The sequence below is a fragment of the Halichoerus grypus genome, chromosome 3, assembly GCF_964656455.1.
Source record: "Halichoerus grypus chromosome 3, mHalGry1.hap1.1, whole genome shotgun sequence".
Classification (NCBI taxonomy): Eukaryota; Metazoa; Chordata; class Mammalia; order Carnivora; family Phocidae; genus Halichoerus; species Halichoerus grypus.
Genome location: NC_135714.1, coordinates 161,484,379 through 161,556,467, shown reverse-complemented (window position 1 = coordinate 161,556,467; position 72,089 = coordinate 161,484,379). Strand labels below are relative to the sequence as shown.

Sequence of the window (72,089 nt, the reverse complement as noted above, 5' to 3'; positions counted from 1 at the left end):
TAGTGTGGAGCAAATACGCCTTTGTCATGCAGGTCCTAATGGCAGTCAACATCAAATACTCATTCATTGGAGACCAGCAAGGTATAGGCATAAAGCCAGACAGTGGAGAGGAAAAGAAGAATATCTCAGAGCAGCTTAGACTTTACACATACTTTCATATCCCACCCTCCCACACACTCACACCACACAGACAGTCACCCCTCAGCCTTCACTCCAAGATGACTGGCAGCCCCCTGCTGAGGACAGCAGAAAGCCACAACCACCCCTCCCCCAAGTGTCCCACTCACACCAGTACCTCCTTGGAGATGCCTGGAAATCCATTAATAAGAACAGAAGTTTCCATTATGACACAAGAGGGAAGGTTCAAAGTATAAACACACTGGGAGAGTTAACACCTTGCCTGTCATTCTCTCAACCATGGTGCCAATGAACAAACGATAACTTTACTGTTAAATGTAGGTCCAACTTTCCAATCCACTGTGGCTCCTGGGAAGAAAAGCCTTTCTCCTCAAACTCCATTTTTTTTTTATACTTTTTTTTTTTAATTTTTTTATTGTTATGTTAATCCCCATACATTACATCATTAGTTTTAGATATAGTGTTCCATGATTCATTGTTTGTGCATAACACCCAGTGCTCCATGCAGAACGTGCCCTCCTCAATACCCATCACCAGGCTAACCCATCCTCCCACCCCCCTCCCCTCTAGAACCCTCAGTTTGTTTTTCAGAGTCCATCATCTCTCATGGTTCTTCTCCCCCTCCAATTTCCCCCCTTTCATTCTTCCCCTCCTGCTACATTCTTCTTCTTCTTTTTTTCTTTCTTAACATATATTGCATTATTTGTTTCAGAGGTACAGATCTGAGATTCAACAGTCTTGCACAATTCACAGCGCTTACCAGAACACATACCCTCCCCAGTGTCCATCACCCAGTCACCCCATCCCTCCCACCCCACCCCCCACTCCAGCAACCCTCAGTTTGTTTCCTGAGATTAAGAATTCCTCATATCAGTGAGGTCATATGATACATGTCTTTCTCTGTTTGACTTATTTCGCTCAGCATAATACCCTCCAGTTCCATCCATGTCGTTGCAAATGGCAAGATCTCATTCCTTTTGATGGCTGCATAATATTCCATTGTATATATATACCACATCTTCTTTATCCATTCATCTGTTGATGGACATCTTGGCTCTTTCCACAGTTTGGCTATTGTGGACATTGCTGCTATAAACATCGGGGTGCACATACCCTTTCGGGTCCCTACTTTTGTATCTTTGGGGTAAATACCCAGGAGTGCAATTGCTGGATCATATGGTAGCTCTATTTTCAACTTTTTGAGGAACCTCCATACTGTTTTCCAGAGTGGCTGCACCAGCTTGCATTCCCACCAACAGTGTAGGAGGGTTCCCCTTTCTCCGCATCCCCGCCAACATCTGTCCTTTCCTGACTTGTTAATTTTAGCCATTCTGACTGGTGTGAGGTGGTATCTCATTGAGGTTTTGATTTGGATTTCCCTGATGCCGAGCGATATTGAACACTTTTTCATGTGTCTGTTGGCCGTTTGGATGTCTTCTTTGGAAAAATGTCTGTTCGTGTCTTCTGCCCATTTCTTGATTGGATTCTTTGTTCTTTTGGTGTTGAGTTTGATGAGTTCTTTATAGATTTTGGATACTAGCCCTTTATCTGATATGTCATTTGCAAATATCTTCTCCCATTCTGTCGGTTGTCTTTTGGTTTTGTTGACTGTTTCCTTTGCTTTGCAAAAGCTTTTTATCTTGATGAAGTCCCAATAGTTCATTTTTGCCCTTGCTTCCCTTGCCTTTGGCGATGTTTCTAGGAAGAAGTTGCTGCGGCTGAGGTCGAAGAGGTTGCTACCTGTGTTCTCCTTTAGGATTCTGATGGACTCCTGTCTCACATTGAGGTCTTTCAACCATTTGGAGTCTATTTTTGTGTGTGGTGTAAGGAAATGGTCCAGTTTCATTCTTCTGCATGTGGCTGTCCAATTTTCCCAACACCATTTGTTGAAGAGACTGTCTTTTTTCCATTGGACATTCTTTCCTGCTTTGTCAAAGATTAGTTGACCATGGAGTTGAGGGTCCATTTCTGGGCTCTCTATTCTGTTCCATTGATCTATGTGTCTGTTTTTGTGCCAGTACCATACTGTCTTGATGATGACAGCTTTGTAATAGAGCTGGAAGTCCGGAATTGTGATGCCGCCAGCTTTGCTTTTCTTTTTCAACATTCCTCTGGCTATGCGGGGTCTTTTCTGGTTCCATACAAATTTTAGGATTATTTGTTCCATTTCTTTGAAGAAAGTGGATGGTATTTTGATGGGGATTGCATTGAATGTGTAGATTGCTCTAGGTAGGATTGACATCTTCACAATATTTGTTCTTCCAATCCATGAGCATGGAACGTTTTTCCATTTCTTTGTGTCTTCCTCAATTTCTTTCATGAGTATTTTATAGTTTTCTGAGTACAGATCCTTTGCCTCTTTGGTTAGATTTATTCCTAGGTATCTTATGGTTTTGGGTGCAATTGTAAATGGGATCGACGCCTTAATTTCTCTTTCTTCTGACTTGTTGTTGGTGTATAGGAATGCCACTGACTTCTGTGCATTGATTTTCTATCCTGCCACTTGACTGAATTGCTGTATGAGTTCTAGCAGTTTTGGGGTGGAGTCTTTGGGATTTTCCACATAAAGTATCATATCATCTGCAAAGAGTGAGAGTTTGACTTCTTCTTTGCCAATTTGGATGCCTTTGATTTCTTTTTGTTGTCTGATTGCTGTGGCTAGGACTTCCAATACTATGTTGAATAGCAGTGGTGATAGTGGACATCCCTGCCGCGTTCCTGACCTTAGGGGGAAAGCTCTCAGTTTTTCCCCATTGAGAATGATATTCGCTGTAGGTTTTTCATAGATGGCTTTTATGATATTGAGGTATGTACCCTCTATCCCTATACTCTGAAGAGTTTTGATCAAGAAAGGATGCTGTACTTTGTCAAATGCTTTTTCTGCATCTATTGAGAGGATCATATGATTCTTGTTCTTTCTTTTGTTAATGTATTGTATCACGTTGATTGATTTGCGGATGTTGAACCAACCTTGCAGCCCAGGAATAAATCCCACTTGGTCGTGGTGAATAATCCTTTTAATGTACTGTTGGATCCTAATGGCTAGTATTTTGGTGAGAATTTTTGCATCCATGTTCATCAGGGATATTGGTCTGTAATTCTCCTTTTGGATGGGGTCCTTGTCTGGTTTTGGGATCAAGGTAATGCTGGCCTCATAAAATGAGTTTGGAAGTTTTCCTTCCATTTCTATTTTTTGGAACAGTTTCAGAAGGATAGGTATTAATTCTTCTTGAAATGTTTGGTAGAATTCCCCTGGGAAGCCATCTGGCCCTGGGCTTTTGTTTTTTGGGAGATTTTTGATGACTGCTTCAATTTCCTTAGTGGTTATGGGTCTGTTCAGGTTTTCTATTTCTTCCTGGTTCAGTTTTGGTAGTTGATACATCTCTAGGAATGCATCCATTACTTCCAGGTTATCTAATTTGCTGGCATAGAGTTGCTCATAATATGTTCTTATAATTGTTTGTATTTCTTTGGTGTTGGTTGTGATTTCTCCTCTTTCATTCATGATTTTGTTGATTTGGGTCATTTCTCTTTTCTTTTTGATAAGTCTGGCCACTCAAACTCCATTTTTAGACCCTCTCAGCCATGTGTTGAACTTTCAAGACTTTGGTTAGGTGTGTCCCCCTCTGCCTCTCTCAGTTGTCTTCTTGGAGACCTGTTGCTGGCATCTTCAATGTCAACTCAAATGGTCACCACTGTGAAGCCCCCCTGGATCTCCTTGATGGTACCATAGCACATCTTGTCATCACTGGTGATGTCCCTCTCACTAGATGGGGAGCTCGCCAAAGTCAGAGACTGTCTCATCCATCTCTCTCTCCCCACAACATCAAACACCATGCCAGGCAAATGGTAAAAACTTGGTTGTAAAATGTTAGACAAATAAATCACAGAAGTCAAAGGGGCATGCTCCTTTCTAGCTGGTGGAAAAGTTACTGGAATGTAAGGCCAGCTCCCCAGTTGCCCCCATGCCTGTAGACCCCTGTAGGCACTTGGGTTGTGGCTCTATTAGAGGAAATGATTCCCAAAGACTTAAAGTGCACGTGACAGATGGATTGCTTTACTGAACTGTCTCATAATCCCACCTTCCTTCAGTGATGAGACCCAGAGAATGGCCACACTGGCACACGTTGGTTCAGACCCAGAGCACCAGCCCACTACCATCACCAGCAATTCCTCAGGGGCTACTGTCAAATACAGAGGCACCTGGGACAATTCTAAGCACTCTTCCAGATTACCAGGCCTCTGCCTGTGATGCCACCAACAGCTTCAACTGCTGTTCTCCAGCTTCAGACCCAGGACCAGCTCTGCTGCCAACTCCTCCTCTGGTCATACCAGGACAGAGAGGTGGTCCCCAGAGAGGGTGCCATAGGCTCACTTTCTCTTGCTCCCTTCCTCAAGATAAAACTAAATGCTCTGGAAATAATTCAACAGAAAATCATAAAATTACTCTTAGAGGTGGAAAGTGGGCTGGATAGGGACCTTGAGACTTGAAGGATGACACTGCAGCAAGTTGTCTGGGTTTTCCTAATGTCTTACACCCAACTGGGTAGCAGAGAGCCCAGAAGCCCAGCACCACCAGGTACAGACAGATAATTTCAAAAGAAAGACAACAAGAAAACTTGCTCTTTCTGGTAAAGGCATTGGGAAGGGAGAGGCCCAGTGGGGACTTGGCAGGAAAATCATACTCTGCGGCCAAATCCGCCCACAGCAACTTCACCAGCCTGGCCCAAGCAGGCCAAACACACCTCAATCCCAAGCTTGAGGCAAGCTCGATGGCTGTTCTCTTGTTCCGCACCACGCACCCTCCCATCCCACAGAAATGCTGGGGCTGACTCCCTTCCAGGTCCACACTCCATGATGCTACCTCTGGGAGTGCTATGCCTCAGGCCACACTTCCCTCACATCAGAGCTCAGGCTATTTTTGACTGATTTGCCCCCCACCTGTTCCAGCTGCACTCTGAGCTTGGGCATGCCAGCCCTGAAGCTACCTCCCACCCTTGCTCCATCCCAGATTATCAATGTTCTTTTTCTTCTGAGTTACACTCTCTTGCAAGGTTCCCCAGCCACAGAATTTAAGGGAACACCCAAAAGCCCTGTCCTCCCCAGCACAAGGATATGCCCCCTACAGTAGCAGGGCTGGAGGGTCTCAAATAACAGCCCCTATACTCACCAAACCTTCAACTGGCCCCTGAGCTGTGGCTGCCTCTCAGTCCCTTCCTGCAGTCCTACCAGCCAGGTAGTGGCTTCAAGTCCCCCCAGGAACTTGTCCTCTGCTGGCCAACTCCCATTTGCAGTTTACCAGACATGTCTGAATCCCAAATTCAGACGTGGCTGCAGTACTTTTCCCCAAGAGGTTTCTAGCCACCATGCAAATCAGCAGACACAAATTTGATTTGCAAGATAGTCCCTGACTCCACATAGCAAAATAAATCCATATTTCACCTGCAGGCCATGCTGGATTCTACTATACATTTTGCTTAGGTGGGTTTCTTTACATACAGCTCACTCATTTTCTGTAGTAAAATTAGTCTGGCCCCTCAAAGAGCCAACCTGCAAAGTCAATTCACCAGTCTCGGCTTGAGGAGCAATTTGGAATGATCGGGAACAGGGTAGCCCGAGCCCAGGATAGCAGGATGGAGAAGAGCTGCAGAAGGTGCCCTTTCCAGGAAGCCTTGTGGGGGGCAGGAGAGGTTGGATTTGCTCCAGCTCACAAGTTTAAAATCTCCAACTTCATTTTGAGTGATTTAATTATGGTTAATAAAGTAGATGAACTGCTTTGTACTGTGTGGCAGTCACAAATACCACCCCAGAACACATAAATACTTCTTTCCTTTGTCTTAAAACACTGCTGTTTCAATACCAAGATCCAAGTTCACAAGGGTGTATTAGACATGTAAGTTCTAACAGCTCACCTCAGGTGGCCGAAACTAGATAGAATAAAAAACTCAGGAAGGCTACTCCTGCCCTTGAATGGTGCTGGGTGGACCACACTCTTGGTGACCCTGCCTCTGACATTGATTGATCCATTAGTGAACATGTCATTGATGAACCCCCTCGAAGTTTCCAGACTACATACATGTATTGTCATGGGCTTACAGACTTCATAGCCATAACTAAACCCTGTGTAAGGTATAATCTCTTTTATTTGTCCTACAGCTCTATGGCAATGTTTCTCAAAGTTTGACAGTCTGCACAAAATCATCCCAGGGTGCTTATTGAAAAGAAAGATTTCTGGATTTCACTGAGAACTTCTGATCCAGGATCTTTGGGGGTGTGGCCAGCAAGCCACATTTTAAACAAGCTGCCCAGATAATTTTAAGCATGTTGCTCCATGCTTTTGGTACTTTCTGATTTACGTTCTCCTTCTCACAAGATCATGATGATGATAATGATGATGATGGTGGTGGTGGTGGAAGATACAGTAAGATTCCTTTAGATTTCTTTGGTGCTTTCCCATTTACAAAGCTCTTTCATAATTATTTCACTGAATTCTCACCATGACTTGATTGTTGCAACCCCATTTACAGATTAGGAAGGAGCTGAGATTTAGAAAGTGATTAAGAGACTACCCAGGCTCAGCAAATCACCTACTCTGGGTCGTTTTCTGGAGATGACAGACTTACACAAATCAATTCACTCTTAGCCTGTCCCATCTTCCCAGACACCACCTAGGAGTTGACTGACCAGAACTGATTGGGTCTCAGTTTAAGGCCAAAGAACTATTTGACTCGAAGACTAAACCAACTCAAGGACTAAACATATGACCTTGAGTCACGTCTATGCAGCCAGGAAGACTCCAATCACTTTGGCAAATTGCTACTTACCTCCTCACCCCACACACTTATCAGAAATATTGTATGGCAGTCAGAAGCCCTGGTGTTAGCTGTGACTCCACCTCTGCTAACTAATGGGTGTGCCTAGACAAGTCACCTAACAAAAGTCTCATCTTCCTGTAGAATAACGGGTTGTAACAAGACTGTACAGAAATAATGCTGGTCAGGTGCTTTGCAGCTATAAAGCATATCAGTGTCAGCTAGTATTCCTGTTAGCACCATTATCATCTTTAGGGTTTCAAATTCAGAGCCCCTCCATTTCATCCTTGCATCTCCCACCACCCTCCTCCCAGCCCAGCCACGACCATGGCTGCCCAGGATGGGAGCCATGTGCCCATCATCTCCACACAGAAGGGTTAGTAGTAATTCAAAGGCTGTTTTTCCTCTATACTTTGTAGCAGTTCAGAAAGGCAAGTCACAGCCATAAATTGTGTACAGAAAGGACGGTGTGTCACCAAAGGGGCCATTACCTCCTTAGAAGTCAAGCAACATAGATTAGAATGGAAATTATTTGGGATCTTCATCAGTCGGCTGAAATTGTTCAAGGCTTAGCAATTCATGAGGTTTGCTGCTGGGTCATTGATTTTAGTAGAATGTGTGTGTGTGTGTGTATAAAAGTGTACAAGTGAGTGTGTGTGTGAGTGTGTGTGTCTGTGCTCCATATTTTGTTGACATTCAGAGCAAAAAGGAAAAACAGAAACCACTTCAAGTTCTCAGCAACCTAGGATTGCCCCAACAATCTGGGCCTGGGGGTTCTTGGCCTAATTCAGTCTAGTAAAATCCTCCCAGGCCACAGGGAGGTCCCCCCCAAGACAGGCAACCATGGAAAGAGAAGGCCCAGTATGAGACTTCTGGAAAACACCCCCACCCTAGAACACAAAAACTGTGACAGCCAACAGCCAATAGGGCAACTTAGACACTCAAGGACACTGTTAGAGATGAGGCCTCAGACCCAGGAGTCATGGAACTCAGTATGCTTACCCCAGTCCTGCTGGTGCCTCAGCCCCACCCAACATGGAATCCAGTCGCCCTGTCTCATCCACGGGACATCCACTGGGTCAGGGCAGGAGTGTAAAAGAATAAAAACTAGCCTTTATCCAGTACCCACTATATGCCAGGCTGTGGTAAATGCTTTATATGTATCACTCCATTTGATCCTACAAAAACTCTATGAACTAGGTTTTGTTATTACCCTGTTAACAGATGGACACATTAAGTTCATCATGGTAAAGTGACTTATGCAAGATCAAAGAACCCATCACAGGGGAAGCTGGGATTCAGATTAGAGTCTCATTCTACAATCATGCTCATAACTGGGTTTTGCTAGTTTAGTCCATTATTCAGACCTGGCCCATGGAGTGTAGACCTACGGTATGGAGGTTAAAAACTCAAGTTCTGGGGCTGGACTACCTGGTTCAACACTCAGTTTTGCTACTCACTAGCCAGGTACTTTAACCTCTCTGTGGCTCAGTTTTCCTCTTTATAAAATGGGTGCAAACTACTTCATAGAGCTTTAATAGAGTATTAAATGAATTAGTGTATGTAAAGCCATTTGAGGTCCTAGCACATTTAAGTGTTCAATAGGTAAAGCATTTAAAACAGAGGGAGTTTAAGGAAGCTAAGAAGCCAAACAGGAAAAATGGGACAACCCAGAGATCAGCAAACACAGGAAGCCAGTAATATCGCTGGGCTGGTGGGGCAAAGGAAGACCCGGTAGGCCTAGACTTCCCACAGACCTACTCAATGGGGACTGGGAATCTAGAAGAGATGCAGCTAGTGTCAGAAACACTGCCTAAGGCAAAGAAGGAGAAGTACCCTAGGTTCATCCTCCTGGCCCCCTCTCCTATCAGCGTCTCCCACTGGCTAAGACCAGCTACAAGCCTGCTGACCCAGAGCCTGGCAAACCAGTCTGCAGGAGCAGCCCCTGCCAAACACAGTAGCAGAAGGCCTGGGTGAGCCAGAGAGCGGCAGGCTCGGGATGGGCATGCCTGTCTGTGGTTCAAAGGACAAAATCCACACTCCCTAGCATGGCCTGTAAGGCCCAGGCTGTTCATCCCCCACCAGCCTGGCCTCTCTACAGCTACGTGGGCCCTCCTTCAGCTCCCAAGAGCCAAGCTCCTGCTGGCCTCAGGGGCTCCATTCATGCCCCCACCTATCCCTCTTCTCCCACTCATGGCTCTGCTCATGCCAAATTATTCTTCACGTCTTAGCTTAAATGTCACAGCCTCTGAGAACCTAGGGCAGGCTGCCCCTGTTAATTTTCATTCCAGTACCATCTTCTCTTCCTTCACAGCACTGCCTACTCCCCACCTTCACTATGCACCTAGCACAGGGCCCAGTAGATAATGGATGCTAAATGCTGTCTGTTGAGTGAGCAAATGGGGATGGTGCCCAGGCTTATCTGGCAGGCCAGACAAATGCTCAGAGGATCAGACCACTGGTCCATGTCCCCAGAGATGCCAGGCCCCTGCGCTAACCTCTTCCACGTGCCTCAAGGGCATGGCTTGACCTTTTAGATCACTCAATAAATGCCCCCCTTCAGCCTTGAGAAATCTGGTAGCAGGCCAAGAGCAGGATAACTCCTCTGACCCTTCTCTTTTGGATTATTCCAACTTTCCCTCTCTTATTCACCCCCAGCACCCCCACTTTCCAAAGAAAAGCCCTTGGATCCATCACCCCATGAGCACCCCCAAGCCCCTCCCTCTTTTTTGTATTTACCATCACCCTTAGGTAGAATATACCTGGGGTCAGCTTCAGGGGAGCATAATGCAGCTTTAGAAGCTCCTGAGTCATTTTAAAGGTTTGGGGCTCCTGGAGGAGCAGACTAGGGCCCTCAGAGTCTTCTGGGCTCTCCTTTCCCATGGGGATGGGAGGAGAGAGCAGGAAGAGTGAAAGGGAGGTGAGGGCAGCTGGCCTAGAGAAGAGAAGGAGGGATAGGAAAGAAGGGAGTGCGCAGGCCCCGGAAACTCAGCAACCGCCTGTAAGTAGGCCATAAGGGTCTAGGCTGAGAATGTGTGATTGGTACCACTAATCATTTCACCAGCTCAAAATAGGTTCTCTCCTCTGAGACCGTCCTCCCAGGGTCAGCCGTAGCTTCTGATTAACCAAGGATGATGCTGTGCTACCGCCCGGCAGGAAACAACTCTGGGGAGGCCCGCAACGGGGACCCCAGGGATCCGTGCTCCCCAGAGCTCACTCCTCAGCCTCCCAGCACCCCCGACCAGAGGCACCCTGGACAGGTCTAGTTCAGGCCCCCTCCCCGACAGCAGGGCCCAGCAAGCCAGGGAGGTAATTGGCAGGGCCTGGGGCCAACCCCAAGGGGATGGTGATCCCGGAGAAGATCCTGTCTTCTAGATGTCATCCTCACTTATCCTCAGGGTGCTGTGGCCCCCGATGCTCTCTGGGAGCTGTCTTACATCTGCTCCCAGAACAGCATCTGTAGTGATTAAAACCACACAGCCCCTCCGTTCGGACTCTTGTCATCTCTCAGCCCGGCCGCCTGGGCTGCCAGACCAGACAGTCACTTTCCCTTCTCCTATACAGACTCTTGTTCAACATGGTTGTGGGCGAGGGGGGCCCATGGGGACAGAAACCCACAATTACAGCAGCGGTTAATTGCCTGGGTGGTGGCAGGGCTGACACGGGGACGTGTCTGCCTCAGAAGCTGACTTGGGTTCTCTGCTGAAGGTCATTAGGAGGAGGCAAGCTTCAATGTCTTCATCCTGCAAGGCCACATGGAAGATGACAAGTCAGCCCGGCCTGAGCATGGTACAGCTTCAAATGCTGCGGTGGGCAGCTGGGATAGCCCCAGGGCACTCTCCTCCTCTCCCTACAGCCTTCACCGGCTTGCGCGGTTAATTGGCAGCTATGGGAATGCAGCCGAGACTGCCGTTTCCCTCCCAGGACAGGTCCCTTTACCTACATTCCCTCTTGCCACAGTGTCCTCCTGTCTGGTATTCACGGCCGTCTCCACCACAGTCCAGACTACACTACACTACATAAGCTACAGATCAGTTATAGACCAGGAGGCAGGCTGCGCCTGAACATCAGGGAGCAGGGAATCCAGTTCTGTGCTGGAGAAACAGCAGACCACGTCAGATGAGTTGCATGCAAGGACTGAGTCGAATGTCCAAATTGCCCCTGCCCAAAAGAGATGATGAGCACCAGGCCCAGGCCTTCTCTGGGCATGGGGTTGGCACCTCCAACGTGCAGGTGGCGGATAGAGATGCACGAACGTCTTGAGGGTCAGTGGTCCCAAAGGAGCCATCCACAGGTGGGTCACAAAATTCCAACAGGGCCATAAAGGAAGAGCCAGTGCCAGCCCCAGAGGGACTGAAAGCAGTCATAGCATGAGACAGGAGGAGTGCCAGAAAGCAGACAGCAGAAGTGCTGTCCTAGCTGGTTCTGTAGCCCCAGTCAAGGACACACTCTGCACCCTTAAAGGACACTAGAGAGGAGACAGCGAAGGCCTACAGCAGGCGGGCCAGAAACTGGCAAGGCAGAACACGCCACAGCCTGGCAGAGCGGATCCTGGCTGTGGACAAGAGTTGGCACTCCCCGCAAGAGTCTCTACCCCCTCGTCTCCCACCCAGCCCGGGAAATTGGGGCAGAGAGCATCAGGCAGCAGTCCTGCTTACCCCAGCCTGCAGAGGCAGAGGCGGGATCGGCACCCACCCAGGGCTGGCGTCAGCTGCTTCCCAGCCCAGCCCAGGCACAAGAATGTTCTGGCAGCCCTTCAGGCAGCACCGAAGCCCTGTGCGCTTGGGAGGCTGCCTGTCTATCTGGGGAGCCTCTCCCATGCCTGTTAGTAGGGCCTGGCATTTTAGTCTTTTTGCAGCAACATGACTTTTGCCCCTTGAGATCATTGTTAGGGAGGCAGGCCAGGCCAGCTGAAGCTACCCACGACCAGCTGCTTGGGCAGAGAGCAGTGAGACAACTCTCAGCAACCCATCACGCAGGGCATGGCCAGAGTGCACAGGCACGCACACGCGCACACGCACACTGTGTAATAGGTTCCCGCTCCAGTCCACGGCCACACTCCCAATGAGCCATGTATATTCTTCTGACTAGTCCTAATTTCTGCCTATTCCATCCTGATCACTTAGGGATTTAGATTCATATAGAAACCTTGCTTCCTAATTAAGAGTCCCCTTTCAGAATGCAACATCCCTTTCACAGTGGCTTCAGTTTGTATATGAGTAAATTGGATCAGAAAATTTGTCCAAAATCACAGTAACCCTTAAGTAACTAAGCCTCTTTGAGGAGTGAGTGAGGGATTCATCTAACATTAAACACCATCTCAGACTCTGGGGACTACAATACAAATAATGTACAGTGTATCTGGAGAGACAAACACTCATAATTATAGTCTCAGGATCAACAAGTGGTAAAATTAAATCTGTCTGAAAGGTCAGGGACATCTTTCCAGAGCAGGTGGCATCGGACCTGTGTCTTAGAGGATGAACAGGACCCCTCCAGCATTATTAAGGGCCAGCAAGAACTTTCTGTGCACTGAGCACAAGGACAGGCGCTTAACAGAGGGATTGTTTAATCCTCACAACTATCCTACAGAGTGGATGCTTTCCTCATTTCCACTTTACAGAAGAGGACAGTGAGCCTCAAGACGTGTACCCAAGTCATGGAGCTGGAAGAGGCAAAACCAGCATTTGAGCCTCAGTGGCATGACTCCAGGACAAGCACTCCATTTTTTTAAAGATTTTGTTTATTTATTTGAGAGACAGAGAGAAAGAGAGGGAATGGCAAAGGGAGAGGGATAAGATTCCCCACTGAGCAGGGAGCCTGATGCGGGACTTGATCCCAGGACCCCGAGATCATGAGCTGAGCTGAAGGCAGATGCTTAACCGACCGAGCCACCCAGGCGCTCCAGTACCAGCACTCTTAATCACTGCATGGTGTCGCTGCCCTACAGTGGGAAGCAAGGGGGTTTCAGTAACAGTTCCCAGGTGGCAAATGAAGGGACGGTCATCTGAGCTGTATGCACAGCATGTGCAAGAGCACAGAGGTTGAGGAGAATGGTGTCCTTGGGACCTGCCAGCAGCCAAGTATAGCAAGAGCAGGTATTGCCACCAAAGAGGCAGAGGGCATCAGGTTAGGTATGCATGAGCTATGGAATCTGGACTCAGACCTGTAGGTAACAGGGAGGAATTTCAGGATTTAAGCAGGGGAGTAACAATTTTTTTATTTAAATTCAATTAGCCAACACATAGTGCATTATTCATTTCAGGGGGAAGTAACCATTTTGCATGTTAGCAAAATCAGCTCTGGAAGGCTAGGTCAGGGGGATCAGTTAGGAAACCATGACCACAAACAGATACCATGACTCTGGGGGAGGAAGTTGGCCCCCAATTTGATGTGAAGAAAGTAAGATGGAGACATCTAAGATAACTCCTAGGGGTTGGCACCCAGAAGGAGAGCAAATTAGAAGTGGCAATAAAATGGACCCAGTCAGGGTCAGGTTGGGTGGGAGCTACCTAGCGGTGGTTCGGGTAGGGCTTGTGGTGCAGTAGAGATGCATGGTGGCCAGATAAGCATGGGAGTGGGTGGAGGTGAAGCCATGGGAGAACCTTGGTCTGGTGAAGGGGTGGGAAGAAAGGGAAGGAAAACACTGAGATAGGACTCTGGGGGACTGCAGACATGAACACACTCAACAGAAGAAGAGGAGCCAGCAAAGTTTCTAGGAGATACGGGGCAGCGAGCTCAGGGGAGACAGAAGCAGGACAGAGTAATGGCTTAGGTCTCAGCGGTTTCAGAAGATGAGTAGCTGAGTAGTTAATGCAACAGGGAAGGCAGGTGAGGTGTGGGCTGCACAGAGACATATCAGGGGTCATGAGGGGCTCCTGTCAGTGGAATGGTAGTTTAAAGAGGAAACAAGAAATGAAGTTGGAGATGAGAAGCTAGGTGATCTTCCAGGCACTTCACTAAGAAGGGAAGAGCAAGGTGCTGTAGCGTGGTGGAAGGAGAGCTATTTTCATCAAATTTGGTTGTTTAAATGATGTAATAGGGCTACTTGTGATAAGATATATGTAACATGCCAGTGAACACTCATGCAACCCGAGAACCAGAACCTCACTGGCACCAGTAGCAGGGGCCTATGCTTCTCCAGCCCACCTTCCCCTCTACGGAGAGTATCATAAGCTAGCCCCAGCTGGAGCACATTTAAGGACCAGGAGGAAGGAGTCTCTAAAGCAGGGGTCTGGGAGAGTGCGTGCCAGAAGAGGTGGGATGGGGAGGGCTGTGGGCACAGCAGAGATGAAAACCGTTCCTTTCCCTGAGTCAAGAGGACAGGAGGTGAGGGTTGACACAGACTTGGATGGGTTGAAAGATAATGAGAAGAGGGAGCTGGGGGAGTTTATGCCAAATGACCTCCATCTTGTCTTGAGTAGAATCATCACAATAATAAATGGGTCAGTAATGAGTTGAGGACCTTGAGGAGAGCGAGCTGACCAGAGACACATAAAGGCTGTTGCCAAGCAGAACTGAGGGCTTGGCTGGTGGATGTGTGGTGGCTCCATCCACCCAATGATATAATTCCCTCCAAGTGCCCTCAGCAAGTCGGGTGAGCATAGTTGGATTGAACCAAAGTGCGAAAGTCATCAGGGCAAGTCTAGTCCAGTGGGAATTAATCCAGGCTCTTGATAAGCATGGACACTGATAAGAATCGGGTTGACTTATTTCGCTCAGCATAATACCCTCCAGTTCCATCCACGTTGTTGCAAATGGCAAGATTTCATTCTTTTTGACGGCTGCATAATATTCCATTGTATATAAGTCAATCAGAGAAAGACATGTATCATATGACCTCACTGATATGAGGAATTCTTAATCTCAGGAAACAAACTGAGGGTTGCTGGAGTGGTGGGGGGTGGGAGGGATGGGGTGGCTGGGTGATAGACGTTGGGGAGGGTATGTGCTACGGTGAGCGCTGTGAATTGTACAAGACTGTTGAATCACAGATCTGTACCTTGGAAGCAAATAATACATTATATGTTAAAAAAAAAAAAAAAGAAGAAGAAGAAGATAGCAGGAGGGGAAGAATGAAGGGGGGGAATCAGAGGGGGAGATGAACCATGAGAGACTATGGACTCTGAAAAACAAACTGAGGGTTCTAGAGGGGAGGGGGGTGGGAGGATGGGTTAGCCTGGTGATGGGTATTAAAGAGGGCACGTTCTGCATGGAGCACTGGGTATTATACGCAAACAATAAAATAAATAAATAAATAAATAAATAAATAAATAAATAAATAAAATAAGTTTAGAAAAAAAGAAAAAAAAGAATTGGGTTGAACTGATGCACCCCAGGATCATTCCCCAGAGAGGGAATGGGGGCTGGCCTGAGGGCAAGCAGAAGGAGCAGAGGATCTCAGTTCCGAATGAGGTCAAGTATCAGATGACACAGTAAAGCACTCTGAGGTAAGTGTCAGATGAATGCTGCAAAGTGCTAACACAGTTTGCATCTGGCTTTGACACCTATCAGCTGTGTGGCCTTGGGCAGATTTTTTAACATCTCTGAAACCCCATGAATTTACTCGTAGCAAATCCTCTCTCAGAAAGTTGTCACAAGTCTCAAAGGAGAGAACTGTGTGAGTTCATTGTAAGCTGTGTGCAAATGTCAGCCATGATGAATCAAGCAGGGAGGCCAAGAAAGTTTTCAGGTTTCAGGCAGGGCTGGGACCCAGCAAGCCATTCTGCCTCATCATTCGTGTGGCTGCTTTTTCCTCACTTTGCCCTTGTCCTTCTGGCATCTCATCTTTTTGGTTTCTGACCAATCTGTAAGACCTATGGAGTCCATTTGAATTCTAATGCAATCCTCCAAGGTGCCCCTCCAGCCTCAGCTGGGTGTCATCTATGAAATTAATGAGCGTGCTCTGTCTCATCATCTAGTTCATTGCTGGAAACATTAAATAGCCCAGGGCTCCAGACTTCGAGGTGCTCCAAAGGGCCTCCGCAAGTCTCCAGGTTTTTTCTTTGGAGACAGTGGAAAGGCAAATATTCTTCACCCTAGATTCTACCTAACCCCCCCCCTCACCTCTATTGTCACCGACAAAGGTGGTCTTTTGGTGAGGCACAAAAGACACCCTATGCTTTGCAATAAAAATCAAGGCTCCCTGCACTTCTCTGAAGACCACTCCACTTCTACCCCCTTCTTTAGGAGACGCTGACCCACAGCCTTGACCACAATTCCTGCCTAGTGCCCTTCTTCTAAGGACCTCTGAATAGTCATTCTCTCAGTCCATGAAGTGTAGCGTAGAAGCAATAATTTACCACCAACAGGATTCTTGGAATCTGGCTGAAAATGTCTTGAAATGCAACCCAAGACCACGAATCTGCCTCTACCCTCCTTTTACTATAGACCAGTTCTGAGATCCAGATCCAGGAGGCTGCACACTTCTCCTACCTGCTGTCAACCTTCTTCCCTCCACCTCTGCATGGTTCTCAGACAGCACCCAGCATTCATTCAACTTTTATTGATCCATCGTCTATGAAGTGCCAGCCTCAGGCATAAGTACACAGCCATTAACAAAACAAGCATGTCTTGTCCTATGGATACTTCAGTCCGAGCTCTCCCCTGATGTCCCAACATAGTTGTCCTCCATCCTCCTGAATTCTAGTTGACAAATCCTACACTGCTTTCTTCCCCTATGTGCTAGGCAAAATCACCTTCAACTGCTCATCTTCCATTCCAGCTCTGGCTCCTGGCTCACACTGAGCTTTTCCATGCCACCTTTGTCACCTTCCCTGCCCTTTTTATCTTTCACCATTTCTCTATCTTGTGCCTAAGCAGTCATCCCTTCTCTCTTTTGTAGCTCCTACCCTCTCCCACCTAAGCCCAGCCAACCCTCCTCTTTCCCTTTCTGTCTCCACCTTTCCCACCTCCAACATCAATTTACATTTAAAAAGCAACCACTTTGTAATTCTTCTCTGTAGCCCCAAAGGGGTCTGGCTTTGGCACTTCGATAATTGGGTAGGATCCTTGGCATCAGACTCTGGTACCTTAGTATCTCACATCCCAAGATCGAAGCTTTTGCTGAGGGAAGTTGGGAAATATACCCCAAAATTCCCTTTATGAGGGATCAGATCCAGTGCCCTTGGGGTCCATTGTCTCAGCAGTCATTCAAAAGTGGCATGGTACTAGGCATTGGGAATCCAGAAATGATGAAGACACACTACTGTGTCAATGAAACTAACACTGAAACAGAGACAATAACAAAGGCTGTAGACACAGCACAGAACAAAGGAATTCATTTTTTTTCTTGAGGAAATCAGGAATATTTCATAGAGGTGACACATAGAGACAAAAAAAGCAAGTGAAGAAAATGTAAGCAGTGACCCTGTTTTTGACTTGGCAATCTGTCAGCTCTCCAGAGAAGTACTTTTTACCTGCCCCACTGAGCACACAGAGCAGCCAGAGATGTGCATGTGTGTCTATGTACAACCCAGTAAGTGGGTTTACACGTGTGCCAGTGTGTGCTGGCCAGGGAACACACAGAGTTTCCTTTTGAGAAATGACGTAAGAGGCAGAGGGGGACACAACTGTAGGACAAAGGGCCACTGCCAACATCTCTGTTAGCTGAACCTTTGCAGCTCTCCTATATTTTGTCCTCATCTAACTGACAGCCTAGTGGAAACCTTACCCATTCTACCTTCTGAGCACCTCCTGCATCTGTGTACTTGCCTCCACATCACTGCACTACCTAAGTCAGACCCTCATTGTCTGCCACCTTGATTACTGCAACAGTCTCCTAACTGGCCTCCCCACCTCCAGTCTAACTCCCTTCCAAACTGTTCTCCCCACGGCAGCCAGCCTGGTATCTCACTCCTCTTACCGCAACCCCAGGCTTGATGGCCCAGCCATGCTGCATTGTTCTCTCCTACCTCCATCACTCATGTGTTCTTACTTCTTTCTGAAATGCTTTTGCGATTCCCACCCCTCACCTCTTCCTTGCATGCTGACCTATGGTCAACCTTGAGGTCTTAGTGCAGGCTTCCTGGTCCCTTTCCTGGCCCAAATCTGGGAAGGTTACATGCCCCCATCACCATGGGATAACATGAACACCTGTTCAGGCATCTGAATCCCATTAGACCATCACCTCGGTGCCTGTGTTGGGGACTATTGTACCTGCAGTTCTGAATCAGTACTTGTTAAGTCAGAGGTGCTCAATGTTTATTGAACCACCAGATGTGCTGTAACTCCTTGTAAGGCTCTACCTTCGTCATTGGCTTCCCAACCAAAATGAAGCACTCCAGTGGTTTCTCCTGAAAAATCATAGAATCCAAAGCTACCAGGAGTGGGAAGACCTTAGAAATCACCTAGTTTTAGGTATGAACAGAAGGAACTGAGGCCCAGAAAGCAGTGAGTCCCCTGAGGCTGTAGGGGGAATTATGAAGATTGTTGCTCTATCATTATGTGTGGTAATCAGTGGTACCTGCCTACATCCCGCACAACTGCAACCCCAAAAAGCCCTGTCTATTGCTGATTACAAAGCATTTTCTCATCCTCATCTCATATGTTGTTTGAACCTCATAACTCTTACAGAATTGGTTTGTAGATGATCTCAGTGCCCCCATTTTATTGATTAAGGAATTGAGGCTCAGAGAGCCCAAGCCAAAAGCCCCAGAGGAAGTCTCCTCTGAATCTATACTCCATGTTCAATTCCCCTTGCCACACTGCAGCTGGCTATTTGCCTTTTCTCCACAAGAGAGTAAGATGCCAGCAAAGACTGGAATGATGAAGCCAAATGCCATGTCACCATGGCAGCACATCGCCAGGATGCTGACAGGGTAACAGCCCAACAGATCTGCAAGAGGAAAGGCCCCAGCTACAGCTGCACTGTGTCCAGAGCTGCAAGAGTAAATGGGCAGGCAGCAGTTCTCAAACTTGCCAACCATCAGCCAGGTGCTTGACTTTATTTAAGAAAATTATTTTTCATTTGGTCTCATGGGCAATGGACCATGTCCTGCCTTTTTAAAATGAGATTGGGAAGCTGGAGCTGACCTGACACATCCCTCCAGTTTTCCTATGCACACTTAAACATTCTGCCAAAACTAATATCTTTATTCCTAAAATCTTCAATTCACGTAAGGCAAGCAGCGTCTGCCTGTGCTGTATGGAGCATGCACTTTAGCCTTTATATTACCCAGAGGAATGAGCTGCTATTATGAAATCATTAAATTAATAACTTGGTAATATAGGCAGATATATAAAACAATCTGTTCATAGAACAAAAGAAATTACTACGTTCCAAACATTCATAATTTAATTTAACAGCAAATTAAAGTAGCATACATAATTTCAGCCTCAAAATGTCAATAGAATTATGTAAATAGAGCACCGAGTCCTATTGCTCTGTGTGTGTGTGTGTGTGTGTGCGTGCACATGCATGCAGGTGTGTAGTTGTGTATGTGACAGGAGGGCGGGGTGTAGGGTTGACATTTACCTCCTGTAGGCCTCTCTTCTTCACAACAGAGAAGCAATTGACAGAAATAGATGAGGTGCCCAGCTTTTAATTAAGAATTTATTAAACATTCAAAGAGCTGTAGAGGAAAAAAGCTAGCAAGGCACTGCTGGCTGGCAGGATTGGGTGCTGAGCAAACAGTAAGAGCTGCAGAGGAGACGGGCCCAGAGGGGCTGTGCCAGGGCTCCCTCGGGAAGGGCAAGCATCAAAGGCCACAAGGCCTAGATCATAGGATCTTAGAGAGACTCCATATGAGTATAGAGGTGAGCAATGGGAACACAGGCTGCTGACTAGCATGGAATTATCTCTGGGGAATGACCAGAACAGGGGAGCTCTTCTCCTGCCCCAGCATTTGGCAAGAAGCCCCCCACCCCAGGCAGCTCTGAGGTGGGTAAGGAGTAAAGTCTCTGGTCCATTCTGGTCTACTCCCTCCACAAACCACCTGCCTTGTGTGAACCAAAAGGAATGAGGCGGTGTGAGGCTGTGTGAGGGACAGTGAGTCACACTACGGCAGGAGTTCCTGACCCCTGTCCCTGGAAGCTCGGCAGGCAGTGGTCACTGTTAAAGCAAGAAGAGTACCAAGGGTTTCCTATGTGAGCTGACTTTGCCTCCTCTACCCAAGCTTTTCTCACCTCTGATATCTGTTTCATGAATTGTTTTCTAGGGACAATGGGTATCCCAGTCTTGTGAACTTGCAACACTGCAAGGGACATGTGAAGCCCATAAGTTCAGCCCTGCTTCAAAACAACACACGTGCACATACACAGAATTTGGAACATAGTTTCAGGGGCTTCACATATGCCACTGATGAGCCCAAAGTAAAGAATCTCTGGTCTGGCTGAAGACATTCATTAAGCATGGAACTATATGTATAAAGAGTAACATATGTCTAGAGCCAAGGATATGAGACAGAAAGTAAGACAAGAGTTTACAGAAGGCTCCCTGGAGGAGAGAAAACACTTGAATTTGAAGGATGGCTAAGCCTTAGATAAGGAGATAGGAGGAGGAATAGATGGAGCCAAGATTTAAAAAACAACAACAACAAAAACAAAAAACAAGCATGAATGCATGAAGGATGATGAGTGTTCTATGGATGAGGGTAGGAGAGGAAAGAAGGCATCCTATGGGGAAAGGCCCTGGATGACAGAGATTTATAAACATAAGCATATAAAACATTTACCCTCTTAGAAATATTTATTTTCTCTATGCATGAATGGTGAACTACAGGAGGAATGAGTAGAACCAGGTAATCCAGTTAATAAACCATATTAATAGAGTTTGTAGTTTAGGGGTGAGGGGAGCAGCAACAAGACTCAGGTAGCCTAAATAGGCATGGGAAGGAGGAGACAGGGAGACACATTATGAAGATAGCCCTGACAGGACTTGGAACTGTTGGGGGATCAGTCTGCACAGGCCAGCTGCTATAACAAAACCCCCAAAATCTAAGTGACTTAACACTAACAGTTTCTCACTCACATCATTGTACCATGTGGGTGAATGGAGGGACTTGATCCATGTAGTCATTCACGGACCCAGGCCCCTTCCGCCTTGTGGCTCTAACATAGTCCACATTGTCCTCACCAGATGTGTCTCCATTCCACATAGAGCAAGAAGATGAGGGAAGAGAGACAGCATGGAGGGTTTTATAGAAGCTTTCATCGCCAGCCCAGAAGGTAATAAACATCCCTTCTGTCCATGGGTTGTTGGCCAAAGCTCATTCATGTAACTGCTTGGAGGCTGGGAAATGTAGTCTACCTGCCCAGGAGGATAAAGGAAACGATTTCCCCATTTCTATAGCTGCCTATGAAGAGAGAGGGACAGGAAGTCAAGAATGACTATTTTCAGGCCTGGGAACTAGAAGATTGATGGGACCATTGATACATATAAGAAAATTCAGAAGGGAAGCTACAGGGATCTGAAGCTTGGCACTGTACATCCATATGTCTTATTAACCCAAAGGAATAATAAAGTAGATTTGCTCAGACATATACTTGCAACATTATCCCAGAAGCTTAGCATAACAATGTGACTCTTTCTTACATGATACAAGAAGTAATGTAGTTAGATATGACACACACAAAAATGACAACAATAGAAAACTTAGCCTTCATCAAAATTAAAAGCTTTCATGCATCAAAGGACACTATCAAGAGAGTAAAAGAGCAACCCACAGAATGGGAGATAATATTTGCAAATTATTTACTAGATAAGGGATTAATGTACAGAATATATAAAGAACTCCTATAACTCAACAACAAAAAACAAACAACCCAACTCAAAAAATGGGCAAAGGACTTGACTAGACATTTCTTCAAAGAAGATATACAAGTAGCCAATAAGTACATGGAGGATTCTCAACATTACTCATCATTAGAGAAATGTAAATCAAAACCACAATGAGACATCACTTCACACCCATCAGGATGGTTCTTGTTAAAAACAAAACAAAACATCTTTTTTCATGAGTTGGCCACCAGAACACAGGTGTCATGAAAACCACCACTAAACTTAAACCAAAATGGGAAAGTAAAAGATTCCTATCAATATCGCCATCACTGGACATGTAGACTCAGGCGAGTTTACCACTGCTGGCCATCTGATCTATAAATGTGGTGGGATTCACAAAAGAACCACTGAAAAATTTGAGAAAGAGGCTGCTGACATGGGAAAGTTTCCTTCAAGTATGCCTGGGTCTTGAAAGCTGAATATGAACATAGTGTCACCACAGATGTTGCCCTATAGATATTCAAGATCAGCAAGTATTATGGGACCATTTGACCATCATTGATGCCCCAGGACATGGAGACTTTATCAAAACCATGATTACAGGCACATCTCATGCTGACTGTTCTGTCCTGGTTGTTACCACTGGTGTTGGTGAATTTGAGGCAGGTATCTACAAGAATGGTCAGACCCGTGAGCATGCCCTTCTGCTTTACACTCTTGGATGTGAAACAACTAATTGTTGGTGTTCACAAGATAGATTCCACTGAAACACCTTATAGCCAGAAGAGATACAAGGAAATTGTTAAGGAAGTCAGCACCTACATTAAGAAAGTTGGCTACCACCCCAACACAGTAGCATTTGGGCGGATTTCTGGTTGGAATGGTGACAACATGCTGGAGCCAAGTGCTAACACGCCTTGGTTCAAGGGATGGAAAGTCATTCATAAAGGTGGCAATGCCAGTGGAACCACACTGCTTGAAGCTGTGGATTGCATCTTACCACCAACTCATCCAACTGACAAGCCTTTGCTCCTCCAGGACATCCACAAAATTGGTGGTATTTACTGCCCTGGGGCCAAGTGGAGCCTGGTATTCTCAAACCTGGCATGGTGGTGACTTTTGCTTCTTTCAGTGTTACAACTGAAGTAAAGATGTTTGAAATGCACCATGAAGCTTTGAGTGAAGCTCTTCCTGGGGACAATGTAGGCTTCAAGGTCAACAATGTGTCTATCAAAAATGTTTGTCATGGCACTGTGGCTTGTGACAGCAAAAACTACCCACCAATGGAACCAGCTAGCTTCATAGCTCAGGTGATTATCCTGAACTATCCAGGCCAAATCAGTGCTGGATATGCACCTGTGCTGGATGGTAACACAGCTCATACTGCTCGCAAGTTTGCTAAATGGAAGGAGATTGATCATTGTTCTGAGAAGAAGCTAGAAATGGACACAAGTCCTTGAAATCTGGTGATGCTGCCATTGTTGATATGGTTCCTGGTAAGCCCATGTATGTTGAGAACTTCTCTGACTATCCTCCTCTGGGTCGTTTTGCTGTTTGTGACATGAGACAGATGGTTGCTGTGGGTATCCTCAAAGCAGTGGATAAGAAGGCAGCTGGAGTTGGCAAGGTCACCAAGTCGGCCCAGAAAGCTCAGAAAGCTAAATGAATATTATCCCCAAAACCTGCCACCCCAGTCTTAATCAGTGGTGGAAGAGCAGGCTCAGAGCTGTTTGTGTCACTTGGCCATTTAGGTTTAATAGTAAAAGATTGGTGAATGATAACAATGCATCATAAAACCGTCAGAAGAAAAGGAGAATGTTTTGTGAACCATTTGTGTGTGCATGTGTCTATGCACGTGTGTGTGTCAATTTTAAGTTATTAGTTTTTTAAATCAGCACTTTTTAATGGAAACAACTTGACCAAAAATCTGTCACAGAATTTTGAAACCCACTAAAACAAAAGTTTAGTGAGAAAAATGAAACAAAATATAACAAGTAACATGTTGGTGAGGATGTGGAGAAATCAGAACCCTTGTACATTGCTGGTGGAATGCAAAATGATGTCACTACTGTGAAAAACCATATGGCGGTTTCTAAAAAAATTAAACATAAGTTTATAATGTGATCCAGCAATTCCACTTCTGGGTATATACACAAAAGAACTGAAGGCAAGGACATGAATAGATATTTGTACACCCATGTTCATAGCAACCGTATTTACAATCACCAAAATGTGGAAGCAACCCAAATGTCCATTGACAGATGAGTGGATAAACAAAATGTGGTTTGTGTATACAATAGAATATTATTCAACCTTTAGAAGGGAGGAAATTTGAACACATGCTACTGTATGGATGATCCTTGAAGACAGATGCTAAGTGAAATAAGCCAGTCACAAAAGGATAAATATTCTATGATTTCATTTACACAAGGCTTCTAGAGTGGTCAAATTCATAGAGACAGAAAGTAGAATGGTGGTTGCCAGGGGCTGGGGGGTGGGGGGATGGGGAGTCAGTGTTTACTGAGTACAGAGTTTCAGTTTGAGAAGATGGAAAGTTCTGGAAAGGGATGGTGGTGATGGCTGCACAACAATGTGAATGTACTGAATGCCCTGAACTGTCTGCTTAAAAATGGTAAATTTTATGTTATGTATATTTTGCCATAATTTTTTTAAATTCCAGTATAACATACAGTGTTATATTAGTTTCAGGTGTACAATATAGTGATTCAACAATTCTATACATTACTCAGTGCTCATCATAAGTGTGCTCTTAATCCCCATCACCTATTTCACCCACCCCCCACCCACCTCCCCTCTGGCAAACACCAGTTTATTCTCTATATTTATGAGTCTGGTTTTTTGTTTGTCTCCTTTTTCCTTTGTTCATTTGTTTGTTTCTTTTTTTTTAGAGAGAGAGCATGGAGGAGTGGCAGAGAGAGAGGAAGAGAGAGAATCTTAAGCAGGCTCCACACCTAGTGCAAGCCAGACACAGGGCTTGATCTGATAACCCTGAGATCATGACCTGAGTTGAGATCAAGAGTCAGATGCTTAACTGGCTGAGCCACCCAGGAGCCTCTCATTTTGTTTCTTAAACTCCACATATGAATGAAACATGTAGTATTTGTCTTTCTCAGACTGACTTACTTCACTTAACATTATACTCTCTAGATCCATGCATGTTGTTGCAAATGGCAAGATTGCATTCTTTTTATGGCTGAGTAATATTCCATTATATATATACCACATCTTCTTTATCCATTCATGTATCCATGGACACTTGGGCTGCTTCCATATCTTGGCTATTGTAAATAATGCTTCTATAAGCATATATCTTTTCAAATTAGTGTTTTCATTTTCTTTGGGTAAGTACCCGATAGTGGAATTACTGGAGCATATGGTAGTTCTATTTTTAATTTTTTGAGGAACCTCCATACTGTTTTTCACAGTGGCTGCACCAGTTTGCATTCCCACCAACAGCACACAATGGTTCCTTTTCCTCCACATCCTCCCCAATACTTGTTTCTTGTGTTTTTGATACGAGTCATTCTGACAGATGTGAGGTGATAGCTCATTGTGGCTTTGATTTGCATTTCCCTAATCATTAGTGATGTTGACCATAATTTTTTAAAAGAGTAACATGGGTAAGTTCATCTTTCTAAAAATGCAGACTCTGTCAAAATGTGATTAGCCTACATATCCTCTGTTCTGAAGCCCTCTCAAACATACGTCTGCTTCACGTAAGCTCATCATCTCTGTTCATCCCCAAACCTTCTCCTCCTGGCTCTTCATCTTAGTCCATGTGCACACGTACTTCCAGGAGCCAGGTGAAAAACCTCATTGCCCTCTTCTCCTCTTCCCTCCTGTGAGCCTGCAGGTCCAACAGACAAGTCTCTCAAATCCATCCTCCCCTTTCCTCGCCACGGCCCCAGGCACTGCTTCAGTTCTGGCTTCATGGAAGTTTAGCTTTCTGTATCTCATACTGGCAGCTGGAATAGCCTCCAAGCTGGTCCCAAGGCTCCCATCTCATCCAAGCTTCCTCTCATTTCGGGGGGAGTCTTCCTGATGCAGGCCACAGTCTGCTCTGACTGGCTCTCAGGTAGGCACTGTGCAAAATGTGCACATTATCTCACCTGCATCCTGGGCAGGTGCACTGCCTCTGCCCCATTTCCAAAGAGGAAAATGAGGATTGGAGGGTATCAGCCACCATGTCAAAGTCACATAGCGGACAAGTGACAAGGCTGAGATTCCCACCAGAACCATCAAACACCAATTAATAATAACAGCTAGCACCGACTTAGGGTTAGCTCTGTGTATAGCGTGGTTCTAAGAGCTTTATACCTAATAGTTCACGTAATCCTCACAACAACCCCACAAAACAAGACAGTTATCATCCTTAGTTTACAGTTGAGGCCATCGAGGCGGAAAGAGCTTAGGTAACTTGCCCAAATTAACCCAGCTAGAAAAGAGTGGAACCAAGACTCAAAACCCAGTCTGGTCAAGAGCATGACCATGTAGGGCATTCCCCTCCTCCAAAACCTGCAGAATAGACATCACCCTCTGTAGCCTGGGAACCAAAACCCAGCCCCAGATGGTCACATTCAACCTTCCACCCTCATTTAATGCTGTACCCAACTAGACATGGCACCCCAACACCTCACACTGCTCCTTCATCCTGGGGTGTCCTTCAGAACCTCTCCACCCATAAATACTAGGTTAATCTTTACAAAGTTCCATTGACTATCATCCATTTTGGATGCCCACCCCAATTGCCAGGACCTGTTTAAAATTCATTCATGGGTTCCTGGGTGGCTCAGTCCGTTAAGCATCTGCCTTCGGCTCAGGTCATGATCTCAGGGTCCTGGGATCCAGCCCCGCGGGGATCCCTGTTCAGCGGGGAGTCTGCTTCTCCCGCTGCCTCTTCCCTCCCCCCTGCTTGTGCTCTCTCTCTCTCTCACTCTCTCTCTCTCAAATAAATAAATAAAATCTTTAAAAAAAATTCATTCATTCAACCAAATTTATCAAATACTTTCTATAGCCCATCTGTGTGCCAGGTGCTGGGGATACATTGGTAAATGAGACAAAGTTTTCATCCTTAAAATAGTGCCAAACAAGTGCCATCATTGGGTTCTATATATGGATCCTTGGATTATCATGAACAATTTATGTGTTTATCTCTGTCACAACATAGTGGGCTCCCAGATAAGGCGACATCTTATCAAGTTCTGTGTCCTCTTCTTGTACCTTGATCTTAGGTAGATAAACCCAGAAAATGTGTTCGGTGAACCAATGTTTAAATGACTCAGTGGGCCCCATTGAATTATAAATCTCGTGAAATAAAACCCAGCCTCCCATGATGAGTCATGAGCTGGAGGAGTTGAGTGTCTTCATCTGTAGGACTGGCCTCTGCATACTCTGCTAGACTTGCTCTCTCACTGTTAATACTGTTGATTTGCATAGCAGGCAACATTTTACAAAATATTTTCACATCCATTTTCTCATTTGATTCTCCATGGTAGGGAAATATAATCTTTTGCATTGGCTTGAAATTAATTTTCTATATGTCCATAAGCATGTTTTGATTACTCCTGATTAAGTTGTCAAACCAAAGAAGTCTGCTGAAAATAAACAAAATGTCCCTAGAGGAATAATCTGGAGAGGACTGGCTCAGAGAGTCCTGGAACAGCATCCTCATCTGTTCACGGGGGACTTCATGGGGCTGTGGTAAGGCTCAAGGGAAATAAGGAGACACACTGAACTTGGCACAGGGTAAATATTCAATAAAGATGATAAAGGTAAAATGTTTTTTACTAATAATGGCAAGGCAAGAATTAGGTTGTTGAACAGATCAGGCACTAAGTCCCTGAGAAATTGGGTTTAAGTGACTTTCCCAAGTCATAGAGTGAGTTTGCCTTAAACCCCAAAATGAAGGTCATTCCTAGGCCTCAGTCTTTCCAGAAAGCACAGTTTCTTACAGAGTCCTGACCAGTCCTCACTCGGACCCTAACTCAAGCTCTTGACCAAAGTTCCACCTCAAAAACTTACCCCTTCCTTGATTTGAGTGGCTCATTCAGAAGTTCGGGTTCAACATTCTCATTTGAAAGACATAATGTTTTCCGCTGGTTTGAAATTAATTTGCTGTAATTCACACTAGTGTATTTTGATTGCTTTTGATTAAGTTTAACAAACTAAAGAAGTCTGCTGAAATTAAACATCAAAGTAAACAGTCCCTTTTCTAAGGCTCCTTGTGCATAATTATCAGCCTTGTCATTCTTGCTAAATATATTCATTATGTGACAGGCCCTATGCCTGGGTAGTGGTAATTAATACAGAATCCCAAAATCAATTCCAGAGAAATCCTCTAAAATCAAGGAAGCTCATTTGCATAACTTCTACAATGCATGAATGAATTGTTTTGAAACTGAGATGAAAAGAAAGGGGCTTTCACAGGTCAGAGTTTCCGTGTAAATAAATAAAGTGGGCTGCATATTTAATATTGGGTTTGTTGTAAAGAAAAATAGGTCTTTCATGGGAAGTGTGAATAAACAGGTAAATGGCTCTTTGGAGCCATCACTTTGCAGAAAGCTTCACCAAAATTAATGGCTAATAATTAACCACCCAAGAGACTAATGCGTTGAGAAAAGTTCACAGGCAGCTTTGTTACATTGCCGAAAATGATGAAAATTAAAGTTAATATCACTTTCTTAAATGTGGTGAAATAATTTAAATATTTTTATAAGGGGGGAAAAAAGACCTCTTCATGCCTCCATTTGTTTGCTTATTTTCATCCAGGGAAATACAGGGAGAAAAACACCAGCTGCAAAATTCTGCTCCTCAGAAGCTGAGTGACTCTGGGCCCAAGATGCAAGCTCCCAGAGCCTCGAGGTCCTCACTAAAGAATAGGGACAACTGAGCTCTGTCCCTAGCTCCCTCTGAGGGGTGCCAGGGAGAGGGGAGTGCTTCTTTCCTGGTGCCCAGCTCCTCCAACTACAGCTCTTCTCCGTGCACATCAATTGTTAATGACAATAAAGAAGAATATTTATCAAGAGCTTATCAGACCCCATGCTAAGCACTTTTCTTGGGTTCTCATTTTTAATCCTCACAATAACCCTATGAGAAAGTTGCTATTAGTATCATCTCTTTCTAAAAGTTTAAACAACTTTTCTAATGAGAAAACCAAGGCTTGGAAAGGGCAGCCAGCTCAGTGGCAAAGCTGGTTTCTGAACACGAGGGCTGTGTATTTAACCATTGCATTATGGGGTGGCCCTGGGGGAGGGAGTGCCAACCTAATGTGCATGGAAGCAATATAATGTCTGAAAATATACGCAAAACTATTTGTGTATGTGCATTTTGTGGAAGAGTGTCCAAAATATTTAACTGATTCTCAAAGGAGTCCTTGACACCCAAAAGGCTAAGGGGCCCTGTGCTAGTGTTTGAAATTGAACCAGACCCAGTAAGTAGCCTAAGACTGCTTTGTTATTTGAAGTACAGTCCAGCTTCAGCATCACCTGGGAGCTTGTGAGAAAATGCAAATCTTTGGCCCCATTCCAGACACACTGAATCAGAAGCAGGGTCTTAGCAAGATCCCCCAGGAGATTGCCATGTCTCTAATCCTGCCTGAGGGAGCAAGGAAGGCTACCTGAAGGAGGTGACACATGAAATTAGCCCTAAATGATGAGAAAGAATCAGCCAAGGGACAAGGACGGTAGGTAAGAATATTTCAATTAGAGGGGACTACATAAGCAAAGGTGTGAGGAATTCAATCACAGATGATGAGGTGTGAGGGATTCAATCACAGGTGACAATCGGAAAGTTCCAAGCAGGTTAAATTGCTGGTGTGTGCGGTGTGAGGCTTGGGGTTCCAGAGGGGTGAGGTGAGAACACCCCAATATATGCTTGGAATGTATGCTCAGGAGAGGGAAAGCCACCAGAATGGCTGCTGAAGCAGGAGCCTGAGGTGGTCAGATACACAGTTTAGAAAATCACTCAAGTCGCAGAATGGAGGCTGGACATGGCCAACCCTATGGGCATTACTAAGAAGGATCGGCCTACCACCCTCTCATCACTCCTCCAGCCCTTTTTTCCCCCACCTCAAGCCAAACTTATCCACACCATGCCCTGCTTCTGTTCCCCAAACCTGTGACCTGAGAGTCCCTCTGGACTGTGACTATGCAGGTGACCGAGACCACAACTGATAATATGTCAGATGCCAGCTCCCTGAGATCAGGCCTGTGACCACCAGTCTCCAGTCGCAGAGGGGTCCTGGGCACTGCATAAGTGCTCAGTGAGGGTTCACGGCAGCAAACAATAATCATGAGATTAATTCAGTGTTCTGTTTGGGCAGGAGTGCCTGACTTTTCTTAGGACGCAAGGGTATCACAGCACATAGCAAGATGGACCATGTGTTGCTCCCGCAAGTTATCAGAGTGCAAGGAAATTGGGACTGAAATTCTGTTGCAGTGCATTTGGTCAGGTAACACGTTCTGTGAACTTGAGACTGAAGGAGGAGACCATGAGCTGATGTGTCCCCACCCCTCAGAGGCTGCAGCCAGAGGTGGGGGCTTCATGGGCCATTTTTCCTTCCCTTCTGGGCCTCTTCCCTGGGTCCCCTCACGCTCATGCCCATTAGACAAGCATTTATTATGCTTGTAGAGGACAGAGAGAAATAAAGAGAAGTAAGTGGGAGCCTCAAGGAGCTTGCATCCACCTGGAGGAAAGAGGCAGGTACAGCAGAAAAAGAGAGTAGCGCGTGCCCCGCCCCCCACCCCAAAGATTCTGCACACAATACCTTCGCCTGCCAACTCGCCTGAGCTGCCTTTGCGGCTGGCTTCAAGGCTCCTGTGTTCATCAGCTCTGCCGCAGGAATGCGGAATGTTAACCATGAGGCTGGCTGCCTCTGCGTCACCGTGAGGTTGCCAGCCAGCACTGTGCCCTGGTCTGCCCAGAGAGGCACCCCTCTCTAATTCACAGAGAGGTACCCCGTAGGCTGGTACCTCCTTAGAGGCCAGTTCAGGACTCTGCTTGAAGAATGAAGATGAAGAGGAGTTTTCACTCATGTTGTGAGCGCCTGTGCTGGGCGCCGTGCGGGTAGGACCCAAGTTCATTCTCATAGCAACCCAGAGTGCTGGCTTGTATCTCTATTTGTAGGCCCGGTGAAGCTGTGAGTGGCGGAGGGGTGCAGCTGGGATTGAGCCTGGCTCCGTCCTGCTCACAGCCCCGCTGGCTTCCAGCACCCCAGCTGGATCAGAGTCCCCGGGGGGCCAGCTCTCACCTCCCCTCCAGCTGCCATTTCCTGTTCCCTCTTCCGTAGTAAACACTAAACGAGAAAGTAAAATCAATGAGAAATAATAAGCATTAAAAAAATGACCCCATAAAAAGACAACCTTAAAAGCAGTAAAAACAAAAGCATGGCTTTAAAAAAACAATTGGGCAAAATCAGCACGGGGGGGCCAGCCGAGAAGATTAATCTGAATTTTTAAATCTCAAACAATAAAACCATGCGGAGAGGCAAGTCAGAGGCCCAGTGCCGGAAGCACACATTTTATTTTTTTATTCAAATTCAATTAACCAACATATAGAACGTCATCAGTTTCAAATGTAGAGTTGAGTAATTCATCAGTTGCTTATAACACCCAGTGCTCATCACATCACGTGCCCTCCTTAATGCCCATCACCCAGTTGCCCATTCCCCCCCACCCGCCTCCCCTCCAGCAACCCTCAGTTCCTTTCCCATAGTTAAGAGTCTCTCATGGTTTGTCTCCCTCTCTGACTTCTTCCCATTCTGTTTTTCCCTCCCTTCCCCTATGATCCTCTGTGCTATTTCTTATATTCCTCATATGAATGAAACCATATGATAATTGTCTTTCTCCGATTGACTTATTTCACTCAGCATAATACTCTCCAGTTCCAGGTGCCTGGGTGGCTCAGTCATTAAGCGTCTACCTTTGGCTCAGGTCATGATCCCAGGGCCCTGAGATCAAGCCCCACATCGGGCTTCCTGCTAGGCGGGAAGTCTGCTTCTCTCTCTCCCACTCTCCCTGCTTGTGTTCCCTCTCTCGCTGTCTCTTTCTCTGTCAAATAAATAAATAAAAATCTTAAAAAAAAAAAAACTCTCCTGTTCCATCCTGGTCAATGTAAATAATAAGATTTCATTGTTTCTGATGGCCGAGTAATATTCCAATGTGTGTGTGTGTGTGTGTATATATATATATATGGTATATATGTATATACCATATCTTCTTTATCCATTCATCAGTCAATGGACATCTCAGCTCTTTCCATAGTTTGGCTATTGTGGACACTGTTGCTATTAACATTCCTGTGCAGGTGCCCTTTTGAATTACTATGTTTGTATCCTTTGGATACATACCTAGTGCCCTTTCGAATCACTACATTTGTATCCTTTGGATAAGTTGCTGGTTCATAGGGTAGCTCTATTTTTAACTTTTTGAGGAACCTCCCTACTGTTTTCCCAGAGTGACTGTACCAGCTTGCATTCCCACCAACAGTATAAGAGGGTTCCCCTTTCTCCGCATCCTTGCCAACATCTTTCATTTCCTGACTTGTTAATTTTAGCCATTCTGACAGGTATGAGGTGGTATCTCATTGTGGTTTTGATTTGTATTTCCCTGATGCCAAGTGATGTTGAGAATTTTTTCATGTGTCTGGTGGCCATTTGTATGTCAAATGAACATGAACAGAACATGAAATGAAATGAACATGAACATGAAATGAACATGAACAGAACATATCTGTTCATGTCTTCTGCCCATTTCTTGACTGGATTTTTTTGTTTTTTGGGGCATTGAGTTTGATAAGTTCTTTATAGATTTTGGATACTAGCCCTTTATCTGATAAGTCGTTTGCAAATATCTTTTCCCCCTCCATAGGTTGCCTTTAGTTTTAGGAAGCAGAGATTTTAAAAGACAGGGGAGGGTTTCAAGGTTGGACTCCGGTCGTCATGTGCCTCTCACCCTGGTGGGCAAAATCAGCACTCATTGCAATGGTGCAGGAAGGCTTCCTGGAAGAAGTAGCATTTTAGCTGAACTTTGAAGTTAGGCTACCATTTGGCAGTCTTCCCAGAAGAGAACTGAAAAAACAAAGTCATGTAGGCAAGAGATGATGCAGAATTTTGGAGAGATTGGATGGCTGTCAGCCTGCCTGGAACAACTTGTTATCCTAGGGGAGAAGTGATGCAGAAGGACCCAGAATTGGTTGGAGACCGACAAGGGGGAACCTTAAGCCCACCCCCGGAGTGTGGGCCAAGGTCAGGTGGCTCTTCCTCATGGAACAAGGAGAAAGGCCAAAGGGTCCCTCCAAGAAGCTTCAAGGTCACCTGTAGCTCTTTCCCTGCCACAGGGAGGGCTGAAGGGCAGCGTCACTGACTCAAGGTCATTAACCACGTGAGAGGCTCAGGCAGGGCCAGGGCCCGAGGGAGCTGAGTCCTTTGCTGAATAAGGACTTGGCCCAGTTTTGTTTCCTGGAGTGACTGTGTGTCAGGAGGATGTAAAGATTCCTTTACAGAACAACGATTCTTCCTGGCAGGATATGAGAAGTCTGGCAGGAGTGCTGACCAGGGGTGGGCCTGGGGGGTCAGCTCCACCGTGGCAGAGTGAGGGAGGGGAGGAATGGAAAAAGCGCAAGGGGGGTGATGGTGGAATGGGAACGAAAGGGGAAAATGTCCCCTGTAACTATGGGTGGGTTTTAAGCAAGTCAAGTTCCTAACGATTATGTGCAGACTCCAGCTCCCACCATTGGGGCTCCCCTCCTCCTCCCATGCCCACATACGTCTTCCCTTTTCCTCCATCCCCAACACACATATGCACACAAGCAACACACTCATCCATATGCTCACAGACTCCCACGTCTGTGTGTGACATTCACACACTTGCCTTCCCACACGAAGACTCACACTCACAGACACACTCACACACTCACACACAGGCATAGTCCCCTAAGCTTTAGCCAGCTTACTAATGTTTTCAACAGCCTCAGCAGAATTAATAAAACAAAGGCAATGCAGTGAATTTTTTCCAATGCCGTATTTATTCAATTTAAAGAACTCCACATCATTCTGAGATTATGTACTTTCTCTCCTCTTTGGTTTGGGGCAAGGGAATGTTAAAAATATCCTTTCTTTTAGGAAAGGATGGTGATAATAGATGGTAGCATTTTTTCTTCATATCCTTTCTTAGCAAAACACAAAACTGGTGATCCTATATTGATTTCCAACTAATATTTATTTATTCTGGCCTGTGAACTCCAAAGCCAGGAAATGGCTGCCTTAGGCTGAAACACATAGGTTCTGGAACATGTTAAGCCCCTCCTGCCTCTAGCCTCCAAGTACCTTTCTTGTTTCCCTGATGCCCTCCAACTACTCATTCCCCCCATATCCCTCCCCTGGAAAGCATCCAGAGCCCCAGTGCAGTGCTGTGCCCTGGGAGTACCCCACTTGAAGCACCACTACTTAAAGGGTAAGTTTCCTGGAGTGTTTGCATGTTAGGACAGTCATGGCTAATAATAAGTTCTTCCGATTGCAAAGGACTCCATCTTCCCCATTGATGGAGCTGGTCTCCTAGCAGTCTGACCTCAGTAGGCAGCTGAATCCCACCTCTCTTCTTCCTTGCAGAGCAGGTCCCTTTATGGCACCGTAAGCAGATTCTCTAACTCTCTGGTTGATTTTGATTATTAAAAAGTTCAGTCCGTCTTACATTTTGTTCTGCATCCATTTAAAGCTTTTCTTCTCCTCAGCCCTAAACAGCCTTCAGCTTCAGGACTGGAAGAAGTGAGGTCTGGTCTTTTGTGTCTTCCTATTCCTTTCCGGGAATCCTGAAGAGAAGTGTGAAGACCACCCAAGAACACCCCCTCTTCCCTCTCCTTGAGTGCTGGGGCAGGGAAGCAAAATGAGACAAGCTACATCTTTTTAACTGACTGCTTTCCAGGGACATAGAAGTATTGTGGACTAAGTGTGTCCCCCAAAATGTGTATGTTGAAACCTTAACCCCCATGTGACTGTATTTAAAGACAAAACCTTTAAGGAGGTAATTAAGGTTAAGTGAGGTCCTATGGGTAGGGCCTTAACCCTGTAGCACTGGTGTCCTAAGAAGAAGAGAGACACACACCAGAGCTCTCCCTCTCCATGTGCACAGGGGAAAGTCCCTGTGAGGACACAGAGCAAAGATGACTGTCTGCAAACCAGGAAGAGCACCCTAACTAGAAACCACACTGTCAAAACCTTGATCTTGGACTTCCAGTCTCCCAAACTGTGAGAAAATAAATGTCTGTTGTTTAAAACACCCCATCTGTGGGACACCCGGGTGGCTCGGTAGGTTCAGTGTCCAACTCTTGATTTCAGCTCAGGTCATGATCTCAGGGTCATGAGATCGAGCCCCATGTTGGGCTTCTGCTCTCAGTGAGGAGTCTGCTTGAGATTCTCTCTCTCTCCCTCTGCCCCTTCCCCTGCCTGAGCCCTATTAATTAATTAGTTAAATCTTTTTAAAAAATTAAAATAAAACACCCCATCTGTGTGGTCTTGTTGTGGCAGCCTGAGCAAACTAAAGCAGAGGTATTCCAGGTCTCTTTCAACTCCACCTGGTTCCACGGGCTTCAGGTAGCCTCTGCCGGAGCACACGGTTATTTTAAGGCATTTCATGCTGGGTAGTCCCTATGGGTCACCACCTGATGCACCAGGGTTAGAGAAAACTATACAACATCATGTGGCATAGATTAAGGAATGGGCTTCATTGGAGAAAGAGAAACTTACAAGCCTAAGTCAGCCAGAGAGGAGAAGGCACAGGCCCCATGCCCTCATCAGCCCACAGCCAGGTGTCCAGCACTGTGCTGGATATGTTAGTGTGGTCACCACTGCAGTGGGGACTGCCATCCCATCTGCCTCCCTCTGCATAGGGCAGATGTGGAGTAACACGGCCAGTGGTGGAAGAGTTACATGACTTTTGTTTCAGGTAGGCTGAAGTTGGAGTGCCTACTATTTACAGGATTGACAGGGGAGCAAGACCTCAATACCTGGATAGTTCCTGGAATCTCTTCCCTAGTAATCCTGCTTCACATGTCAGATTCACTCGGCCCTCCACTGCCGATAACAGAGAAAGGCCAGGGTGCCTCTCCTCAGCTGTCCTGGTCGGTATATCCTCACTGAGGTCCAGCCTCCCACCCTACCCTCCAGGATCCTTCACACTGACCCTGGGCAGGTCAGTTGCCATCCCTAATGTCCAGGCAACACAGTGTGCTCCTAATGTCCACAGTGTGCTCCAGCCAAGCTCCCACTGCAAGAGACCCCAGGTAAGAAGCAGGCCCCAGGGTTGTTCTCCCCCAACTCCTGGCAACACGTGACACACACGCCAGCTGTCCCTTGAGCTCCCCACTGCCTCACGCACCATTCCAGTGATAACACCACAATGTCTGCCAGGTCCCCAGGCTAGTGAGAACCCAGCGGGAGAGAGAGCTTGTATATCTCAGTTTCTGTGAGTGACTATCTTACCCCTCATCGTTGCCTTTGGAAAAGGATGCTCTCCCAACCGGACAAAAGGAAAGGAGAAGCCTCAGAACTTCTCACAGATGAATGAGTCATGACTCCCCAAATGCCTCCGCTCATCTCACAGGTGGGAGCGCGTAGAGACTGAGGCCATGACTGGGGATGGCAAGGCCAGTTCTGTTACCACTTTGTAGTCCCTAGAAGCAGTGTCTGGACAGATTTGGGCTCAAGCCACCAATTCTGAGCAACAGTAGGACTCCCACTGGACAAGCTATTACATGGAGCTGTGGCAGGAAGATGGACCACTGAGCCTGCCATCCCCTGAAGCCTGGCCCAATCCCCACAAGGCCTCTGGAACTCACTCTCTACCCTCCCATCTGCCATGGGTGAATATGTTCCCATCTGTTAGACAGACCCTAACCCCAGGGTGACTGATCATAATAAAAGTAGCTGTGTGTTAGGGACTGAATTGTGTCCCTCCAAAATTCATATGTTGGAGTCGTAACCTCCTGTACCTCAGAATGTGACCATATTTGGAGACAGGGTTTTAAAGAAGTAATTAAGCTAAAACGAGGTCAGTAGGGTAGGCCTTAATCCAATCTGACTGTTGACTTTATAAGAAGGAGAGATTAGGAGATATACACAGAAGGAAGACCATGTGAGGACACAGAGAGAAGACAGCCATCTGCAAGCTAAGGAAAGAGGCCTCAGAGGAAACCAACCCTGCCCACACCTTGGTCTTGGACTTCCAACCTCCAGAACTGTGAGAAAATAACTTCTGTTGTTTAAGCCATTCAACCTGTGGTACTTTGTTAGGTTAGCCCCGGCTGACTAACACACCGTGCCTCATGGATAGAGAAGGCTTCCCGTCCTTAACCTCACTTTACCTCATTTGAGCCTCACTAGAGCTCTGTGAGTAGTAGGGCAGGGGTCATTGCTCGCATCCTAAAGTTGAGGAAGTTGAGGCTCAAAACAGATAAGTAACCTAAGAGGACACTGGGCCCCCCAGAATCCTGGCCAGGGTTCCTTCCTCCTCACCGTGTTTCCTCCTCTTGTCACCATGTTTCCTCCCTGGCACAGCCTTTCTTCTGCACCATGAGGGCTCAGCTGCCTCCCTGGCGCTCGCCAGGCCTTGGTGGGAGTCTGGGAGACCATTTCACTCCAGTCACATCCCAGGTCCCACCCCCCCCGCACCATCTCCTAGGCCTCCTGCCCCTCATGTCACCCAAGCAGCTCAGGGCCACCTGGACTTAGGCACTCAGTCCTGGTGCCATTGTTTCCATGGACACCCACGTCCACCCCTGCCTGCAGAATGAGCCTGCACGTAGCTGGGTTGGCAGCTGAACTGAAGTTAATAACAGGCCGAGGTGCGACCCACTGAGCAGCGGGGGTTAATGGCTTGGTTAGGGGATGGAGGCGGTGGAAATGTTCAGTTAGTGAAAGAGATACCTGTGTGCCACCCCTGGGGTTTGGAAAAGGAGAGCAGGAAGGAGGTGCTAGAAGCAGAAAGGAAGCGGGGGAAATTGAACAAAAAAGGGAAGAAAAGAGGAAATGGGAAGCAAGAGGGAGAGAGGCATGAAAGAGAATGAAGGGATAAAGCTGTCGCTGGTGGAACCGTGGCCAGGACCAGGGCAAGCTGTCTTCCACTCCTCACCCCAGCTTTGGGGGTGTTGTTGCAATCTGTGAAATGCAAAGAGCCTCTTGGACTTAGAAGTTGTAACCCACCAGAGCAGGGACACACTCTGTGTCTGTCCTCTTAGTATCCCTTCCCGTCCCTAAACATGGTGTCTCCACCTCACTCTTTCATGTCCCCCTTCCTTACCATTCCCGATGGCCCCCACCCCTCTTGTCCCCAGAACAAATCCATGTTTTCTCCCACTGATTTGCTCTTTCTCAGCATAAATCGTGTGGAACAATTGTGGTTTTCTGTTGGGCAGCTGCGCACCTTGATGAATGTGCATGGGGGGCACTGGCTGCTGGGTGACCCTTGGCAACATCACATGCATATCTTCACTGTGATGCAGGCGGTTACACTCAATGGAGTGTTTACATGGGTTGGGGCTATTTACAGACACACGTGTCCATAGGCTGCAGTTACAGTGGTCTTGGCCCTTGGACTTGCCATCAGGGGAACCTCACAGAAATTATAACACACATTCTCAAAACAGTTCTGATAGGGAGTTTTCCCTGTTTTTCTGAGCAGAGAATGCTCAGAGGCACAATATTGCCAGCTACCATTTGTCGAGCACCTGTTATGTGCCTGGGCTTCATATAAGTACCTTATGTCTGGTCTTTCTAACAAACTGAGTAGACATTTATGTCCCTACTTTGCAAATGAGGAAACTGAGGTTCCATTAGATTAAGGAACTATTCACAAGTCCAACAAAAAGTTGGTGGTGAATCTAAAGCCAAAGCCTGTGCCATTTCTGATATGTCACAGAAAAGAATTCACATGGCCTTCAACAGACAACACAGCCACAGCCATCTTGGTCTGTTCATCACCATGAAATCAAACTTTTTCAGTCTTCATACAGCTTTGTATTTTCAAAGCCCAGAACATTTTCTGGGCACAGAAGGGACTCAATAAATGGCTATGGATAATGAGAAAGTCATACAGACAAACAAGATCTTGATTAGCCAGACTCCTGCCAATGCGAATTCTCAAGTAACTAAAACAACATCATTGAGCTTCTAATTTAAGTGACACAAGCAAATCGAAGCAAAAGAGATTTGTGTCTGACCACTATTTTGAGGATTCCCCTCAGTTCAGGTCGATGGACTAGACAGCCAGTGGGCTGGGTTGAGGAACACATGCATTCTTGCAGTGGGGTCAATGTCCTGCCCCCACAGTCCGTAAGACCATCTACTGTCTCACTCAGAGAGAAGTGATAAATACAAGTTTGACCCCAAGGCCTAAGAAAACTCCTAACACTCAACAGAATCAAGAGGCATGATGAGGGCTTACTATGTTCTGGGCATTGCATTAGACATTGAATGGAGTCTGGAATTACAATAATGGTCCAAACATGTGCACTACATTATAGTAACTGAAGCAGGAGAATAGTCAGAGACTACAAGAAAACTTTTAATAGTCAGGGTAGATAAGTGCGGTCTATTGAGTTGACTCTCGGTTAACTTGACAATTCAATTACCCAAGCTAACCAGTCTCAGTTAATCAAGGTTATAATACAATTGGGATTGACTCTACAGATTACTTATCCTCTGATGACCAAAACATTCCATAAATGTGTCCTTCCTGGATGTGAAACTTTCAGTGTAGCTTTCAGTTCTCATCAGCTTCACAGCCCCCCACCCCCGTAGCTCCTTGTGCAAGAGCCTCCTCTAATCCCCAGTATCCCTCTTTCTGAATATATTTCTGAGTATGAGGAGGGCAGTGAAATGTGACCTTGGCAGTGAAGTTTGACCTTGGCCTTCTACTTACTTACTAGCTTTATGACACTGGGAAAGTTGATTTACCTTTCAGAGCCTCAGTTTCCTCATCTCTGAAGTGGGATGACTCTACCTGCTCCCTGGAGTTTCTTATTTACTCATGTATATCCTCACCTTGCTGTACATAAGTTTTAAAGAAGCTTATGTTTAAGGAGTTTAGGGAGCCATAAGGTAACAAAGTAAAGATTGAAGCTGACAGCAGAAAGAAAAAAGAATTAAGGCAGGGATAAAACAGATAAAGCACTGGAAACGTGAAGATGACAAAGATTTAGGAGCTGGCCACACTAATGGCCCCAAACGTTATAGAAGCTAATGTGAAAGGGAAGGTTGGCCATTTATATAATTCACAGGGTTCCTAACAGAGATACTAGATGACCAAAGGTAGAATTGTACTTGGCACTTAGGCCAGAGAAAAAGGTCTCCGTGGACACTTCTTAAAGAGAACCCATTCGTGATGCAATAAGCAACACCCTTGTGGTAAATGCCACCAAGATTTGTTTTCAATCACTCCCCATGTGGACTAGGAGCATCCCACCAAAGCCCATTCAGTAGATGCAGGAAGATTTGAAGGAGGGGACACAGGAAGGACAGAATGATGAGGTCTTGGTGCTCAGTTCTAGTGCTATGACTTAGCCTGGGATAGACTTTAGACTATTGAGACTTCAGACTCCAGGTTGTCACTTGAACAATTCCCTTACTTACATTGTTCCTCTTAGCAGAGTTTTTAAAAGTCAGCATTGAGAGACCATGAGCTCAGGGCTGTTCCTTCTGAAAAGCGCCTGTGGTGAAGCTAGTCTGGGCTGCCATTTCAGACCCAGGCACCTTCACCAGGAGCAGAGTCAAGGGTAAGTGTGGTATCCCCTTGTGGGAGCTGAGAAGGCCTGAGCAGAAGCCATCCCTCCTCCAACTGGAGAGACCAACAAGCAGGTATTGCCAAGATTCTTTTTAGTGAAGAGTTCTGGGTCAATCTTAATGCACAGACGGATGGGCGAGCAAGGCCACCCCGTGGAGAATGGCCATAAGAATTTTAGCCTGGACTTTTTTAAGTGGGTGTGCACAAGAGCAAAATTCATGGGCTTTCATAACAAACCCTTACATAGGCCCAGCTACTCTCTGAACTCTACATGTATTAAGTCATGTAAGCTCACCAAAGAGGTAGGCCCTGTTCACAGATGAAGATGAGACCCAGGGCCACACAACTAGTAAGTGTCAAAGCCTAGATTTGGACTCAGGCACTTGGAGCCAAAGTCCAAACTCCTAACCATGCACAATTTTTGTTTGTAAAGCATTTGAAGCAGGTAGTTAGAAACATCTACCAAATTTGGTAACATTGCTTCTGTGATCACAGCTCTGGAGGTTTCCTTCTGACAGTAAGCATCAGCCCCCTTGGCTCTTCAGTCCACTCCTAGCTCAAGGCAGTGAAAATTACAGTCTGAATATAAAACACTGTATGCCTTTGCTTTCACCATAGTGGGGGTGTTTATGTCCCATTTAGCCAAAAGGCGATATCAAAGCATTAACAAACAAATTGAAATTATGGGGTTCAGAACACTTCCCCTGATTTTACCACTCCATCTACTGATCCAGACTGCTATTATAAAATTGTAGTACCAAGCGTGTATGAGTATCGATAACTGTGGGTCTTTGATGAGTTCATGTGTTGGCTCATCATCAATATGAAAGCTAGGAAAGAGTCAACAAACACCACACATGATCTAATATTGTTCCTGGTGGACTTCAACACCAAATGGTAATTGGTTAAAAATATGGTCTGTGGTTGAAAAACCTTATCTAAAAGCCTGCCTGCTTCTCACATAAAACATTGTTCTGAAAAACCTAGGCTTCAAGTTAGTTCATCAAGCAAACATTTTCCATAGAATGTCCCCAAACTAATAAGTCTGTATTTGGGAGACACAGAGAGATGTCTCTTTTTAAAGATGGGCTAAACTCTCATTTTTGTCTGGCTAGTCAATGGAAGTTCATAGAGTTGACAAAGGTAAGCAATACTAGGACTGGGGACCCACCAGTCAGTGATCTTCCTCTTGTGTACTATCCTGCTACAGTTTTACACAATGTGAGGAGTCTGCAAACACTGGGGCTTTTAGACCTGGGAAGTTAAGCTGCCACAAGCTCAACTGGAAGCTAAGAACCCATATTCTTAATCCCCAGGCTTTTGCCTCAGGTAATTGTCCTGAAATCTGTTTTTATTATCAGATCTATCAGCCACATTCAGGTCATCTCACCGAGTTTTATTACAACTGTTTTCCAAGCAAAGTAAAATTTATAACAGACTTTAAATTTGATAAGGTCTCAGTTAGATGCTTCTGACCTTTTGTTTGCGCAGGTCTTTACCAATCCAGCTAATTGGTGTGTGTGTGTGTGTGTGTGTGTGTGTGTGTGTATTTTTGAAGTTTTGCTTTGTTTTGTTTTTGACCATTAACTAGTTCTTGTCCAAGTAGGCACAGGAGGGTAAGGCCAACTTTTTCTGGAATGCTTGACAACTAAACCAAATTTTAAGTTTTTCACACTCTGCTAGTGAGACCTCTACCTCAAGGGCCTGGAGATAAAATATGTTGAACTTGAAGAGTTTGAAAGTTCTTCTTACCATTCAGTCCTTTTTATCCCCCCTAACTTTCCCAAGACAAAATTATAGACCTGGTGAGTTCTGGAACAGTTGTGTCCATGGTTTGAATAAGAGGGGCTTATTCCCTTTCCACTTGATCCAGATTATCCGTCCTTTGGATGTTTTTAACCCAAGTGGGCTGACTTCAACAGACTCCAAGCTATTGTTAGAAGAGGCACAATAAAGAAGGGGTGCTGTTAAAATTTCCCCCAATGTATTCAACAAGCTACCATTTGATACCACAGGCTCTATTCATAAATGAGTTTGCTGGGAACTTTCACTTTCAATCGGTACAACTATCTCTGAAGATTTGTCACACAAAGAAGTAAACTGCCCATCCCCTAGTGGCCCCCAGTGGAGCCCAAGAAGAGTTGCTGCCAATCTGGGTGCCCAGGACCCCCAAAACAACCAGTACAAGAGAAGTGTATATAAATAAAGTTCAAAATATCATTTTTACAAGACCATGTGTCCAAACATGCCATGAACGCCCTGGCAGGGAATCTGAGTGTTAAGACAAATCACATACAGCTTGCCAGGGAACAAGATCAACTCTAGAAGAAAAATAGCCTTGTCATGCGAGCTGGGTGATCTGACAGCAGTTCCCCTGAGTCTGACAGAGATAAGAGTGGCCAGTCCACTTTTACTTCTGCCAAAGTAATTTTTTCCCTGATGGCCGGAGAGATAAAAGACCTAAACCATAAACATCAGCAGGTGAATTTGTAAAATCCAGGTTATTTTCAAACAGAGAATGTTTATCAAAAAAAAAATTCAAAATAGGAAAAAACCTCCAAGCTATTGTCTTTGGGGCTCCAAATGGCCAAATTCCCAGAAGGGAATTGTAGTTATTGTGGAGGTCACCCCAGGATGTGTACCAGGTATAAAAAATCCTGGCATTGGCTTTTCAGCTTGGCTGGGTACTTTCCAAGGTATCTTCTTTCTATGGGCCAACAGACCTCCTGTTTGGCAGGCAAGATCATTCCAGTCAAAAAGGGAGGGTGGGGGCGCCTGGGTGACTCAGTCAGTTAAGCGTCTGCCTTCAGTTCAGGTCATGATCCCATCGAGCCCCCCCATCAAGTTCTCTGTTCAGCAGGGATCCTGCTTCTCCCTTTTCCTCTGCCTGCCACTCTGCCTGCTTGTGCTCTCTCTCTCTGTCAAATAAATAAATAAAATCTTTAAAAAAAAAAAAAAGGAGGGGAGTTCTCACGGGTTGAGATCACCCTGGAAGCATTAACTGGGGAGGTGGACAAAAGACAATGCTCATGGCTATTACCAGGAACAGAGGAATCAGGCATCTTGCTGGAAGAGCTGAGGGATAGTCATGAGACCATCGCTCAATTGGGAGTAAGCTAGAGAAGAAGTCATACATTTGTGTTTGATGGCAGCTGAGAGGAAGGCAATCCCACAAACTGGAAAAATCCAGTTGGAAACAAACCATAAGAGGAGATTGTTGCCCCAGTAGGGAACTTCATAGAGACCTGGTAGGGCATTTAGAACATGATCTATGCAGATTGGGAGCTAACGGTGGATTGAGCTACCTTCCAGGGACTTGTTGTACATTGGTAGGTAAAGCCAAAGATTCCCAGCGTTCACCCTCAGAGCTAACCTCATGCTTCAAGGACACAAAGCATTGTGCCCTTGATCTAACAGAAGGAGAGCACTTTCTCCTCAGAGCTGCTTACGGGCATCTAACCTATGTTCACAGCTGCAGTCAGCGTGACCCTGGCCCCAGTAACAGGGTGAGGAAGCTGGGAAGAACCACACTGCAGATGGCCTTTACAGTCCTGCCAGGAAAGAGAGTGGAACAACTGAGCAATATATTGGGGTGACTTTCAAGGGTATCTATTGGGAATATCAACACTACATGATTCTTCATCAAGGTCAAACAAGAGACATAACAAACATATCTCCCCTAGGATGTGACTTCTTCTTACCCATCCACCTGAGTCATGATATACTAATTGTCATGTGTTTTAGTCAGCTGGGGCTGCCATAACAAAATACCATAGACTGGGTGCTTAAACAACAGAAATTTATTTTCTCATAGTTCTAAAGGCTAAAAGTCAGAGATCAGGGTGCCAGCAAGGTCAGTTCTTGGTGAGAGCTCTCTTCCTTGCAGATGGCCTCTATCATGTCATGTGTTCACACGGCAGAGAGAGGGGGAGAGAACTCCAGTGTCTCTTCTTATAAGAACACAATCCCATCATGAAGGGATCCCACTCGCATGACCTCATCTAACCTGAATTACCTCTCAAAGACCTCATCTTTAAATACATTGAAGGTTAGGGTTTCAACATATGAATGGTAGAAGAAGAGACAAAATTCAGTCCATAGCAGCCTGTTTTGCCATAAATCCAGTCACTCTCTGTTACTGATCTTCATTAACAAACAACATTGTTTCAACATGTCAGCCTTGATATTAACTTAGTGAGGCTATGGTTCTATGGAGACTATTAAAAGAGCTAATAGACAAAGTGATGGGATAGAATAAATGAATGCTCACCAAATACTTATCCCTCACCCCCACTGCCCCTCATTTTCTTCCAGAGCCCATTTCCAAACTTTGTGCTCTTAACTCAAATGTCTTCCAAATTCTCTGCTCCAACCCAATTAAGATACCCTGGCTTCTGGAAACTTCAAAAAGGATACGTTACTAGCCCATGAAACATGGTAGGCACTATTGTGGGAAAATTTGAAACTCGGAAAGAACAAGAGAACCTCTCCACCCACAAGGTATGCAAAGAGCAGAGATCACAACCATTACCAACATATATTTTTTGAGACCAGTACAGTGCTAGGTTCAGAAGGATACATGAAGGAAGGTCCTCAAAAAGCTCACATTGCCTTAATAAGGAGCATTGGAATTATAATTTATGTGGTTCTGACTCTAAGTGCTGAAAGGTCTTGGAAGAGGAAGAAATCTGGGTTAACCAGAACAATCAGAGAAGAATTTATGGGGGAGGACATATGGGAAGTGGAGCTTGAAAGATGTGTAAACATTTTAGAGAGGAGAGAGAAGAGTTTATCAGGCAGGAACCAGCATGAGCAGAAGCACTGAGGCAGGGATCTGACGGGTAGAGGGCATGAGGAGACCTATGTGCTGGAATGGTGGCTAGGTGTTAGGATGCATTCATTCATTGGCTCATCCTTTCATTCATTAATAAATATTTATTGAGCACCTATTATGTAACAGGCACTATTCTTGCTAAAGAGGACTCAGTAGTGAACAAAAAGATCCCTGCTGTCATGGAGCTTCCATTCTAGTAAGAAAGAAAAAACAAATAAATATATAATGTCAGATGGTAATAAAATTATGAAAAAAAAAGGAGGATTAAGATTTCTAATCAAGTAAGACAATTACCTGCTTGCCTAAAACATTCAAAATATTGACCAAAATATATAATGCAATGACTTTTAAGATACTGTACATCAGGCAACAATGGACAGTGATTCCTAAAAGACAAGAAACAAAGTGCACCCAACAGTAGTCCCACTTTGAGTTTCCAGATCAAGGCACAAGGAAGAGGAACCAAGATGGAGCCCAGCAGATTCCTCTAGTGAGAAGACAGAGTTGAGAGTCTAGAGAGACCAAGAAAGTTAGAGTTCCCAAGGCAAAATAAAAGAGGAGAGAGATGTACACAGAGATAACCCTGAAGATCAGGAGAAGGGTTCCACTGAGTAGTCATCTGAGTACTGATCGGTGCATGTATGTGTGTAGAAAATGTCTAAGGCCAGGGAAAGAACCATCCAAAAGACTTGAAGGGAACAGTACCCTGTGTTCACAAAGGGACAGGAACAGTACTTGCTCCCACCAGTCGTACTGTGAAACTTCATAATTCTAGGACTTTGCCTCAAGAGGGGAAGTAATAATAAACCCTAGACCAAGCACTGCTTTGGTCCTACCTAGCAAATCTTAAGCACAAGACCCAAAAGGTCAAAATATTTCCAGTTTCATCACAGACTATTTCATCACAGACCGAAGTTCAAGAATATTTATATGAAAATAAAAATATCCAGCACCCAACAAGGTAAAATTCACAATGGCTGGCATCCAATAAAAAATTATCAGGCATATAAAGAAGCAGGAAAATACAATCCATGTTGAAAAAGAGTAATCAGTTGAAACCAACTCAAAACTGACACAAACATTAGAATTAGTAGCAAAGATAGTAAACAGTTTTTATAACTGTAATTCACAAAGTTAAGTAAAGACATAAGAGATACAAAAAGTTGAAAACTACAACATCTAAAATAAAATTGAATGGTATAGAATTAGTAGCCAATTAAACATTTCAGAAGAAAACATTAGTATACTTTGAAAACATACCAGTAGAAACTATTCAAAATGAAACACAGAGAGAAAAGAGAATTTTAAAAATAAACACAACATTAGGCTGTGGAACAATTTCAAGTGACCTCCTGTATGTGTAATTAGAGTCAAAGTAGGAGAGGGAGAAAGGGAAGACAGAAAAATACTTGAATATTGGCTGAAATTTTTTCAAATTTGATAAAAACTATAAACCCATAAATTCAAGAATCTCAATAAAGGCCAAGTTCAAGAAACATGAAGAAAATGATACATAGCACATAATAATCAAATCAAACCAGTGAAAAATAAAAAATCTTAAAAACAGACAGAGGTAAAAAGAGGTGCTATATACAGAGGAACAAGGATACTATGACAGCAGGTATCTCATCAGCAATAATGCAAGCCAGAAAGCAATGAAGCAACATCTTTAAGTTACTGAAAGAAAAATTTGTCTACCTAAAATTCTGTAGAGCAAACATATCCTTAAAAAACAAAGACAAAATCATGACTTTTGAGACATACAGATACTGGAAGAATTCCTCACCACCAGCCGACCTAGAGTATAAGAAATGGTAAAAAAAGAAGGAAAATGATACAGAGGAAAATATAGATCTACAGAAAAGAATGAAGAACCCTAATATTGTAAATATATAGGTAAATATATAAGATTTGTTTCTTATTATTTAAATATCTTTTAAAAATAATTAGTTACACAAAAACAATCACAATGTAGTATAGGGTTTATAACATATGTAAAAGTAAAATATATGGCAAAACAACACAAAAGATGTTGAGAGAAATGGGAGTATACTGTTGTAAATTTCTCACATTGTACACTTAATAGTAGACTGATAAGTTAAATATGTATATTATAAACCCTAAAGCAATCAGTAAAATAACAAAACAAAGAATTATAATCATCTTACAAGTGAAATAATAAAAGTAATCAATCCAAAAATAGATAGAAAAAGGAAGATGAGAACATAGAATAGTGGAACAATTAGATAACAACTAGCAAGGTAACAGATTTAAACATAACTATATTAATATTCACATTAAGTGTAAATGGTCTAAATACTCCAAATAAAAAGAAGTGATTGTTAAATTGGAAAAAAAAAAAGCAAGGCCCACTGTATGCTGCCTATAAGAAATACACCTTAAATATAAAAGCACAAATATGTTAAAAGCAAAAGGATGGAAAAGGATATACTACACTAACACTTACCAAAAAAAAAACTACAGTATCTATAGTAATACTACACAAAGTAGATTACAGAGTAAAGTATATAATCAGAGGTAAAGAAAGTCATTTCATAATGATAAAATGGTCAATTCATCCATATGACAAAACAATTCCCAAAATGGTGATGCATCTAATAATAAAGTTTCAAAGTACATGAAGAAAAAAACTGATAAAACTATAATGAGACAACTTTAGTCAAAACTTCAGTACTCTCTATAATTGATAGAAAAAAATAGACATGGGGTGCCTGGGTGGCTCAGTCGTTAAGTGTCTGCCTTTGGCTCAGGTCATGATCCCAGTGTCTACACTGGGATTGAGCCCCGCATCGGGCTCTCTGCTCAGGGAAAGCCTGCTTCTCCCTCTCCCACCCCCCTGCTTATGTTCCAGCTCTCACTATCTCTCTCTTTGTCAAATAAATAAATAAAATCTTTTAAAAAAGAAAAAAATAGACAGGAAATCAATAAGGACATAGAAGATTTAAGCAATGGTATCCATTAACTTGACCTAATTGATACTTATAGGAAACTCCACCCACAAAAATAGAATACACATTCCTTTCAGGTGCACACAAAACATTTCCTAAGATAGACCATATTCTGAGCCATAAACTTAAAGTCTTAAAAATTGAAAAGAATCTGTCATACAATGTAATTTCCCTGACCACAATGGAATTCAACCAGAAATAAATAACAGAAAGTTTTCCGGAAAGTCTCTCAATATTTACTAACACACTTTTAAACAACCCACAAATCAAAGTATAAATCAAAATGAAAAATAGAAAGTATTTTGAACTGAATGAAAATGGCAAAAACACAACAAATTTGCAGGATGGTACTAAAATACTACTTTGGGGAAATTTATAGGACTAAACCCCTTTTTTGAAAAGAAGAAAGTTCTCAAAACTTCAGTTTACACCTTAAGAAACTAGAAAAAGAAGAGCAGACTAAACTCAAAATAAGTAGAAAAAGGAAATAAGATCAGAACAAAAATCAATTAAATAGAAAACAAGGAAGCCATATAGAAAAATCAATGAAACCAAAAAAATGTTTCTTGAGAAGATCAATAAAATTGATGAGTTTCTGGTTTTTTCAGGAAAAAAGGAGAGAAGACAAAAATCACCAGTGTTAGGCATGACAGAGGAAATATCACTGCATACTGATACATACTGAAAGGATAATAACAGAATATTATTAAAAACTTTATGCCCATAAACCGACAACAACTAAAACAAAATAGACATATTTCTTGAAAAACACAAACTACCAATGTTCAGTCAAGAATTTGATGACTTGAATAACCTTATTATATCTATTATAGACACTTTTTCCCACAAAGAAATTTCCAGGCCCAGATGGTTTCACTGACAAATTCTACCAAAATTTTAAGGAAGAAATAATATTAATTCTATACCAACTCTCCCAGAAAATTGAAGATGAGGAATACTTCCCAACTTATTCTCTGAGATCAGCATCACCCTGATACCAAAACCAGACAAAAATATTACAATAAAACAACAGACCAGTATCCCAACAATTTGATATCCAGAAGCAAAAAAATAAACTCCAATCCGCATTTTGACATGATATGCAAGAATTAACTCAAAATGGATCATGCACCTAAATATAAAACCTAAAACTACAAAACTTCTAGAAGAAAATATAGAAGAAAACCTTTGTGATCTCAAGTTAGGGAAAGATTTCTTAGCTCCAACACCAAAAGCATGATCCATAAAGGAACAAATTGGAAAACTGGACCTCATCAACCTTCAGCATTTCTGATTTTTGAAAGACATGAGTAAGAGAGTGAAATCACATGTCACAGACTGGGAGAAAATTATATATTTAATTTAAAAACATGCATCCAGTTCTCTCTTTTTCTCTGCCATCATGGTGTATGCGGTTGACTGTTCCTCACCATGTCTTCTCACAAGACTTTCAGGATCAAGAGATTCCTGGCCAAGAAACAAAAGCAGAATCATCCCACTCCCTAGTGGATTCAGATGAAAACTGGTAATAAAATCAGGTACAACTCCAAGAGAAGGCATTGGAGAAGAACCAAACTGAGTCTATAAGGGATCACACATGAGATGGCACACATATTTATGCTGCATGGAGGTCATGTGCTCACATCCTATCACTCTGTGAATATCAATACCACCTGAACAATAGACATGTTTTATCAGGGAAACTATTTTTCTCTGTTACTATGCTTTTGCACCAGTAGGTTAGTTCAGTAATAAATATGTGAGACCTTAAAAAAATTGCATCCAGGAAGCATAAAGAATTCTCAAATTCAATAATAAAAGATAGACAACCAAATAAAATAATAAATCTATGAGCACACCCTAGGGTGATCCCTAATGAGTTGTATCCTTGTATAATCACCTTCCCCTGAGTGCAAGTAGAACCCATGACTTGCTTTTAACCAATAGATTATGGCAAAGGTGATGGGATGTTACTCCCATGATTACCTTATGTTACACAAGGCTCTATTTTGGCAGACTGGAGAGACTCACATGGCAAGGACCTGCAGGCAGCCTCTGGAGCTAAGAGGAGATTCCAGATGAGATAGCTAGTAATAATCTGGGACTCTGGTCATACAGCTGCAAGGAAATGAGTCCTGCCAACAACTTGATAAGCTGGGATGTGGATCCTTCCCTAGTCAAGCCACCAGATTAGAAATCAACCAGGACACCATGTTTACAGCCTGGGGAGACCCTGAACAGAGGACTCAGCAAAACTGTGCCCAGACTCCTTACCCACAGAAATCATGAGATAATAAGTGTGTACTGTTTTAAGCTACTAAGTTTGTGATAGTTTGTTATGCAGCAGAATACTAATACAATGGATAAAAGTTTTGTACAGACACTTCACCAAATAAGATATATGGGTGTCAAATAAGCACATGAAAAAAATGCTACCTATAATTAGTAATTAGGGATATCTAAGTTACAACTGCAATGAAATAATAATAATACCTTTTAGAATTGCCAAAAGTGGTGGCAAGGACGTGGGGAAACTACAACTCGCATGTGTGCCTGGTTGATCTGTACGGTGTTACAGCCTCTTCAGAAAGCAGTTCAACAGTTGCTTGAAAATTAAACATATACCTATCCCTTATAACCCAGTCATTACTCTCCAAGGTCTTTACCCAAGAGAAAAGAAAGCAAATATGTTCATCCAAAGCCTTGTACATGAATATTAACAATGTATTTATCTGTAATAGCCGAAAGTTAGAAATACCCCATGCAGCAATTGGTGACTGGATCAATACACAATGGAATACTACTCAACAATAAAAAGGAATAAACTATGGATACTCACTAAAGCATGGATGAATCTCAAAATAATTTTGCTGAGTGAGAGGTGCCAGACCAAAAAAAATATATACTATATCATTCCATTTATATTAAATTCTGGGAATTGCAAACTAATCTATAGTGACAGAAGCCAGATCAGTAATTGCTTATATGCAGGGGAGAAGCAGGAAGAGATTGCAAAGCAGCACAAGTAGACATTTGGGAGTAATGGAAGTATAAGTCATCTTGATTGTGCTGATGGTTTCACTGATGAATACATATGTCAAAACTTATCAAAATGGTGCACTTTAAATATGCATGATTTATTGTGTGCCAATTATACCTCAGTAAAGCTGTTAAATTTTTAAAATAAAAAGAAGAATTGGGGGAGAATGACAAAGGTGTATTTTAGATGAGATGTGCATCCACAGAGAGGCTCTCTGTGGAGGTGCCATTTGTGTAGAGATATGACTGGAGAGAAGAGCATTCCAAACAGAGGGAATAGCGGGTACAAAGGCTCTCGGCAGGGCTCTGCTCAGCACATCAGAGGGTAATGTGCCTGGAACAGTGAGCAAAGGGCAAAGATGAAGTCAGAAAGATAGAGAAGGCCCAGATCGTGTAGAGCTTACTCTGAGAGAGATGGGAATCTACTGGATTATTTTGCACTGAGTTGTGACATCATCTGACATGTTTTAAAATTATCATTCAGAACTATGACTATCATTCTCAACTGTAAGGAGGAAGGGCGGAAGCAAGGAGACAAGTGGGTGGACTATTGCTCTAGTTAGGTAAGAGATCATGATGACTTTGCTGCAGGAAGGTTGTGGTGGAGGTCAAGAATAGGGACTGGAGGCAGGATTATTTCAAAGATAGGGCTGCCTCGTTCTGGTGACAGGTCAAACAGAGAGAGAGGAAGAGAGAATTCAAAGATGATTGATTCTAAGGTGTTTGGTCTGAACATCTGGAAAAATTAATTTACCCGTTACTAAAATGAGGAAGGAAGTCCAGGTTGCCAGTTTCTAAGATGTGTTCAGCTTAGGATATGTTAAGTTTACGGTGCCTGTTACACAACCAAGCAGCAATATTGAGCAAGCTGGCTAGATAGGTCTGTGAGCAGGGCAGAGAGGTCAGAACTGGACCTGGGATACAAATCTGAGAAGGAACTAGAGAACAGGTGGGAGAACCGAGCAGTGGGCATGTAGGAGGTAGGAGTGAGAGATCAGGAAGGAGAGGAAAAACCAGCAAAGACTAAAAGTGTAAACTGAGGGAAGAAACTGTGTCAAGAAACACCATGATTAACTGTGGGGAATTCTGCTAACAGGCCAACATATGAGGACTCTGCATTGCCCACTGAATTTAGCAATAGGCCGCCTGGGCTCACGGGAGAGTCAGAGGTGAGGAAGTGGAAGCAGCAAGTTATCAGCAAGTTTCACTGTCAAAGCAGGCAGAGAAGTTGAAGAGTAGCTGAAGAGGTACATGGTGGTCAAGGGAGTTTTTTTTTAAGATTGAAGATATTATTATAGCATGTTTGTATTCTGATGGGAACACTAGCAGAGAATACAGAGGTAAAAATTAATGATGCAAGAGATGGGGCAGGGAGTGGGACAATTACAGAAAAAGTCCTTGAGCTGCGGGAGCTATAGGAGATAAAGATGAAGAGGTGAGAAGAATCTAGCTGTGGCGAGCTTTTACCCAAATCTACCACTCCAGACCCAGGGCCAGGAAGGAACCTCAGATTGATGAGTGCCTGTGATACCCCAGGAGCCTCTTCGTATTTTCCTCAACCACCCTGGGAGGGGTTATTTTTAGCCTCGCTCTACAGCAACTAAGGCTCAAAAGGATGCGATGACCTCCTGTATCACCCACAGCAACCCCAGTGACACCAAGCCTGCAGCAGGTTACTCTGGGCACAAGAAGGCTGCCCCCTACCTTCTACACCTTCCAACTTGCTCATCATGATGACATCCAAACACTGAACCTGGTCTGAGGCCAAGACTGTGCAAAGAAGTTTCACTCTCCCCATTTGCGCTGCACTTCAGCTACACAGGGCAACTTGGACCATTGGTTTTCTTACCACCCTCTTTCCTCACAAATATAAAAACAGAGTACTAAAGCTAAAAGACAACTCAGAGATCACCCAATCTACCCGCATTCCCATAAAAGGAAACTGAGGCATAAGAGTACATAGGCACATGCTCAAAGGCAAGCAGAGCAAACTGTCATCTCATTGTCCATGGGCTGTCAAACATCATTCCCCCCTTGTCCCCAGAGATGTGAGTGCACACGCCCATGTGTACAAAATCGATTTGAAGATGCAAATTGGCTACATCCAATTTCATCCAACTGTCCTCAAAGTTTAAGAGTTCTGCTGACATGCACAGAGCAAAGACTAAATTGTCCTCCTGAGAGAAATAGTCTTGGAAACAGCCTCGTGCGTCCCTGTCCAAGGTGCTAAGGAGCAGAGGCCGTGAGAAAAAAGCTTGAGTCTGCCAGGTCCACATGTATCCTCCTTGTGAAAGGACACGGTGGGGGGGGGGGGGGGTTGTTGCTGGCAGAGTCTGGAGTTTGGGATGGAGGCAAATAAAGGGGTCACCTGAAGTCCCTCTGACTTGGAAATGGATTGATACCTTCATCCAGGATTCCCAGCAGGGTTGTTTTCTGATATAAATGAATGTTATTCCAGAGATGCATGATGACTAGTGCTGAACATCCCTGCCTGCTATGGGTTTAGAAAGAGGATGGAGGAAACAAAGTTTAAAATGATGCTATTACTCTCAAGGAGACCCAGTGACATTCCCTGAGTGCCAGGGACTCCAGAACAGGGCATCAGTTGCCCCATGACCTGAACTTCTGACTTGGCAAATGGATTCACCTAAAAGTAGATAAATCAAACTCCACAGATTGATTAAAGCAGTGGTTTTCAAGCACTCTTTCAGAAGCAGAAATGTCTGATCCAGAAGACAGTAAACACAAAGCTATTGTGCTTGAAGGAGTGGAAGCCTCACAGCCTGCCCTTGGCTGCTCCCAGACCTTGGAGGCACTTCTGTAGGGTTTTTAGAAAAAGAGTTGAAAATCACTAAAGTTAACTCACAAAAGGTCTGTACATCTCTGCCCCACCCATCCTTCACCAGGTAAATAGCCCTGCCCAGGCTGAGTCTGTAACAAACCACATGACCCTCCCATACACACATCATGAGTAATGAGGCCTCTGCCCATTGTTACAAAAATTTTTGGTCACTGACAGACCTGAATTATACCACATTTTTTATCACACCCTGCTCTTTTCTACATTCTGCTTGCAGCTTCCCAATGACCAGTGTGGGCTGGCTCCATCTCTAACCTCTGCCCCATCCTGGCATATGCCAGGGGATGACCTCATGCCTCTGCATGAATGGACTTTCTGGTACCTCTCTGTAAACTGATGCTGTCAAAGGCCTGCCCAGATTCCTATTTTGGTGGCATCCTGCAGTAAGCACATATACCTCTCTGTCTGAGAGCTTTCTTTTGGTCTGCAAATCTCCAAGGCAGTCCAGAAATGCCGAGTCAATGTGCCCATGAGAAGCCATCAGCCAATAATTCTTGGATAAGATAACTCTGAGGAATGCCTTAATCTGTTTCTAAGTTACCAAGTAAAATTGAGCCCAGTTCCCATACTAGTAGCTTGCACAATAAGACACCCTTTCCAGATTTCGTCCCTTCCCTGTGCTACTTCCCCACTCCCCTACCAGTGCTTCCTAAGATCAACTCCCAAATAAACTATATGCATTCATACCTTTGGCTCGGGTAATGCCTATGAGGGAACCCAACTGAAGATATTTAATGCTGGAATGGAGGCAGGAAGCAGACCTTTAGCATGAGGTTCTGGAATAAGATTACATGCCAGCCAAATAATAATGAGGACCACATTGCTGGTGATAAGTGAAAAGGTGACAACCCCAGGATGCTCCAGCATCACAATTGCTAAAACTCTTACCTGTGGTGAGATGAACTGAGGTGAAATACAGACAGAAGGAGGAAGGTGCTGACTTATACAATAGGTCTAGCACAGTGCTACTCAAAGTGCAGTCCATGGGCCAATCCCAGCTCATGAACTGTTTGACACCAACCTCTGACAAGTAGAAAAATTGAGAAAAAGCATATGGAAATTTTATAGCAATTTGGCAGAGATATTTTATGTCTGTTGGACTTAATAATTTTATTTTTTTAAGATTTTATTTATTTATTTGACAGAAAGAGAGAGAGAGACAACGAGAGAGGCAACACAAGCAGAAGAATGGGAGAGGGAGAAGCAGGCTTCCCGCCGAGCAGGGAGCCTGATGCAGGGCTCGATCCCCGGACCTGAGCCGAAGGCAGATGCTTAAAGACTGAGCCACACAGGCGCCCCAGACTTAATAATTTTTAAAATTATTCTTATACCATGTATGCCTTTTTTATTTAATTTTTCTAGTAATTCATCAGTCCACAGAAGATTTTTTTTAACTATTCCTTACTAATAGATAGTCTGAGAAGTACGGGGCTAGACTTAAAAACTATGGGGCTGATGATAATTATGGCGGAGTTGTTTAACTGTTGTTAACTGGAGAAATATGATAGGCTCAGATCAAGCAACAATCAACTTAAAAGCCAGAAGGCCTCCAGGGGTCCTCATCTCCTGTGACTGAGAGACAGACTGAGCTGAAAATCAGGCTCAAAATCTGATTGTTAAGAGTGGCGGAGTTACAAAGGTGATTGGATTCACAGCCTCAACCATCTTTCAATGCTAACAGCAGAACCCCAATAAGAAATGAATCGGACTCTAAGATGCACCAGAAGGACGTTTGGGTTGGCACCCTTGAGAACCTTGAAATCCCAGATTCCCTGAATCTCTGGGCCAGCAGAAATATCCCCTCACCATGTAAAAGAGACAGGTTTTCATTTGTCTAGATCTATGCAAAAGCTTCACCATCGCCAGTGGCTTGCAAAATGATTCTTACCCTCTTCAAAGGGAGCATAAACCTCCCTTTATTGTTTCTAGACCAGTATCTAAAACCAATTCTCAGCATGACTTGACTAGGGAATTATGTCACTTACTACACAATAAAATAGACTATTCAACGAAAAATTTGTTGCAAGCCCAACAGGAACTTGAAGACTATGCCTCAGAATGGAACTTAAGAGTGCAGGAGTGGGTAGGTAGAATATAAGGCTGGGTGTGGACAGTTCACTGATAGGAGAGCACTTCCCCATGACTCAGGATTTAGTGCCCTGGCAAGGACATCTAAAGCCAGTTCTAACACACTGTTGGCATGGCTCCTTGAAGCTTGGAAACAATAATAGCCTCTAGTATATGAGGTGGAAATGCCAGAACTTCCTTGGCAGAGTATTGAGGAAGAGAACAAAAGGCTCAGAGAGGTACTCTTGTTGGAATGAATGCACTAGGTCAGACCAGAGAACATGCTAACTAACTATATTTCCCAGGAGAGCCCAGAGGACCTTCCCTTCACTAAAAGCAATAAAATATTGGGGCACAGTAATCAGAAGTTCAGTGGTAGCTATTGTCTGAGGCCAGGGAAAACAGTGGGAGATGCTGCCATGGCTCCCAAATGTCAATGCAGCTAAGATTCTGTAATAACCAGGCTAAGTCAAAAGCAAAGTGAATGCAATTATGTGACAGGCAGCAGGGCTGGAATGATAACCAGATGGAGGCCTTGACCTGTTGGGATCTGTTGCAATGACTAATAATCCATGATGTTTCCAGAGGTGAGATAGATGCTCTCTGCTAACAAAAGTATTGCTTGACTTACATAATCAAAAATTATCAAGAGAGGGTGAGCAGAGGGTTGATGTCAGCCACCACAATAAAATTTATAATCCCCTATCCAGTTTCCAGACCTGAGCTAGTTCTTGGACCCAGAGACCATCAGTGGAAAGAGGCCAGATCCCGTGAAATGAGACCGTGAAAGATGCCACAGAAAATATATACAGTAGCAATACTTCCATTTCTTCCCTAAAAGAACTTTTGGGCATTTACCAGATAACTGTATATACTGGGGAAGAGAGAATGCTCAGAAAATTCAAAGGTTTTTGGATACAGGGTCTGAGCATATTGAGACTGATACCAAGGGACACAGAGTGGGAGCATAGAGATGCCATGTAGTAAATGGTCTCCTGGATAATGTCCATTTCATAGTGTGTCCAGAGATTTGCAGCTTCACTCTGTGATTATTTCCCAGGTCCCTGGGTGCATAATCCAGATGGCTACACCTCACAGTTGGCAGAATTCTCACACTGCCTTCTTAACCTATGTAGTAGTCATTACAGTAGGAAAGTCTAAGTGAAAGTCTTCTCCAGCCACATACACACATACCCACACATGCACTCAAACACACCACACATTCACACATACACAGAGACACACACATACATACCACTAGACCAAGAGAGTAAAACTAAAGCAATACTGCATCTTAGATGGAATGTTAGAGACTAGTGTCACCTTCAAAGACTTCAAGGATATAAGACAGTGGTCCCATCATATTTCCCATTTAATTCCTCAGCAAAATCAGAGTGATCATAGAACATGACAATGGACTACTATAAACTTAATCAAGTGGCAGCCTTAGTTGCAACACTTTTTGCCAGATATCTTTAGTAGAACAGATCCACACAGCTTCTGACACTTAGTATGTGGTTCTCAAGCTAGTGAATGCATTCTTTCCAGTCCCCTTCAAGGAGGATCAGGACAAATTTGCATTCACTTGGAATACATATCTTACATTTTAATGGTCTTGCCCCCAGATTAATTAAACTTTTCTGTTCTCTGTCCCTATATAGTTTAAACAGACCTTGATTTTCTGAGCATGCCACAGAGCATCAGACTGGCCCATTATATGGATAAATAATCATAACAGGTCTGGTGAGCAGGAAGTGGCAAATAATCAGAAGCCCTGCTAAGACATGTTCACCAGAGGTGGGAGATAAGTCCTACGAAGACCCAGAGGCCTGCCACACCAATGAATTTTTTAAAGGTCCAGTGTTCTGGGATATATTGGGATATTTCCTCCAAAGTGAAGGAGAAATCACTGGACCTTGATCATCCACCTTTAAGAGAGAGACGCTTAATTGGCACCATAAGACCTGGCAGATTCCATGATGTTAGCAATATCCAGGGTTGATAACAATGTAGTTTGGAGTCTCTGACAAGCTTAAGCAGGAGAGTCACGTAACAAAACCTGAGGATTCTAGAGCAAGGCCATGCTATCTGCAGCAAAAACCTTCTCAACATTAAAAAAGCAGCTTCAAGGTTGCTATTAGGCTGTAGCCAGGACTAAGCATCTGACCATGGGACATCAAGGAACCAAGATACCAGAGCTGTCCTACATGATCTGGGTGTTTTCAGACTCACCAAGTCATGAGATGTGTGGACACTGAAGCGTTCTATCACTTAACAGAAATGGCACATTAAGAAGCAGGCCAAGCAGGTCCAGGGGGCACAAACAACTATCACCCACTTTTGTTGCATGGCTTCCTTCAGCTCACAGTTGTAGGTAGTTCCCTATCATGAGTTGACAGAGAAGGAAAACCCTGGGCCTGGTTCATAGATAAGTTATCCCCATATAATCGATCCCATTTACAATTGCACCAAAAATCATAAGATACCTAGGAATAAACCTAACCAAAGAGGTAAAGGATCTGTAGTCTAGAAACTACAGAATACTTATGAAAGAAATTGGGGAAGACACAAACAGATGGAAAAATCATTCCATGGATTGGAAGAATAAACATTGTTAAAATGTTTATGCTGCCCAGAGCAATTTACACATTCAATGCAATCCCTATCAAAATACCATCGACATTTTTCACAGAGCTGGAACAAACAATCCTAAAATTTGTATGGAACCCAAATTGTCAGGGAAATGTTGAAAAAGAAAACCAAAGCTGGTGGCACCACAGTTCTGGACTTCAAGCTTTATTACAAAGCTGTAATCATCAAGACAGTATGGTACTGACACAAAAACAGACACATAGATCAATGGAACAGAATAGAGAGCCCAGAAATGGACCCTTAACTCTATGGTCAATTGATCTTCAACAAAGCAGGAAAGAATATTCAATGGAAAAAAAAGAGTCTCTTCAACAAATGGTGTTGGGAAAATTGGACAGCCACATGCAGAAGAAGGAAACTGGACCACTTTCTTACATCATACACAAAAATAGACTCAAAATGGATGAAAGACCTAAATGTGAGACCACAATCCATCAAAATCCTAGAGGAGAACACAGGCAGCAATCTCTTCGATCTCAGCCACAGCAACTTCTTCCTAGACACATCTCCAAAGGCAAGGAAAACAAAAGCAAAAATGAACTATTGGGAATTCATCAAGATAAAAAGTTTTGCACAGCAAAAGAAACAGTCAACAAAACTAAAAAGCAACCTATGGCATGGGAGAAGATATTTGCAAATGTCTTATCAGATATCCAAAATCTATAAAGAACTTATCAAACTCAACACCCAAAAAAAACCAAAAAATCCAGTCAAGAAATGGGCAGAAGACATGAACAGACATTTCTCCAAAGAAGACATACAAATGGCCAACAGACACATGAAAAAAATGCTCCAAATCACTCGTCATCAGGGAAATACAAATCAAAGCCACAATGAGAAAGCACCTCACACCAGTCAGAATGGCTAAAATTAGCAACTCAGGAAACAACAGATGTTGGCAAGGATGTAGAGAAAGGGGAACCCTCTTACACTGTTGGTGGGAATGCAAACTGGTGCAGCCACTCCGGAAAAACAGTATGGAGATTCCTCAAAAAGTTAAAAATAGAACTACCCTATGACCCAGCAATTTATCCAAAGGATACAAATGTAGTGATTTGAAAGGGCACCTGCACCCCAATGTTTCTAGCAGCAATGTCCACAATAGCCAAAATATGGTAAGAGCTCAGATGTCCATCAAAGCAGCCCAAGTGTTCATCAACAGATGAATGGATAAAGAAGATGTGGTATATATATATATATATACACACACAATGGAATACTAATCAGCCATCAAAAATAATGAAATCTTGCCATTTGCAACAATGTGGATGGAACTAGAAGGTATTATGCTAAATGAAATAAGTCAGTCAGAGAAAGACAAATGATGAAAATTAGAGAGGGAGGCAAGCCATAAGAGATGCTTAACTCGGGGCACTTGGGTGGCTCAGTCAGTTAAGTGTCTGCCTTTGGCTCAGGTCGTGATCTCAGGGTCCTGGGATCGAGCCCTGCATCAGGCTCCCTGCTCAGTGGGGAGTCTGCTTCTTCCTCTCCCTCTGCCCCCACACCTGCTCATGCTCTCACGCTCTCTCTCTCTCTCAAATAAATAAATATAAAATCTTTTTTTAAAAAAAGAGGTGTTTAACACTAGGGAACAAACTAAGGGTTGCTGTGGGTAGGATGGGAGGATAGGGTAATTGGGTGATGGACATTAAGGAGGGCTCTTGATGTAATGAGCACTGGGTGTTATATGCAACAGATGAATCACTAAATTCTACCCCTGAAACTAATGATACACTATATGTTAACTAAATTGAATTTAAATAAAGAATATTTTAAAAGTTATCTCCATATACTGGTATGAGCCAAAAATGGACTATCTTCCCCAACAGCCTGGCACAGAGGTGGCCCTGAAAGGCAGCAGCGAAGGGAAGACCTCCCAGTGGAGAGAGCCTCAACTACTTCAACTGATCACCAACCTGGTGTGGTGGGAGAAGGGGCCTACGGTTATGGTATTCACACATCCCTGAGCAGTTGAATGGTTTAAAGCTAGTTATGGTCAGGGGTCTGGAAAGTTCAAGATTGGAAGATACAAAGTGTACAGAGTTTTCTCAATGCCCACCACAGAGGATGCATTGAACAACGAAACGGACAGGATTCTGAGATCATCTAGCCTCTGCCCTTGACCATCCCAGTGCATGGAGCCATGGTGCTGGGGTAGAAGGTTATCCATGAGCCCAACAGAACTGACTCCTTCTTATCAAGGTTGAAGGGGCTCATCCTCTCAGGGATAATAGCTTGGTCTATCCCACCAGGCAAGCCAAGAAGAGTAGAAATGCTAGCTGAGCAGGAGAGGAAGTAAGAATTAGTGGTAGAAGGGCAATATGATGAAAATCAAGACAGCCTCCATACCACCTGCAGCAGCAAAAACTTCAGTTTGTCTCACTAACCTTCTAATTGTCTTTTTTTTCCCCGAGAAACTGTGATCAGTCACCATTTGGAAGAAGCAGTGAGGACATAGTAAACTGAAACATGAGGGATCTGGGTGGACCCTAGCAGATACAGTCAGTTCCCTGCCCCACCCCCTCACACCCCCACACCCCCTCCGCTAAGCACTCTTCTCTAGTCCATGCTGACAGCATCCCACTGCACTTGCAGCTCTCCTCCCAGACTTGCCAGACTGCTGGGGAATCAATGCACCCAGAAGCAGCATCAACCAGTGCTGGAGTGTTGGAGGTGTTGGGAGATTCATACTCAATTTTCTCACCCTTCAGGTGGGATAACTCTCCAGCATGTTTTGTACTATTCCCCAGAGCTCCCTAGTGGGAATGAGTCCCAGTTTCCCACAGATGTCCCCTGCCTAACAGTAAACCCTTTATTGGCTTTCTTCCCTGCCCTGCTCATTTCCCCACTCCTGGGATCACCTCCTAAATACATTACCTACAGTCAAATTTTTGGCTCAGAGTTTGCTTTTGAGCAACCTAAAACATTCCCAGGTGAATCCAATTTCAATCTCCGTCCTGGACTCTTCCTCTCGGGACCCCACATGTTTAGCTAAAATTCCAAGCTCTCTCATGGACAACCTCTCCTGCCCCTGGTGGAGGCAACTTCTGGGTTTCTCTCCCTTTAGTTTGCTTTCCAGACCCCACTGCAATCAGGTCTCCCTGCTCCTCAGCAGGGCAGCTTCCTGCATCACTGAAGTGTCAGGTCAAGCTTGCTCAGGAGGTCCAGAAAGCCTGAGGTGGTCAATACCCTGCACCCAGACCCACACAGTGCTTGAGTCCAGGTCTGTGAATTCCCTGGACAAAAGCATGCATAGGGGAGAGCGTATCCTCAGAGATGCCCTCTTGTCCATGCTCTCTTCCTGCGACTCTATTCCCCACCGGTATCCCGGTGGTCTCCTCCTCATCCTCAAAAACCAGCAGCACCCATCAGGCTAGTCACTGTTTCCTCACGAGAGCCTCCTGATAGCTTATCCCTTCAAAAACACTCACCATTCCTTTAAGGGAAGGACCAGGGTCACAAAACTGCAATTGGGAAATTTCAGGAACCATGACACTGGGTTGGGTTGGTATTCTGAGCTCAAGGGACCTTCTTGGCTCGAGATCACACCACGTAGACAGCCATTGATTCCCCTATGCGTACAGTACATGAGAGAATCTTTGAGAATCAGTTGGCCCTTGCGTTCCAGCAATGCAAGAAGAGAATTCTACCAAAAACCCAACATCAAGGGAAGGGGATCAACGGAGACCCTGAAGGAAGTGGAGGACGGAAGAGAGGCATCAAAGGGAATAAGATGAAATAGGAAACACTACAGTAGGGCTCAGGGAAAGAGGAGAATGGGAGAGAAACACACTCACTCCCAGACAAACAAAACACACATACAAACACAAACAAAGAGAATCAGCAGAGACCACAAATGAAATTTAAAGTTGTTATGGCAACCGGAGCAGGTGGGTGGGCACTTGTGCCTACTGAATTTACAAAACTAAAGTAAGCGTTGCATTTGCTAACTAATCAAATAATGCTTTCTAAATATTTCTAATCTCCCAGCCATCAGGCCCAGAGGAAGACAGCGAAGGCAGAGAGTTGGAGCTCCCATTTATTTATTGGGGGGGGGGTCTAGAGAACTCCCTCACTAGGTGGCTCTGGCTGAGGACAGGGAGGGTCCTTGGGGAGCAGGGTGGGCCCTTCCAACAGGTCAAAGCCAGCTCCTGGGAAGGGCAGGAAAGGCCTGGAGCTCTCCCTCGGCACCTTCCAGAAGGACGACAAAAGGCAGGGCCTGCCCAGCAGTGTGTGTCCTCAGCCCCGGTCATTCTGGAGTCCCCTGCCACCCACCCCCAGCCCCTACAACAGAAAGAGTCTGTGTGACGTGGGGTCCCAGGGGATGTGCAGACCAGAGTCCAAGCCCTCTTCAGAGGCATTGTGAAATAAGAGACACCGGTCAAATCAGGCAGCTGGTGGGAGAACATTTTTCTTTCAGTGTGCGGGGTGGATTGGTTTATTTAAGAAAAAAAGAAAAAGCAGCGTCTACTAGGAATCAGATGCACCATCTTAGCCGATCTTCCCTGGGGAAATAAATTACACATACCACTGTACACAAACACAGCTCCGAACACAAACCCAGCTGGAGCACGGGGGCACTTCTGTCCCTGGGGAAATAAATTCCAATGTCTATATATCTCTATCTATAGATACATACACAGAAAAGGTCACACCGTGTCTCCTTCGGTGTCCCTTTCACTTGAAATTAAACAATAATTGTGTCAGTGTTTAGTCTCCAGCAAAGGACTGAGCCCCTGGATTGGAAATCTCCCATGAATAGCTCCCATAAACGCAGGCAAACACAGGCCTTCTTGTCATGCCCATGGGCAAAGGAAGAGAGGGTGCAGGACACCAGGTTGCAGGGATGTGTGTGATGGGAGCATCCAAGGAGGCCCCGCCTGATGTGATGAGCCAAGCAGGGCCCGGGGATGCGCCGATCACAGGCAACTGGGGCTGCACTCCTGTTTTCCTGTGTCGGTGGTGGTGGTGGTGGGTGTCCCCAGGAAAGGACAGGTCCTCTGTTTTCCTTCCATGGCTACAACCAGCCCAGCTTGCAACTGTAAGTTCCACTGAATTGAAAAGCTTTGGAGGCAGAAGTAGTCACATTTTACAGATGAAAAACTGAAGGCTGGGATGGGTGGCAGAGATTAAGGTAAACTCCATGAGGGCAGCAGTTTCGTCTCTCAGGTTCACTGCTGTAAACAGCGCTTGGCACATAAGGAAGGGAGGACGGAGGGAAAGGGCATCCCGTCTCCCTGTCCACTGTCCCGTCGAGTAAACCATAAGTTTTCACTGCAGTGGACACCAAGATGTGGCAGCGCTGTGCCAGGCGCCGTGATGTAACAAGGTCGTGCTCAGATTGGAGCAGGAAGGGTGGTCTTGGCAGCACCAGATCATGTGGCGCAATTCAGTCTGGGGGTTCTTTGCTTCCCCCCGCCCTCTGTGTGAGCCTCTGCCAGCACCCCAGCCATGTGCAGCCCTCCTTGTCTAGCTCTTCCCGCACTCTGTCCCCCATGCACTGACACCTCAGTCCAGACGGCGGGCTCACGGTTCGTTGGTGTGCATTTGCACCCGTACATATCATCTCTCCAGCAAGAGCGCAAGCGAATGCCTGGGGTGGAGCTGTGTGCACCCAAGCTCATTGACAAACGCTGGGTGGGTTTTCTGAAGGACAGGAGCCAGACCGCAGGGGCTCAAGGGAACACCAACTCCAGTTCTGCAGTGGACATCCACTTTGATGCCTTAAACAGCTTTGGGCACATCCAGATGAGCAGCGTGGCATTTCTGCTTCAGCTCAGGAAGTCCCCCGAGCTCACATTCTTTCTCCACATACGTCTGCCCTCTCTGACCCTTCTCTGCCTGGCTGTATGCTCCCTCACCCCACTTCTCTGCCCACAAAGCTCTGCCGGAACCTGGCTCCAGACAGTGCACCTTGCTCACACATGGGAATCCACGGTGATGAGCTTTCTCTCACTGGCTGCTCCCACGGCTCCAAAAGCTTATCCTTGGGGCAAGAGCGTCCATGCCCCCTGGTCTTGGAATCCAGGATTCAGTCCAGCTTGAACCCCAGACCCCCCAGCTCCTGTGGCTTCAGGGGGAGAAAGAGAGAAGCCCACCAGGATAAAGGTTCCTCAAAATTGGTAAGTTGAAGAGGCATCCCAGGCCCGAACTGAGAGGCCCCTGCAGGCCCTGTGAGTGACCACACGGCCCACTGGCCTCAGCCCTCTTTGTCAGAACAGGCGCAACGGGCATGGACCGGCCCACATCCTGGCGCGGGGGGGCTGCCTGTGCCCTTCACTGATATGCTTGTTCCAGTAAAACTAGGCCCTGTCCTTCCCGATCAGCTTCTGGGCCACGAGTCCCCAGGGAAGGAGAGAGCGAGAGCTCAAGACACAAGTGGAGATGTCACTTCCCATTGAGGTCTAGCACCACAAGCAGGCAGAGGGGCTGCCTGTGACTCACTGAACTTAGTCATCATTGCCTCCCTTCCCTTTAAGACTCGTCTAGGGCATCAGGTTGGGGGAGTGTGTGAAGCTGGCAGGACAGTGCAGCCTGTCAGCTGCGCACCGGCCATCAGGCCTGGGCCAAGTCCAAGGCCGCATCTCACGGCAGAACCAGACAAGACCCCAGTGGCGGTCCACTAATCTCATCAACTGGGGGCATCAGCTGTGTATCAGGCACCGTGCCAGGCTCCGGGATTACCGAGAAGAATGAGAGTGACCCAGGCCCTGCCTTCACGGAGCTCACACTCTAGAAACAGGCAACTCTGTGTTGTGAATGCTCCAATGTGGAAGGACAGAGTGCTATGGGAGCCATGGGGAGAGGGCAGGGGAATGCAGGCTCCTGGGACAGGACTCCCAGACCAGGAGGGCAGTTAGGCCCTCATCAACACAGTACGGGGGCTACAGGTGTGAGCTTGCACGAAGGATACACCTGGGTCTAAATTCTGGCTCTACATATATTAGCTGTGTCACCCTGGGTGATTAACTGAACTTCTCTGTGCCTCAGTTTCCCTCTGTAAATGGGGATGGGGAAAATAAGATTGCCTGTCTCATAGAGCTGTTGTAAGAATCAAATGAGAAAATGGATATATGAAAGCACCTGGCGCAGAGTAAGCTCACAGTTAATGTTCTCCCGCTGTTCCTGTTCACAGTACTATTGCTGACAATCGTAAGAACAACGTCAGGATAGGTGTTGCTCTTGTCATTGCTGTGACGCTGACATCGGCAAAGCTGCCCGACAGCTACCAGGCTCCCGCAGGTCTGGAAGGGTTTGCGCAGGGTCGTGGGAGGGAGATGGGGGAGAAGGCAAGGCACCTCACTCCAGAGAGCTTGCAGCACTAGAGAAGGTACCTGGACGGGTCCTTTGGCACAAGGAGATGAGAGCCCCGTCACCAGGGATATAAGATCAGAGCCTGATTAGCCAGGAGGGGACAATCTGGAACACCGTAAATCACTCCCACCCCATGCTTACAATCAGTCTCGGCCTGCAGACACTGTACTGCGGGAGAGTCAAGGGGGCCCAGTGCCGGCAGAAGGAAGAGCCTAGAGCAGGGCTCCCATGAGGAAAACAGGTGCTCCACAGCTTTGACCTAGAGACGGGCAGTGATAGGCTTCCACACACCAGCTCTGGACGACAGTTTTAGCAGCAACCATCCGTTCTTCGGCTCATAACCTTATTACCAGTTTGGAGCAGTTCCAAAATCTGATTAATGCCTGATCTTCTCTCCTTGGGAAAGTTAGCATGTATATTTTGTATGAAAGCTCAGGGGTTGAAGGACTCTTGTGAGCTCACGAACACCGGGATAAGAACCTCTCCAGGCACCAGGCACAGCCCATTGGCAGCCAGGGGACACTCACAAAAATGCACACCTGTGGTGGCAGTAATGAGAAGAGAAATGTCTCCTGGGTCCCTGCACATCGTGTCTCCTGCTCTTTTCTCAAGAGGGACACCAAGATGGCAGACACTGTCCAGAGTTCCACTGAGAGGCAAGTGACCCCCTTGTGGTTGGGGAAGTGGCCCACAGTCCTCGTTCATTCAGTGCCCTACCAGCACTTACGGAGCCTTTCACGAGGGCCAGGCCTGTGGTAGGCACCACGAGACACACGGGATGACGTGGACCCTCATGGATCTCATGACTCCTGGGGAGAAGGCAAACGGAAAGACAACTAACCCCAACCTAGGGTGCAGAACAATGGGTACAGCCCAGAGGCAGGCAGGTTCCATGGCAGAAGGGAATGATTCCATTTGGTGGCACCAGGAGCGCAGTGAGGGAAGACGTCCTTGGAGGGGGCCTTGAAGTTTGAACCAGAGTCCCAAGGACAAAGAAAACGTGCTGTTGAACTTATTGGAGCAGAGTGGCCAGAATCTCTATGGGGTTTTGCAGAGAGATGAGGTCATAGCCACATTTTCCAATTTCTGTATTAGATGCTCTGAAATCCTAGGGCCTTGCTGACACTAGAGGGACTGTCCCTCCCAGGGCTAGCAAACCAACCAGTCCAGGGTCCACACCCCCAACCTCCTCCTTTACTGGGCCCTCACACTCCACTCCAGCCCCTATCTCCTGCCCTCCTCACCCCAGGGCCAGCCACCAGATGAGGGGATGGCCCTTCTGCCCTAGAGCCTGCTGAAATTATTCAAACCAGCCAGTCCTAAGCCTGTTCACCCTGCCTCACCCATTTTTTCACACATTTTCCCCTCACTCCCTCGGCCTCCTAACTGAGCCTGGTGCTTCCCTGTGAGGCCCCCGCACCATGGTGAGCCTTGCCTCCTGCGTCTAGGGATCTCTGAGTATAAATTTCTTCCTTTGTGACAGTCATTTCTGTGTCTGCGTGTCTCACCATACCTGATTCAAAGAAATCCCAAGTACCCTTAAAACATGAGGGTAGGGCAGACTGGCTGGGCTGGGTCCCAGACGGAAAGATGCAGAGATTTTCTCATGGGACCAACTACGTGAATAAAGAGGACACTATAAGAAAGACAGGCCTAGACCTACATTTCAGTATGGAACAAGATAGTGCCCTAAAGATCTACCAGACCTCTTCAAGCTGTGGGACTTCACCAAGTTTATGGACCTTCATAAGAGAGAGCTCTAAAGACGAGGCCCTGTGGGTCTGTTTAAAGACAGCCCCAAAGGCTGAAGGGCTCCACTTGGCATCTTCCTAGGAGTATGTGCCTTCACTCCCTCGGGGCGAGGACTAGTCCCGGGATGCCTCTGACAATGTCTGGCATCAGGAGCTGCCTGTGTCTGTTAACGGAGCGTGGGAAGGGGAATCCCAGCCCATGGGGAGTGGAGCGTGCACAGAATAGAAAAGCACAGACTCGATCCCTGGGGCCTTTGAAGAGAGGGTTTCACCACTTTACCTGGCAGGTGGCCCGGTGTGTTTCGTGTGAAATCCCTGTGGGCCTAGTGACAGGCTATGGGGAAGACCGGCAGAGGAAGGGGGGCGCTAGGTATGTGGAGAGAGGCAGCAGGGAGGATTCAGCACCCAGCAGTGCCAGGCCTGACCCACAGGGGCTACAATGAGGAAAGAAAAGGCCCTGTCTCCCCAGCCTCCCACAGCAGCCAAAACAGACTTGCAGGACAATCCCATGAGGTCAGCAGATAGAACCAAGAGAGCCGCAAGGCAAAGGCCAGAACACTGAGCCAGTCATGTTTCTCTAGGGTCAAAGCCACAGCGCCGTTCCCTCCCACCCCAACCCCACAGCCAGGAAGAATGGGCCCCTTTGAGCTCCCCGGCTAGAGGTCACAGGGGCACCTCTTCCAAGGCCCTCTTCATATGTGGGGCTTGGCCCAAGGACTTCCTGCTCCCCAGGAACAGGCCAGCTCAACAGAGCTCATTGTTTGGGGTGGGGGCAGGGCTGGGGGCCCTCACCCCGCAGCTTGTGACCGTGGCCTCACTGGGGCAGTGTTCTGGAACTGCCTCATGGGCTTCTGAACAGCAGGCTCTCCTCCATCAGCAAGCAGGGGGCCTGCAAAAGTGCTCACCAGTGGTGTCAGTAATGAGAACAGAAAGGCCTTGCTGTGTCCCCGCACTTCATGTCTCCTGCCATGCTCTCATTCGAGACTCCCCGTGCCCGGGGAAGTAGGTGTCCAGGGCTGCAGGGCTGTCCCACACCGGGCTCCAAACCTGGTCCTCTGCCACGATTTGTGCTCGTGCTTCTGTCTGAGCCAGTGCCCTCCCCAAACCCCTTCCTGCCCTGACTCCTACCTAACCAAATCCACCGTCCACTTCCTGCCCTCCAACCTCTAGCACAAAGCCACTTCCCTGCTGCTGGCCTCCCAAGCCACATGGGATTTTGTCTTAGCTGTGCCTTTGGCCTCTTCCCAGTAGAGTGCCGTACGTCCTGTTTACACAGAGCAATCTTTCCCTCCATCTCTTGTCCCAATTTTAATATTAATAGCATCCCCTTTCATATGCAGAAGAATTCCTTTTTGGAAGATAAAGTCTATGGCCATCCAGCCTCCCTCGTGGGCACTCTTCAGCTGCTCGCACTCGCTTCTGCCTACAGTGGTTCCGAAACCTCGGGCCTGGGTCGCACCGCCTTCCTGGTCATGTGTACCACTCCCGTGACACCCCGCCATGCCTGGAGAGTTGGACCCAAATGGCAGCTGTTATCCCATTGAGCAAATGAGGACAATGAAACCGGAGAGAGTATGACCTGCCCAAATCACTGACTTTGTTAGCCTCAGAATTCAACTATGCAGGGGCTCTATGCCAGGTTTCTCCCTAAACCAAGCCACCTGCATGACCACCCCATCCACCACATCCCAACTGCGGTCTGGGCTACCCACTCGAAACCTAACCTTTGCTGTGTGTCATTGTTCTTGAGTTGTTTCATGTGTCACAAGGTATCTTTCCCCAGACCATAAAGTCATAGAGCCCAGGACCTTCTCCCTTGCTTGGCCCAGGTATGGAGGACATGCTCAAGAAATACTTGCAGAATCAGTTCAGATGTGGCTGAGTCCTGTCACTTTAGAAGGCTCCTCCAGATGACTGGCAAGCCCTATTTAACACAATGAGACAGCAGTGGCTGGGGACAGCGCTCTCTGAACCACCTTTCACCTCATTTGCCACGTCCCATCTAGGCTGCCGGGGCCAAGGTCGTGTGCAGAGAAGATTCTCCCGCGCCCTGCGAAAGGACCAAGCGCCCAGCACAGAGCCGCTCCTCCAGGGAGATGGGCTTCCTGGGCCGGTGAATGTCAGTGCCTCAGAGGAAGGTCTTAGGCCCCCATTCCAAATGTATGCAAGTCCCAAGCACAGGCCAAGACAGGACTGCTGGCTTCTACTTTGGGGGCCAGCCTCCTGGGACTTTGTCCTCTCTCTCTGCACCACCATAGTTCATACAAAAGTGCCTGAAGCAGGGGCGCCTGGGTGGTTCACTCGGTTAAGTGTCGACTCTTGATTTCGGCTCAGGTCGTGATCTCAGATTCATGGGGCTGAGCCCCGTGTGGGGATCCCCACTAGGTACAGAGTCTGCTTAAGATTCTCTCTCTCTCCCTCTCCCTCTCCCTGTGCCCCTCCCCCCACTCGCCTTCTCGCTTTCAAAACAAAAAGTACTTGATGGAGCGACACCCCCCGGGCTCGCCCACCCCCCGCTTTCCTGGCCTGAGCCTCACTGGGCGTGTGGCCTTGGGTACCCTCTTCCCCTCTCTGAGCTTCAGTTTCTTCATCTGTAAAATAGAAGGTTGTACTAAACCAGCAGTGCCCCCTAGAAATAGGATGTGAATCATGTATCTAATTTTAAACTTTCTAGTAGCCACGTTGAAATATAAAAAGAAATGTGTGAAATTAATTTTAATAATTTGTATCATTGAATGTAATATATATATTATCATTTCAACATACAGTGAATATAAAAGTTTTTGATGGGCTCGTTCTCTCTTCTTCCTTTTCATACTAAGTTTGAAAGCTGGTACGTGTTTTACACGTGCAACACATGTCAGTTCAGCCCAGTCACATTTCAAGTGCCCAATAGCCACGTGTGTCAAGTAGTTGTCATACTGGGCAATGCAGAACTAGATGATCTTAACATTTAGATGACTTCTGATTTCATCATTGTGTCTCTACGCTTTGCCTGGTCCCAGACTGTCCATCACCAGGTTCTGCCCACCTGCCTGCCCGGAGATGCAGTGCCAGTCCCTGCATGCCAAGCTCCCCAGACTGCCCTTTCCCACCCAGCGCTGACCCTGGCACTCTCTGGATATGACGTTTGGCCTGCCTGGACTTCCTCCCAAGTCACAGAGGGTCTTGCCTGGTGCCTCTCTCAGCCCAAAGTGTGAGCTTCATTTCTGAATCTGGCCTTTCCCACTGCCCACCCAACTCAGAACCTCTCTTCTGAGGCAGCCGCTAGACCCACACACCTGGAGCAGAGACAGGAGAGAAAGGGAGTTAGAAGTTCACATGCATGGCAATCCTTCTCTCGGGCAATTCTTTGAGCATTTACTTCATGCCCGGCATGAAGCCAGCACTATGCCAAGCTCGGGGCTACCAAATAGCTAGATGATAGGCGTGTCTTCCCTTAGGACCCTAACCCTGATATGCATAAGGTAAACAACCAAAGGATGACATAGAACAGTATATACTAAAATGTTAAATTGGAGACTGCACCATCAAAAGTCCTATCAGTTGGGGTCTCAGCAGGAAACAGATGGTGCACACAAGCTGGATAATTGAAGAAAGTTTAATGAGAGTGCTATTTTAAAATATGTGGGAAAGGTTTACAGAAAGCCACAAGGGATAATGTGCACCACTGCCCTAGGCCTGAAGAGGCCAGTGGAAGGAGGCAGTGGAAAAGCCAGAGAGCACAGCTGTATGGAAAGATCCACTTAACAAGAGCTGTAGCAACCAGAAGCAATCCTGCAGGGAAGGAGAACAGAGAATGCATACTCCCAGCTCACCCTCCTCCCATCTTCTGATCTGTTGGTTCATTCCGTTGGGTAAACCTAACTGAAGTCAAAGGGAAGGGAGTCCGTGTAGGTCAGCCTCCCAGAGGACAGAGCAGGATGAGGTGGAGGCAGAGAGACCAAGAGAAAACATCCAGCCCAGAGACCGGTATGCAGGCATCACGGGTGGTAAGTATGCAGGAAGTCAGCATAGTTGGAGAAGGGGGCTTTCTGGAGGAGGCAGGACTAGGCCTGGGTGCTGGAGGATGAGGGGACTTTGGGGAGACAAGGAAGGATGACCCTTCAACTTGGACAGCAGAGTCAAGGGCAGAGCAAAGTC

General features: G+C 45.5%; 2 pseudogenes; both read left to right on the top strand.

Moving 5' to 3' along the window:
• Positions 1-22,041: 22,041 nt before the first annotated feature.
• On the top strand, positions 22,042-23,426 carry LOC118524831 (elongation factor 1-alpha 1 pseudogene; annotated as a pseudogene).
• A 26,268-nt stretch (positions 23,427-49,694) lies between these two features.
• On the top strand, positions 49,695-49,850 carry LOC118524775 (large ribosomal subunit protein eL39-like; annotated as a pseudogene).
• The last annotated feature ends 22,239 nt before the right edge of the window (positions 49,851-72,089 follow it).